The 69897-nt window shown below is 45.0% G+C and overlaps 1 protein-coding gene across 1 annotated transcript; it reads left to right on the top strand.

Annotated features, from left to right (window-relative positions):
- The first annotated feature begins 39802 nt into the window (after nucleotides 1–39802).
- Nucleotides 39803–55974, top strand: LOC138431312 (zinc finger protein 280A-like). Its single transcript, XM_070289524.1, is given in 5 exon segments — nucleotides 39803–40044; nucleotides 51732–52315; nucleotides 52593–53009; nucleotides 53012–53353; nucleotides 55874–55974. Coding segments are annotated over 5 exon segments (1686 nt in total).
- The last annotated feature ends 13923 nt before the right edge of the window (nucleotides 55975–69897 follow it).

Here is a 69897-nt window from a genome sequence, read left to right on the forward strand (position 1 = left end):
CCATCCTGGGAAGGGAATCCCATCCCGGGAAGGGAATCTTAAGAAGAGAGGTCTCCAAACACCAAGAAACACTCTCCCTGCCGAGTCTGTGGTGAGCCTTGGAAGCACAGAGGGCAACATAGCAGGAAGGAAGCATAAATAAATAATTAAACCCAACAGATTACAAGCCCAACTGTAACTCTCCCAGCGGAAAAGCAGTGCAGACGCCTGCATCCGACACTAGCAAGTGGGGGCAGAGCAGGGAGACATGGGAGGTGCGGGCTGCAGTGCTTTTTAAGAATCAGGCAGGAACGCCCCATGTGTAACCAGAACGAACTAACTTGGGCTAGCAAACCAGACTGTGGGATAGCTACCACGTGAAAAGCTTGAACATAAGACACCACCAGGACCACACACAGAACAAAGGATGGAACAGAAATAGCCGGTTACAGACCATCCCCTGCCGGTGACAGGCAGCCAGAGCTGTAAGGGCTGGAAGGGGGCCATCGCAGCCCCGGAGAGACTTTACCTACAAAAGTGCAAGAAGTCTTCTTTGCTAAGACTTCTGGGGGTTCTGGACAGTCACCATCCACCTCACAATGGGCGCCAGCCGTACATCCAGAAAACTGAGCAGCAGAGACGGGAAAGGCGATACGTTGCAGCGACCGCGCTTGCCAAACACCTGAGCTACTCAGACGTGGGAAGGGCACAAAACGCAGTCCCAACCGAATCTGCATCTCTGAGGGCTACCTGAGCGCCGAACCTGAGTGGCGTAGACCGGGGAGGTGCATGCAGCCTAGGGCCGGCCTCAGGCTGCTCCTGGTGGAGCAACGTAGATTCTGAGCGGTGTGTGCCATGAGCAGGGGCAGGCCCAGCGGGGCTGAGACACTGCGAGCATGTTCCAGTGTTATTTGTTTGCAGCATCCCTCCCTCCCCACAGCGTGACTGAACAAGGGAGCCTAAAAAAAAAAAAAAAAAAAGTGTCCACCACCACCCCTCCTCTGTCAGGATGGAAATCAGACACTGAAGAGACCAGCAAACAGAAGAAATTAAATGGAGGGAACCGTCTTGGAAGTAACCCCACACTGCCCACAACACCAGACAAAGGGCCGGAAATATCTTTATTATTTTTACGATCATTTATTTTTCTTTTTTCTTTTTTGTTGATGTGGTTGTGTGGTAGTTTTTTCTTCTTTTATTTTTCTTCTTCTTCTTCTTCTTCTTCTTCTTCTTCTTCTTCTTCTTCTTCTTCTTCTTCTTCTTTTAACTTTTAAAAATATTTACGTCCTCTATTTATCCTTTATTTTTTTATTTTTGTAACCTACTATTACTTAAAAAAACAAAAACAAAAAAAAAACAAAAACCAGACCCTATTATTTAAAGCAAACGACGTATATAGTCTTTGTGCGGTTGTTGTTGTTTTAATAATTCTTGTGGCTTTTTTTCCCCTGCTTCTTCTTCTTTTCTTTAATATTGTATTTTTGAAAATCCAATATCTACTCTAAATTTTTAATCTTTGCTTTTCGGTATTTGTTGTCAATTTTGTACATTTAAAAACCCAAACTTCACTACCCAATTTTACCTGAGAGCGAGATTACTGGATTGACCACTCCTCCTCCTTCGGACTCTCCTTTTTCTCCACCAGGTGACCTCTGTCTCTTCCCTCCCCCTTCTCTTCTCTACCCAACTCTGTGAATCTCTGTGTTCCAGATGGTGGAGAACACTTAAGGAACTGGTTACTGGCTGGATCTGTCTCTCTGCTTTTCATTTCCCTCTTTTATCCTCCTGGCCACCTCTGTCTACTTCCTCCCTCTCCTCTTCCCTGTATAACTCCGTGAATACCTCTGAGCGGTCCAGACTGTGGAACGCACATAAGCAAGTGATTGCTGGTTAGCTTGCTCTCTCCTCTTTTGATCCCACTTCATCTCATTCCAGTCACCTCTAACTACCCCCTCCCCCCTCTTCTCTTCTCCATGTAACTCAGTGAACCTCTCTGGGTGTCCCTCAATGTAGAGAAACTTTTCATCTTTAAGCTAGATGTTTCATCATTGGTGTGTATAGGTGGAGAAGTCTTGAGGCTACTGTAACAATAAAACTGAAAACCAGAAGCAGGAGGCTTAAGTCCAAACCCTGAGAACATCAGAGAACTCCTGACTCCAGGGAACATCAATCGATAGGAGCTCATCAAATGGCTCCATACCTACACTGAAACCAAGCACCACCCAAGGGCCAACATTTTCCAGAGCAAGACACACCATGCAAATTCTCCAGCAACACAGGAAGACAGCCCTGAGCCTCAATATACAGGCAGCTCAAAGTTACTCCAAAACCATTGGCGTCTCATAACCCATTACGGGTCACTCCCTTGCACTCCAGAGAGAAGCATTCCAGCCTCACCTACCAGAACTCCAACACAAGCCTCCCTAACCAAGAAATCTTGACAAGCCACTGATACAACCCCACCCACAGTGAGGAAACTCCATAATAAAGAGAACTCCACAAATTCCCACAATATAGAAAAGCCACCCCAAACGCAGCAATATAACCAAGATGAAGAGACAGAGGGATACTCAGCAGGTAAAGGAACAGGAGAAATGCCCACCAAACCAAACAAAAGAGGAAGAGATAGGGAATCTACCTGAGAAAGAATTCTGAATATTGATACTGAAAATGATCCAAAATCTTGAAATCAAAGTGGAATCACAGATAAATAGCCTGGACACAAGGATTGAGAAGATGCAAGAAAGGTTTATCAAGGACCTAGAAGAAATTTAAAAAGAGTCAATATATAATGAAGGACTCAATAAATGAGATCAGAAACACTCTGGAGGCAACAAATAGTAGAATAACGAGGAGGCAGAAGATAGGATTAGTGAAGCAGAATGGTAGAAAGGAATGAATCAGAGAGGAAAAAAGAAAAACGAATTAAAAGGAATGAGGACAATCTCAGAGACCTCCAGGACAATATGAAATGCTCCAACATTCGAATTATAGGAGTCCCAGAAGAAGAAGACCAAAAGAAAGACCATGAGAAAATCCTTAAGGAAGATAATAGTTGAAAACTTCCCTAAAAGGGGGAAGGAAATAATCATCCAGTTCCAAGAAACCCAGAGATTCCCAAACAGGATAAACCCAAGGCAAAACACCCCAAGACACATATTAATCAAATTAACAAAGAGCAAACACAAAGAACAAATATTAAAAGCAGCAAGGGAAAAATAAGAAATAACGCGCAAGGGGATCCCCATACCGATAACAGCTGATCTTTCAATAGAAACTCTTCAGGCCAGGAGGGAATGGCAAGACATACTTAAAGTGAAGGAAGAACATAACCTACAGCCCAGATTGCTGTACCCAGCAAGGATCTCATTCAAATACAAAGGAGAAATCAAAAGCTTTACAGACAAGCAAAAGCTGAGAGAATTCAGCACCACCAAACCAGCTCTCCAACAAATGGTAAAGGATATTCTCTAGACAGGAAACACAAAAAGGGTGTTTAAACCCGAACCCAAAACAATAAAGTAAATGGCAACGGGATCATACTTATCAATAATTACCTTAAACGTAAGTGGGTTGAATGCCCCAACCAAAAGGCAAAGACTGGCTGAATAGATACAGAAACAAGATCCCTATATATGCTGCCTACAAGAGACCCACCTCAAAACAAGGGACACATGCAGACTTAAAGTGAAGGGCTGGAAAAAGATGTATCACGCAAATAGAGACCAAAAGGGAGCAGGAGTGGCAATACTCATATCCATAAAATAGACTTTAAAACAAAGGCTGTGAAAAGAGACAAAGAAGGCCACTACATAATGATCAAAGGATCAATCCAAGAAGAAGATATAACAATTATAAATATATATGCACCCAACATAGGAGCACCACAATATGTAAGACAAATGCTAACAAGTATGAACGGGGAAGTTAACAATAACACAACAATAGTGGGAGACTTTAATGCCCCACTCACACCCATGGACACATCAACTAAACAGAAAATTAGCAAAGAAACGCAAACTTTAAATGATACAATAGACCAGTCAGACCTAAATGATATCTATTGGGCATTTCACCCCAAAACAATGAATTTCACCTTTTTCTCAAGCGCTCACCAAACCTTCTCCATGATAGATCGCATCCGGGGCCATAAATCTAACCTTGATAAATTAAATAAAAAAAAATCGAAATCCTTCCAAGCATGTTTTCTGACCATAATGCATTACGATTAGATCTCAATTACAGGAGAAAATCTATTAAAAATTCCAACATATGGAGGCTGAACAACACACTTCTGAATAACCAACAAATCACAGAAGAAATCAATAAAGAAATCAAAATATGCCTAGAAATGAATGAAAATGAAAATACAACAACCCAAAACCTGTGGGACACTATAAAAGCAGTGCTAAGAGGACAGTTCATAGCAAGACAGGCATACCTCAAGAAAAAAAAAAAAAAAAGTCAAATAAATAACCTAACTCTACACCTAAAGCAACTAGAAAAGGAAGAAATGGGGAAGCCCAGAATTAGTAGAAGGAAAGAAATCTTAAAAATTAGGGCAGAAATAACTGAAAAAGAAACAAAAGAGACCATAGCAAAAATCAACAAGGCCAAAAGCTGGATCTTTCAAAGGATAAATAAAATTGACAAACCATTAGCCAGACTCATCAAGAAACAAAGAGAGAGAAAATCAAATCAATAAAATTAGAAATGAAAATGGAGAGATCACAACAGACAACACAGAAATACAAAGGACCCTAAGAGACCACTCTCAGCAATGTATGCCAATAAAATGGACAACGTGGAAGAAATGGACAAATTCTTAGAAAAGTACAACTTTCCAAAACTGAACCAGGAAGAAATAGAAAATCTTAAGAGACCCATCACAAGGACGGAAATTGAACCTGTAATCAGACATATTCCAGCAAAAAAAAAAAAAAAAAAAAAAAAAAAACAAAAAAAAACCCAGGTCCAGATGGCTTCACAGCTGAATTCTACCAAAAATTTCGAGAAGAGCTAAAACCTATCCTACTCAGACTCTTCCAGAAATTTGCAGAGGAAGGTAAACTTCCAAACTCATTCTATGAGGCCACCATCACCCAACACCAGAAACCTGACAAAGGTGCTGCAAAAAAAAAAAAAAAAAGAAAGAAAAAAGAAAGAAAGAAAACTACAGGCCAATATCACTGAAGAACATAGATGCAAAAATCCTCAACAAAATTCTAGCAATCAGAATCCAACAACACATTAAAAAGATCATACACCATGACCAAGTGGACTTTATCCCAGGGATTCAAGGATTCTTCAATATCTGCAAATCGATCAATGTAATTCATCCCAGTAACAAATTGAAAAATAAAAGCCATATGATTATCTCAATAGATGCAGAGAAGGCCTATGACAAAATTCAACATCCATTTATGATAAAAACTCTCCAGAAAGCAGGAATAGAAGGAACGTGCCTCAACATAATAAAAGCTATCTATGACAAACCCACAGCAAACATTATCCTCAATGGTGAAAAATTGAAAGTGTTTCCCCTAAAGTCAGGAACAAGACAAGGCTGCCCACTTTCACTGCTACTATTCAACATAGTTCTGGAAGTTCTGGCCACAGCAATCAGAGCAGAAAAAGAAATAAAAGGAATCCAAATTGGAAAAGAAGAAGTAACACTCTCACTGTTTGCAGATGACATGATCCTCTACATAGAAAACCCTAAAGACTCCACCAGAAAATTACTAGAGCTGATCAATGAATAGAGTAAAGTTGCAGGATATAAAATCAACACACAGAAATCCCTTGCATTCCTATACACTAATAATGAGAAAGTAGAAAAAGACATTAAGGAAACAATTCCATTCACCATTGCAACGAAAAGAATAAAATACTTAGGAATATATCTACCTAAAGAAACTTAAGATCTATATATAGAAAACTATAAAACACTGATGGAAGAAATCAAAGAGGACACTAATAGATGGAGAAATATACCATGTTCATGGATCAGAAGAATCAATATCGTGCAAATGAGTATACGGCCCAAAGCAATCTACAGATTCAATGCAACCCCTATCAAGCTACCAGCGGTATTTTTCACAGAAATAGAACAAATCATTTCAAGATTTGTATGGAAATACAAACAAACAAACAAACAAACAAACAAAAAACAACCTCGAATAGCCAAAGCAATCTTGAGAAAGAAGAATGGATCTGGAGGAATCAACTTGCCTGACTTCAGGCTCTCCTACAAAGCCACAGTCATCAAGACAGTATGGTCCTGGCACAAAGACAGAAATATGGATCAATGGAACAAAATAGAAAACCCAGAGATAAATCCACACACATACGGACACCTTATCTTTGACAAAGGAGGCAAGAATATACAATGGAGTGAAGAAAACCTCTTTAACAAGTGGTGCTGGGAAAACTGGACAACTAACAATGAAACTAGATCACTTTCTAACACCACCACACAAAGATAAACTCAAAGTGGATTAAAGATCTAAACATAAGACCAGAAACTATAAAACTCCTAGAGGAGAGCATAGGCAAAACACTCTCCTAATATAAATCACAGCAGGATCGTCTATGATCCACTTCCCAGAATACTGGAAATAAAAGCAAAAATAAACAAATCATACCTTATTAAAATTAAAAGCTTCTGCACAACAAAGGAAACTATAAGCAAGGTGAAAAGACAGTCTTCTGAATGAGAGAAAATAATGCCAAATGAAGCAACTGACAAACAACTAATCTCAAAAATATGCAAGCAACTTATGCAGCTAAATTCCAGAAAAATAAATGACCCAATCAAAAGATGGGACAAAGAACTAAGTTGACATTTCTCAAAAGAAGACATATAGTTGGCTAACAAACTCATGAAAAGATGCTCAACATCACTCATCATTAGAGAAATGCAAATCAAGACCACAATGAGGTATCACTCCACACCAGTCAGAATGGCGGCGATCCAAATGTCTGCAAGCAATAAATGTTGGCGAAGGTGTGGAGAAAAGGGAATCCTCTTACACTGTTGGTGTGAATGCAAACTAGTTTAGCCACTATGGAGAGAAGTTTGGAGATTCCTTAAAAAATTGCAAGTAGAACTGCTTTATGACCCAGCAATCCCACCTCTGGGCATACACACTGAGGAAACCAGAATTGAAAGAGACACATGTACCCCAATGTTATCACAGAACTGTTTATACTAGCCAGCACATGAAAACAACCTAGATGTCCATCAGCAGATGAATAGATAAGAAAGCTGTGGTACACATACACAGTGGAGTATTACTCAGGCTTTACAAATAATACATTAGAATCAGTTCTAATGAGATGGATGAAACTGGAGCCAATTATACAGTGTGAAGTAAGCCAGAAAGACAAACACCAATAAAGTATACTAACACATACATATGGAATTTAGAATGATGGTCATGATGACCCTGTATGAGAGACAGCAAAAGAGACACAGATGTGTAGAGCAGACTTTTGTACTCTGAGGGAGAGAAGGTGGGGTGATTTGGGAGAATGGCATTAAAACATGTATACTATCATGTAAGAAACGAATCGTCAGTCTATGTTCGATGCAGGATATAGGATGCTTGAGGCTGGTGCACGGGGATGATCCAGAGAGATGATGTGGGTTGAGAGGTGGGAGCGGGGTTCACATTTGGGAACTCATGTACACCCGTGGCGGATTCATGTCAATGTATGGCAAAACCGATACAGTATTGTACAGTAAAATAAAGTAAAACAAAAATACAATAAAAAAAATAAATATGAAGTTCAGCCCTGGAAATACTTGGAAGAAATGATGCTGAAGCTGAAACTCCAGCACTTTGGCCACTTCATGCAAAAAGTTGACTCACTGGAAAGACTGCTGGGAAGCTTTGAGCAGGAGGAAAAGGGGCTGACAGAAGATGAGATGGCTGGACCACATCACTGAATCAATGGACGTGAGTTTGAGTGAACTCCGGGAGTTGGTGATGGACAGGGAAGCCTGGCTTGCTGCGATTCATGGGATCGCAAAGACTCCGACACGGCTGACTGACTGAACTGAACTGAGAATTGAAAAAGTAAAAACAAAACTTTAACGAGGTATAAATACAGCAAATTGGGGCAAAAAGTAGAAATATTGATGGGAAACCATTAAAAGATGAAACTGGATGCTTAAAATATTACAAACAAAAGTGTAACTGCAGGGCCTAATGAGGTCAATATTGTTACCCTGCATTATTTTTGTTTTATAAAATCACAGAATAATCTTACATGAAAAATATTATAAGATCCCATGGGATGCAGAATAAAGTTATATATTTTAAACATTCTGACTTAAAATGTACTAGAGTGAAATCATTCAACTACAAAATAACTTCCTACCTTAAGCCTAAAAACAAATAACAGAGTACTCTGTGGAGTTCATAGGTGTCCTTCAGTGAGTCCTTGGGTTTTAGTTTCCTTTCACAATTGTGTTTTGAGCATACAAGACTGAGACTGTGCTTGTGTGTGTGAGGACATCAGATTAAGAATGTGTTTGTGAGTTTATGTGTAGGTCCTCCTATGGACTTTTATGATAGAGATTTCGGCTGAAGAATTGGCTAATTCAAAAACATAAAGAGGCACACATGTCTGCTTTCATTTTTCAAAGTGAAAGACAACTGGATGAGTTTAAGAGGTTGAAAGTATTTCGATAATAATCTAGTTACTCCACCCCAACATTGTTACAAACTATAGTACACTCCCAGTCATGCAACATAAATTAAGTAGGACCATCAGTTCAGTTCAGTTCAGTTCAGATGCTCAGTCGTGTCCGACTCTTTGTGACCCCATGGATCACAGCACACCAGGCCTCCCTCTCCATCACCAACTCCTGGAGTTTACTCAGATTCACATTCCTCAAGTCAGTGATGCTATCCAGCCGTCACATCCTATGTCGTCCCCTTCCCCTCCTGCCTGCAATTCCTCCCAGCATTAGAGTTTTTTTTCAAATGAGTCAACTCTTCGCATGAGGTGGCCAATGTCCTGCAGTTTCAGCTTTAGCATCATTCCTTCCAAAGAAATCCAAGGTTGATCTCCTTCAGAATGGACTAGTTGGATCTCCTTGCAGTCCAAGGGACTCTCAAGAGTCTTCTCCAACACCACAGTTCAAAAGCATCAATTCTTCAGTGCTCAGCCTTCTTCACAGTCCAACTCCTACATCCATACATGACCACAGGAAAAACCATAGTTTTGACTAGATGGACTTAGTCAGCAAAGTAAAGTGTCTGTTTTTGAATATGCTATCTAGGGTGGTCATAACTTTTCTTTCAAGGAGTAAGAGTTTTTAATTTCACGGTTGCAGTCACCATCTGCAGTGATTTTGGAGCCCCGCAAAATAATGTCTGACAGTGTTTCCACTGTTTCCCCATCTGTTTGCCATGAAGTGATGAGACTGGATGCCATGATCTTCGTTTTCTGAATGTTGACTTTTAAGCCAACTTTTTCACGCTCCACTTTCACTTTTATCAAGAGGATTTTTAATTCCTCTTCACTTTCTGCCTTTAGGTTAGTCTCATCTGCATATCTGAGATTACTGATATTTCTCCTGGCAATCTTGATTACAGCTTGTGTTTCTTCCAGTCCAGTGTTTCTCATGATCTACTCTTAGATGTCAATTATGTCTGGCAATAACAAAACACACCCCCGCTAATATAGCAGTACCAGAGAAGGCTAACTAGATGCCTGGAGTTTCAACCAGGCCTTCCTATAATAGGACACTATCTTCCTATGGGAGGCTGGACACTCACCAATAACAAAGAACACTCTTAGGAATCAAAAAAACCTAAGGATGGAATCTCTGTGGAGATGAAATGATGGATCTGTGACAACCAAGTGTGTAGAAAGGAATGCCTTTTCAAAAATCAAACTAACAAAGAAGTAGGACCCTAGGGCACAGTCACACAGTGAGGTGGTAACAGTATTGGATTTTCCCCTCTTGCCGCATGCTAAGTCCTACTATCAGGCAATAGAAAAAGACTAGCCAGAACTACCAGTCATGCTTCTGCGACCACAAGCTAGAAGATGATCCCATTAGAGACATAACTTTTCTGCCCCATGATTGCTAGCTCCTCGGCAAAACTGACACCACCAGTTTTCCAACACCCCAAGCACCTGTAAAATGCAACGGCTTTTTCAAAGATCTGCTTCATTAGCTGACCATCTGGCAGGAGAAAAAGAAGTTTCTGTTTTGAACAAGGCATTCCATAAATTTCCATTATTATAGGAAATACATATATATTCTTTTAATATAGTGACCATTGTGTTAACATAGGTAGGTAAAACTAACTTTAAAATTGAGATAATATGATGCTGAAATATTTTTCTATTTTTTTCCAAGTTGAGAACAGGTGGATACTAAGACATTTTAAGAGTAAAAAACTTAAGTTTTAAGTTCCCCTAGAAACTTGGACGGAGAAGGCAATGGCAACCCACTCCAGTACTCTTGCCTGGAAAATCCCATGGACGGAGTAGCCTGGTGGGCTGTAATCCATGGAGTCGCTAAGAATTGGACACGACTGAGCAACTTCACTTTCACTTTTCACTTTCATGCATTCATGGCGCAATGAGTTGGACACGACTGAAGGGACTTAGCAGCAGCAACTTGGAACCAGAGAGAAATCCTGAAGCCACTTACAGGGGTATTTGATGTAGAAATAGAATATATTGTTACATGAGGATCAAGATAAATTTGAATAGGTAAGTATTTAAAACTATTAGTCGAGGTGTATTATTTGAGGCTATTATTTTTCTATGTTTTAAAGGATCAATATTTCCTAAGCTGCAACTGGCAGACATGGTTCCCAATGTCAATAATCACTGATACATCTTCTACCTCTGAATGTCAACTCATCAGCCATCTTTATTACATGAAAGTCATACTTATTACAACTGATCTACCAAATAGGAGCTTGACCATGAAGGATAATGAAGATTAAAATTTATGTTGGTGATGCCAACAAGTTCCTACATTTCTCTTTTTTCAATATTAAATTTTCATATTCACCTAGATAGTTACATTTTGTATTCTGAAATATTTCAGAGGAACATGAGGCTTTATCTCAATGCCTGTCTCTTTCATTGTGCATTTATATAAACACTTGGGCTTTTGAATGGTCCTCTGACACTAAATTTGTCCATTCCAGTGAATTTTAATTCACTGATTCCTGAAAGCCTGATGTTCACACTTGTCATCTTCTGTTTGACCACTCTTAATTTACCTTCATTCATGAACCTAACATTCTGGGTTCCTATGAAATAACGTTCTCTACAGCATCAAACTTTACTTTTATCCATAGTCATATCCACAATTAGGTATTGTTTTTCCTTTGGCTCCATCTCTTCCTTTTTAATGATTTCCAGAAGCATATAGGGCATCAACCAACCTGGAGAGTTCACCTTTCAGTGTCCTATCTTTTTGGTTTTTCATATTGTTCACTGGGTTTTTTTTTTGTTTTTTGGTTTTTTTTTTTAGTTTTTTATTTTTTAAATTTTAAAATCTTTAATTCTTGCATGCATTCCCAAACATGAACCCCCCTCCCACCTCCCTCTCCATAACATCTCTGTGGGTCATCCCCATGCACCAGCCCCAAGCATGCTGCATCCTGCAAAAACGTTTGAATGTGGGTAGTTGGGGGTTAGAGAGTACACATTTATACAATAAATACCACCCCCTTCACTTATAAATTAATATGGTTTTGCAAATATGTGCAAGGCAAATGTTGTGATGGCCTTATTGAGACTGGAGAACAGGGTGGGAGAGAGAGGGATCAACACGGAAATAATCTCCTGACTTATTATTTTGAGAAGGATTCTGAGAGCTCATTTAGGCTCAGTAAGAAATAGCAATTTGTTGATTTGATGTTCACTGGGTTTTCAAAGCAAGAATACTGAAGGGGTTTTCCATTTCGCTTCTCCAATGGACCACATTTTGCCAGAATTCCCCATCATGTCCAATCCATCCTGGGTGGCCCATGGCATGTCTCATAGTTTCATTGAGGTAGACAAGGCTGTGATTCACTTGATCAGTTTGGTTAGTTTTCTGTGATTGTGGACTTCATTCTGTCTGCCATTTGTTCCATAAAGATAAGAGGTTTATGGAAACTTCCTAATGGAATAGACAGACTGTGAGTGAACCTGGGTCTTGTTCTGATATATGGGGCCATATTCAATTAAGATTTACTCCAATTTACTCTTGATGGGTGTGGCTGTGTTCAGGCTCTGTTGTTTGAATTGAGGACTAACTATGGTATGAATAGTGAAAGCAATTGGGACCTTCATCAAAAGGACTTGAGCATGCACTATTGTATTCAGTGCCCATCACCCTGCTGCATCCCGTTCTTGGACCATGCCTGTTCTCGTGACCCCTGGACACTCACAAGTCTGTCTCAGTCTCCTGCGGGAACACTGTTCTTACTCTTGGCTCCTGGTGAACACAAGGTTTTGTTTGTGCCCTCCAACAGTCTGTTTCAGACCTGTGGAAGTTCTATAATCAAATCCAACTGCCCTCCAAAGTCAAATTGCTTGCGCGTTCTCAGTCCCTTTGCCAGATCCCCAGTCTGAACAATTGGTAGTGGTCCTAAAACTTCCTTACCTGTACAAAAATTTCTTTAGGATAATTATCCTGAAATTTGTGGATTGTGTGCTAGGCCACTTTTTGGTGGGTTGAAATTTTACCTCCTCTGAAAGGGCTTATGTCACAAACTGCAAGAACAAGGTCTGTAGCAGACAGACCTCTTTCCTGTCAGGCCATTGCTGAACCATACCTCTGCAGGAGAAACTCAGTCACTGAAAAGCAGTCCTGATTCTGTTTTTGTTGGACCCCTGGGTATAGGTGCACAAAAAGCTTCATTGAGCACTCTCAGCTTGGCTGGTAGGTATTAATTCTAAATGCAAATTCACCTCTCCTACAGTCTTGTTTTGACTTTTCCTTTGCATTGGACATGATTTTTTATTATTTATTTGCTTTGTTTTGCTTTTTGGGTGGAATGCAACATTTTCTTGTCAGTGGTCATTCAGTAACAAGCTATAATTTTGCAGCTCTCACAGGAAAAGAGGAGTTCACACCCTCTTCTCTGCCATCTTCACTTCCTCACAGGCACAAACTGGCAAAGGGGGAAATCCCTGTATCCCAGCTCTGCACTTTCTTCACGTTTCTGCACTGTCAGATAGGCTGGAAGCCCATGGACAGAGCCAAGGTCACCTCCTCTCTTCTAGGATGTCTGCGCCTTCACGATGAAGGACCCTACCTTATCATGACATTTCTCTCACATGATGAAATTGTTTGCGACATGCAGAGAGTGAGTTGTGACCCCTGATGGGCTGACCCGAGGCAGCACTATCCCAGAGCCTTCCTCTAATATGGAAAACGTGTCCAGTGCAGTAGCTTATCTTCTGTTCCTCCTCCTTCCAGTCTCTACTCTTTTCTGAAGGACCCTCACCTCTTAAAAAACTTGGATCCATTTATAGCCATATCCACCATTTCCACAGCCCGGCCCAATTCTCATAGCCTGAGAGGTCCACAGGCTATGCTTTAAATGCCCCACACCACTGGTTTGCCCTGGATGAGTCCTCAAGCCTTCTATATCTTTTTTCCTGGTAAACACACACACATCAACACTGCAGAAACTGTGAACTTCTTTGTGTCTCTTGATGTAAATCCAAAATTGTGAACACACTGTCCTCAGTTGTCACTGGCCATCCTTTCCTCATTCCTGTTTTGAACAGGACCACCTCAGAGATGCATGGACTAGTGTCCCACACTCTGTGGATGCCTGATGCAGCCTTCTGCTTGCTCCATATCTCATGGTCTGTAACATTTATCTCTGTCAGCTGTGGTTGGACATACATCCACCCAGAAAAATGCATAAATCTGGGCAACAAGCTCATGTGGGTAGACACAAATGTTCAAGGCACATAAGAAAAAATGGAACTAGCTGATTCTGTAGCTGAAGAACCAGTGCTTCATATGAAATATAGAGATTTCCATATTTCTTATAGGAAAAGCTCCGTTCTGAACTCAAATATGAAGTATCAGTTCAGTTCAATCTGTCAGTCATGTTCAACTTTTACGACCCTGTGTACTGCAGCATATCATGCATCCCTGACATTCACCAACTCCCAGAACCTCCTCAAACTCATGTCATTCGAGTTGATGCCATCTAACCATCTCATCCTCTGTCGTCCTCTTTTCTCATTGGCTTCAGTGATTCCCAGCATCAGGGTCCTGTCCAATGAGTCCATTCTTCACATCAGGGGGTCTGGATTATTGGAGTTTCAGCTTCATGATCAGTGCTTCCAATGTATATTCAGGACTGATTTCCTTTAGCATCCTTGCAGTCCAAGCGATATTTTAAAAGCATCAGTTCTTCCGTACTCAGCTATCTTTACTGTCCAAATATCATATGTGTACAAGCTTTCTTCTCCAGGAACATCAATTTTGATAAGCACCCAATTTTCTTTGTCCTGGTTACTTTCTTTCACTTGGTCATCGATCATGACAGGTTTCAGTTCTAACTCTGAGAGTTAGCCTCAAAGGTTATAAAATGTTGGCATTTGGTCATGACAGGGACTGACCGGCAGATAAGTGGTCAGGGTTTGAAGCGCTTGCCCTGGATAGCTGAGTGACATGTGCCTGCCTTCTGCATTATCCCATCACCTTGGACAGCTTCGCAGTACCAGTCACGTTGGCCTGATCCATTGCCTCTGCATTTCTTCAGGGGTCCAGAAATCAAGGACCTCTGAGTTCAGCTGACTTTGAGAACTGCTTTCTCGGTGTGCAACTATCTAGGTCATTCCTTGTCAATGTTGTGCCCCTGTTGGTAGTCTTCCACCCCTTAGGGCCCACAACATTCTGAGTGAGGTCCCTTGTGTTCCTTATCTTTGCGGCTTCATGTGTGCACCTGTCTACTTGTGCTCCGAGCACCCCCTTGGACACACAGCTACAAGGGGCTCTTCCCACTTCCCTCACCCCACCCCCATCCTACTACCCTACCACACCCCACCCCCCACCCCCCACCCACCCATCCCCACCCACCCATCCCCACCCTAATGTTCCTCCCCTGACTCTTAAAATGAGCCCCTTTTGGACTCCTGGCGGGAATCCCACTCCAGATCCAAAATCTGGTGACATTTGCTCTGTGAGGAAACAGGAACTGGAATTGGTTGTGCCTCGTGTTTCCGGACAATGCTGAGTCACCACTTATCTCGTCTCAGCATTCAGTCACCACTTATCTCACCTCAGCATGCAGCAGGGACCATGTGTCTAAGGGCAGCAGCACAAACGGTAAGTTCCATCTTGGGTACCCAGCCTTCCAGCAAGGTGACATTGAGCTATTCCCTGTTTCGCCCCCACACACCCGCAATTCTATTTGCTGCCCTAAAACAAGTTATCAGGACTAGGGGTTGGAGTGAAGACAGAAGTGGGTGAGGAGCCAGCCAGGGCCACGTGCTCTATGGGAATGGGGAGAGAGGAGGATGGTCGGGAGGCAGGGCTGCTGTGTGTGGGGGTAGCCTGAGGCTTAAGAAGGGGTGGCAGACAGTGCAGGACAGGGTGAATGGGCCCTGGGAGATCAGCCCAACAGGTGGGGCCATAGACCAGAGGGCCTCTCCCGGGGTTCCTGGGCTCCAGAGCCCCACGTGGCCAGATTCTGCTCCAGGGAGATAGTGAGTTTTACATCTGCCACCACCCTAGGCGCTGTCATTGACCTGGCTATGAAAATTCCATCCATGGTTTCCAGCTGCACAATCCAAACAGCACACTCCTGTGTTGCATGGGACAGTCAATAACTCGGAACTCTTCCCGAGTATCCAAAGGATATGCAGGGGCGCCAAGTGGCTGCATAATTTTCTCCGTGGTATGAGAGACTGTTACTGTCCGGATACTAGAGGAGTAGGAAAAAAAACCACCGTTTGCTACAGTTGATCTCCACTGTTTAGGGCCACCAGAGCTTAGGGTACAGAGCTCGCTCTATGTCTATTTGCTTCTGCCAAAGCACTGTTTGGGCAATACTTCTGTGTGTGTACTAGAGGCTTGTGTCTGAGTGTCTCTGTCTCTCCCCAAGTGGTGCTGTTGCCGTTAACAACTGTCTGGACATGAGAGATCATATGAGACTCTTATCCTTGGCGAGGAGGCAAGCCATTCTTCTCCTGAGTGAGTTGCACCAACGGCAGTTCAGACTTTTTAGTCCACACGTTTGGAGAGTGCTTTCTCACACTTGAAAGCCAAAAGAGGGTGGCCGCTGCTGAACCACAAAAGGGGATGGGTTACCCTCCCTTCCTCTCTGATCAAACGTGAATGCTGCACAGGCTGCAATTCCAGACACAAACCCACGGTGGGTGACCCACAGCGCATTGGACACCCAGATACAAGGGCCATTACTCATGTGGTGGCTTGGCCACACTTTACACAGATGGAAAACAGGGGATGCTCGGCTGGCATGAGGAAAGTCCCTGAAACTTGTTCGAATGCTTGCCAGTGAGATGCTAAGAACCCGTTATATTCCAAGACTCACTGGTACTGGAGACATGCATGTCTGCCCATTTACCCTATTGAGGCGTGATTCTGTTTTCGATGTGAGAATACATCCCAGCCTGCCCAGTCCCCCAAGTCTGTGGGGTCTGAGAGCAGCTAGAGGATCAAGCTAAGCCATCCATCCTCTAGACCTGATACCCAATATATGCATTTTGCAAAGAGTACAAAGAGTGATGTTTCAAACTGGAAGACTATGCAGGTAACAGGTGCTTATGCTGAAGTGCTCATCCATCTCTGGAACCTCACAAAAAAGGCAAGGGTTTCTCCTGCTCATGGCAAGGTCAGGGAAAGATGCCCAGCACTCGAGAAGGATAGAAAGGCCCTTGTAGCTGGGTGTCCAAGGGGCTGTGTGTCACCCACCGTGGCTCTGTGTCTGAGATTACAGTCTGTTCTCAGCTCCTGTGCACTCTCACTGGTCGCCCCCAAGCACTTTCTTCCTGCCACTCCTTTCAGCAAGGCATCCTGGGGGCACTGTGAGTCCAGTTAGAACTTCCTCACTCAGTGACATAACGGGGATTGGTACCCTGGCTCTGTGCCTCTGCTGGCTAGAGTCTATGTACCTTTCCCTATGACCTTCATGTTTTTGCTATCCAAGTTTCATCACCTGGCTAGGTCTGTTTTGATAGCTCCTAATCACAAGCATACTGGCAGATGCTTTTGTGTGCACATGTGCACACATGTCCATGTGTACACACTAACATCCCTGAGAGGTAACTTGCACATATGCAGAAGTACAAGCTTTCTTCCTCAGGAACTTCAATTTTGGTAAGCACCCACCTTTCTTTGTACTGGTTATTTCCCTTCACTTGCTCATTGATCATGCTAAGCCTGTGACTTATTCAAAGGTTACAAAATCTTGATTTTTTTTGTGACAGGGACCTATCTGCAGAGCACTGGGCAGGGTTGGAAGCACTCTCCCTGGACAGCTGAGTGACATGTGCCTCTGTTATACAATCTACCATCACCTTGGACAGCTTCACAGTACCAGTCACGTTGGCCTGATCCATTGCCTCTGCATTCCTTCAGGTTACAAGAAAACAAGGATGTCTGGGCTCAGCTGACTTGGAGAACCACTTTCTCAGTCATTCCTGGTCAAAGTTGTGCCCTGTTTGTAGCCTACCACCTCTTAGGGCCCGCAACATTCTGAGTGAGGACCCCTGTTCTTCCTATCTGCTCACCTTTCTGTGTGCACCTGTCTACCTGTGCCCTCAAGCACCCCTGGGAAACAAGGGCCTCTTCTCACTTCCCCTACCCCAACCCAACCCATCTATCCCACCTCAACCCCAACCTCACCCACCTCTACCACCACCCTAGCCCCAGCCTAATGCTCTGCCCCTGCCAGTCTGATGGCCATGGCCACAGGCACCACCCCTCCCCTCTCTCCATGCCACTCCCTGCTTCTTAAATCCCTTCTCGACTCCTTGGCAGACCCCACTTGAGACCCGAAGATCTGGTGAGATTTGCTCTGGGAGGAAACAGAAGCTGGGACTGGTTGGGCTGCATGGTTTCCAGACACTGCTGAGTCACTGCTTCTCTCGCTTCAGCCTTCAGCAGGGACCACGTGGTGTGGTGTGGCTGCACAAACCCTTGGTTTCTGCCTTGGGTCCCCCGCTTTCCCACAAGGTGACCTTCAGCTAGTCCCTGGTTCACCCCCACAGACCCCCAATTCTACTTGGTGCCCCCAAATGGGTTATTGGGACCAGGGACTGGAGTGAAGGCCAAAGAAGGTGAGGAGCCTGCCACGGCCACGTGCTCTAGAAGGAGGTGAGGGGGCCACATTCTCTTGAAAGTGGCTGCAGAGTCACACTTTGGACACCATAATCCAGTGAACCAGGTTCTGCCGTCACTTGGCACTGGATGTGGGGTTCCCTCTGGAGGTGCCACGGCATCGTGGGACGAGAAAGGGACAGAAATGGGCCTGTGGGATGGTGGCCAGTGTCCACAGAGGAAGGGCTCTTTGACCAAAGCACCAGCTTGGCACTTTGATTTTCCGCTGGTCCAGCCATTGAGAAATTGCTCAGATTTTGAAATAAGAGGAGACAGTCACATGGTGGGGTTGGCTCTCTAGTTTTCAGTTTATCCTCCAGTTTTCTAAATACCCGTTAACCTAACGTCTTTTTGTTTTTGGAGCATTTTGGTTCTTGCTCTCAGGCTTGGTTGGACACGTGTGACTGCGAGAATAGGAGACCAGAGAAACCAGGTGCTTGAGGGCATGAGGCCATTGTGAGCTGAACCAGTGTGGGTGGAAGTCATCTTTAGGTAAGGTGGTTCCCTTCAACACACCTTTGGTGCCAGCTCCATGCTGGTCATCGTGGAGCTGGGTAGAATCTGTGGCCTGAGGCCCTCAGGGCAGGAGGAGGATGAGCACCCTTTAGTTTCCCAAGTCATTTTCCTAACAGAGTTTTGGTCCTGCTGCTATCTTAGAAGAGGCAGCTGCCATATGATGGGGATCCATTCCTGAAGCCATGGTCAGTTTCAGAACCTGTGCTTGGGAGGCTAGTTTCAGACCACAGAACTTGACCCTTGTGTGGAACTGGGCAAGGCCCAGTGGTGAGTCCAGTGATGTTTTGATCTCCCTACTTGTGGGACCCGTGGGAGTGAGGTGCCCCTGGAAATAAAGCACTTGGGCAACAGAGTGAGTCCTCTAGCTGCAACTGGAGGAGGCCAGGGAGGCCGTGTGGCCAGACATGGAATGGAGAATGGAGAGGGACCCCAAGGGCTAAGACAATGTTGTGCACTAGGGATGCTGACTAGCCCCTGGGAGCTACTGATCCCAGCACACCTGACTGAAACCCCCCAGTATCATTGCTGTCTCCACAGCAAAATATATAGACCTTCTGTCCCAGAGCTGCAACTCTTGAGTGTCTGTGTCAGGATCGACTGGGGCCAGGACCTTGAGAGGAGGAAGGTGTGTAAAGAGGAGAGGTGAAGGTCGTGAATCCAGGGGAGTTCAGGGCGGAAGGAGAAGAGTCAGTCAGGGGCTGCCAGCCAGTTGCCTTCCTGTGCAGACAGAGCGTGATCAGAGCCCAGGCTATGGTGGAGAGTCCCAGAGCTCTGCTTCTGCAATCATGGGACCAGACCAGGGTCTCCACACCCTTCACATCTCCTGCCTCATGTGTGGGAGGGGCCTCTGCACACAGCTGTTGCCCAGATTCTGCTGGTGACACCCCATCAGTAAATCTGCTTACCTCACCCTGTGGAGGGCAGGCAGTACTGAGAGGTTTGCTCCTGGGAGATGGACTGAGGCTGAGCCCTTGGAGGACAGCTGTTGAACTGAGGAAAGGTGTAAATCTAGGCCTTTCTGGATTTCTCCCCAAATATTGCACTGTTGCCCCATCCTCCTGGATGACCTGGCAGTACTCATAGAAGTGCTGAGTCCCTAGACTTTGGTGGGTGTTGTCCCATGAAAGGAGGCTCCTGTTCTGTGCTCTAGTAGTCCCTAAGGTTTTCACTACCCACAAACAGAGTAGGATATTCCAGTCCTCAGAGACTATTCTGGGCACACTGCCCTACCAGACTGGCCCAGGGATGGCTTAGGAAGACTTGGACCTGGCCAGAGACATCATTTGGTGTCACTCTCTGTGGCCCCCTCTGTGACACTCTCTTGAGCCCCAGCCCTTGCCTGTGAAAAGGAAAAAGCATGGTAAGGCGCCTGCTGATGATGTTTCCATTTTTGAGGAAGAACCTGAGATGAGGAAAGTGAAACACTTTGTGATTTAAGTCCTGCCAAGTACAAGGTATTGTCATTTTGATTTAGAATCCAGCGTCAGGCTCTCATTCCCATTCCCCTGGAAAAACTTGAATAAAGAACCTGTTTGTGAAAAGAGAAATGAAGATGTCTTAAAAGCAATGATGCAAGCAAATGTTAGTTCACTTGGTAGTGATACAGAAACTTGGAGATAGTATCAGGCCTGAAAGCACAAAGAATGAGACATTGGAAGCAGAACCAGGCTTAGGAAGTAGGGTGACAACGGTCCAGATCGTGCATAGGAAAAATCCTACCCCCCAGTTGAAAGTTATGTGCTAAGAAGAAAGGAAACAGATTTGAAAGGACTCTTTGCTGACTTTTTTGGAAAGAAATGAAACACTTTAATTCTCAATGTTTAAGATCACAAAGTACTAAAAAAAAAAAAACTCTACTATTTTTATTTCTCTAAACATTTGCAACCAGTCAATCCTAAAGAAATCAACCCTGAATATTTATTGAAAATGGTGATGTCGAAGTTGAAGCTCCAATATTTGCCCACCTGATGTGAAGAACTGACTCTTTGGAAAGGACCCTGATACTGGGAAAGATGGAAGACAAAAGGAGAAGGGGATGACAGAGGATGAAATCAATGGATGGCATCACTGACTCAATAGTCATGAGTTTGAGCAACCTCTGGGAGACAGTGATGGGCAGGGAATCCTGGTGTGCTAAGGTTCATGGGGTCTCAAAGAGTCAGACATTGCTGAATGTCTGAACAACAACAAACATTCACCACAGTTACTGGAACAGGGTTCTTGACTTTAAAAAAATATGGAATGGCCGTGCAAAAATATCATAGTTTTGCCTTAGATTATGAAGGTTGGCTTTGCAGTTTCAGCATGAGTGGTCACCCTGGTGGCTCTGCTTCACCATACAGATCAGGTTTGCTTGACATTATTTTTGAGGCTTGCTTGCTTTTCATTTTTTAGACACCCTGAGTAGAAGATCATGACTTTAAAAAAAAATATTTTCAGTTTTACAGAGATATTAATAGAATTGACATATAACCCTGTGTAAGTTTAAGGAGTCCAGCATCATGAGTCCACTTACATCCACCATGCAGCGATGAGTGCAGTAAGTCTAGAGAACATTCATCATTTCATATGGATACAAAATTAAATAGAAAGGAAAAACAAGAGTTTTGTTTTGCTGAGAACTTCTAGTGTTTGCTCTAAGAATGTTTTACCTAACATAAAACAGCATTAGTTATACTTGTGTTGCATGTCACCTAACAAAACAGTGTTAGTTTTACTTGTGTTGTACGTCTCCTCCCTCATACATGTTCATAATTAGAAGATGAACATGATAGTTTCATGAGGTGTCCCACCCGGTCACCGTGAATGATGCCCGCCTGCCCCATCCACTTTGTAAATATTAGAAACATCTCCTCCCAGCTGCCCACATCCACTTCTCTCTGAGCCTCTCTCATCTGCGTGTCCAATCTCAATGCTCCCTCTGTGTGCCCTTAGAAGTAGGAAGGGGGGACAGCCACTGGCATGTCACCTAGGTAAAGAGAAACAGAGTGGGACACTGTGAAACAATTAGGTGTTGTTTCCAGGGCTCCAAAGAGTTCTGGCACCACAGTCCTTTATGTCTCATAATGAAACAAATAGCTCCAGGTCATTCACCTTAAAACCTGAGTAAAGAAACAATCGGCTGAGCAGAGGTATAGAATTGATATAGACTTTAAAGACTCAAGAGGCAGTTTTCAGTAACAGGTTAACCAGGGGTATACTCTACTGAAGATTAAGGAGGTCTCCTTTATGTACAGTTGGGAAGGTCCCCTGGAGTCAGAAATGGCAACCCACTGCAGTATTTTTGCCTAGAGAATCCCATGGACAGAGGAGCTTAGTGGGCTACAGTCGATGGGGTCCCAAAAAGTCAGACACGACTGAGTGACTACTGCCTAATACTAGAAAGAAATTAGGCAAGAAGTGAAGTGCTAGAAAAAAAGTTATTTACTAGAGTATGATACTTGGAAAGTTCACAATCATTGTGTTGCCCTAAGTATTCAGTTAGACTTTCACAATCAGCGGAAGAGGGAGGGGGGGAAAAATCTTCATTTTGTTGAGTAGACAGCACGTTTCCATCATCAGTGCCTCCCCCAGGTAGGGCAGGGAAGTTTACTTGTTCAGCTGTATATGGTCATGCTAGGACTATGATAGTTCAGTTCAGTTTAGCTGCTCAATCGTATCCGACTCTTTGCGACCCCATGGACTGCAGCAAACTAGACTTCCCTATCATATAACTTGGGAAAAATATTTTCAGGACTCAGTACAATGCAGGTATTTCATTTTGAAAAGTCACCTTTCCAAAAGTGAATGTGTTTTGTATGCCCAGAACCTGTTTTAGGGAGTCATTAACTTGATGACCTCTGGGCAGGTTGTAGGTCTTGTTTTCTGCTATTGTTTTATTGTTTGGGGGCACATTCTGGAAAGAACATGTTTTAGAGTCCAAAGAGCATGTTTTGGGGGTTATTAACTCATGGAGTTCACTAGGAAGGATGTAACTCTCATGCCACCACTGTTTCATTGTTTAGGGCCATGTCTCGTGCATCTGTTGCATGGTTTTGTTGCTAAGCAAGTTAGCTTGATTTAAGCAAGCCAAGCTGGCTTTGATACTGAGCGACTTGTTTTGCTTTATGAATCGAGCAAGTCTACATGTTTCAGAATTTTCCCATTACTTTCTTGAACGTCATTAGGCTTATTGTGGTCTCCCAAAACCCCATAGAATTTCTTCTCTATCTACAGTTCCCTAATGGAGTATCAAGCTAACTGTTAGATCATTCTATTCTATTATTCTGTTCCTACCACCTGAGGACACTCCCAGCCCCCAAGTGCAGGCTGTAGTGCCTTTAGTGATAATGATCCCAACACTGCCCCAGCAAATGAGATGCAGCTCTGAGAGCCAGGAGACCAGGCCGCTTGTTCTGCTGCAATTTCCTTCCTCCCCTTGGTTCTGGGCTACCACCTGCCAAGTTCTGCAGGCCTACCTGCCTGGAGTGGACCCTCAACCTCCCACCCCCCACCCATTCCACCCTGCTTTGATTCTAGAAGCACCACCCTCAGGAGTAACTGGCTAGAATTAGGGTAACCTGGACATCTGGCAAGTCTTCACTGGGGAGGAAGAAGGAGGAAGCCTCTTCTGTTTATGTCTAGATGTCACTGAATCTGTCTTTCCAAGCAACTGAAGAAACAGCAGGCTTACAGAGAAGGGTAGACTATTCCAGAATAACAAGAGATTTGACTCCAGATTGGAGGGAGGACAGACATACTGGAACTCCAGGTGGGATCTTGTCGGCTGGAGGCTGGGTCCACAGGGCTTCTTGTCAGTCTGAGACCTCTGAGGACCAGCCAGGCTGTCATCTTCCTCTAGAAGTCAGGAGGGTCATCATCCAGAATACCTAGTACCTCTTTGGGCACAGATGCATTCAAACGACCCCCAGGAAGGGCCTGGGGAGCAGAAGCTTTGCAATCTCAGAAGGTAATCTGCAATTAGAGATGGAATGAGCTCTTGCCACAATGAAACAAGCTCAGACGCTGCACCAGCCAGTTCAGTTCAGTCGCTCAGTTGTGTACGACTCTTTGAGACACCATGAATTGCAGCACGCCAGGCCTCCCTGTGCATCACCAACTACTGGATTTCATTGAGACTCACGTCCATCGAGTCAGTGATGCCATCCAGCCATCTCATCCTCGGTTGTCCCCTTCTTATACTGCCTCCAATCCCTCCCAGCATCAAATTCTTTTCCAGTGAATGAACTCTTCGCATGAGGTGGCCAAAGTACTGGAGTTTCAGCTTTAGCATCATCCTTCCAAAGAAATCCCAGGGCTGATCTCCTTCAGAATGGACTGGTTGGATCTCCTTGCAGTCCAAAGGACTCTCAAGAGTCTTCTCCAACACCAACATTCAAAAGCATCAATTCTTCAGTGCTCAGCCTTCTTCACAGTCCACTTCTACACCCATACATGACCACAGGAAAAACCATAGCCTTGACTAGACAGACCTTAATCGGCAACGTGATATCTTGCTTTTCAATAGGCTATCTAGGTTGGTCATAACTTTTCTTCCAAGGAGTAAGCGTCTTTGCAGTCACCATCTGCAGTGATTTTGGAGCCCCCCAAAATAAATTCTGGCACTGTTTCCACAGTTTCTCCATCTATTTCCCATGAAGTGATGGGACCAGATGCCATGATCTTCATTTTCTCAATGTTGAGCTTTAAGCCAACTTTTTCGCTCTCCTCTTTCACTTTCATCAAGAGGCTTTTTAGTTCCTCTTCACTTTCTGCCATAAGGGTGGTGTCTGTGCAACACAAAAATATGCCCAAGGTTAGCTCAAACCTGGAAACTGAGAGTCGTCCTGGGCCAACCTGACACTGGGGAGGAAGAACACATCTTCATGCAGATGAGACCCTAGGCTTCTGTGTCCAGTGAATCCCCTGCCCAAACATATTCTGTGGAGCTGAAGGTGGATAGAGGCCTGTCCCCTGCCTCAAACAGGAAGACTTTTTGGCTGCTACTTCCTGTATTTAGATCATTTGTAGACAGTAGTCGCTCCTGCATCCTTAGATCTCCTGGATGCTGATTTCCCATGGAAATACCCCAAGGTTAGACCTCTCCTATTTCCTGTTTCCTCAAGTCCCTGTGAAGTCAGCCAACTCTTCCTAATGTTCAGTGGGGCAGATCCATCCATCCATCCATCTTCGCCCAAGTAGATCTGATTCCTCCCTCGCGGAGCATGACAAGCGTGTCCTGCCTTGGCTGTCTCAGGCTCACCAGCCTGGAAAGGAAACCAGGGGTGAACTTTGGCTTCTCTCTGAAAGCTATTTGAGGTACTGGTGGAAAGTGCCTGTGTCATCATGGCTGTTTCTTAATCAGGGACTTGATGATTATCTTTGTGGAGAATTTTGAGCTCCTGCAACTGATTGGTCAAGGTGATTGTCAGAAGTCAAAATGCCCACAAGGCACATTCCAGCTTAACCCTAATTTATTGTTTTAACTCTGTCTACTGGAGAAGGGACTGACATGCGACTTCAGTATTCTTGCCTTGAGAACCCTATGAACAGTATGAAAAGGCAAAATGTAAGATACCAAAAGAGGAACTCCTCATATCATTAGGTGCCCAATATGCTACCGGAGATCAGTTGAGAAATAACTCCAGAAAGAATGAATGGATGGCCCCAAAGCAAAACAATACCACCTTGTGGTTGTGATTGGTGATAGAAGCAAGATCCGATGCTTCAAGCAATGTTGCATAGGAACCTGGAATGTCAGGTCCATGAATCAAGGCAAATTGGAAGTGGTCAAAAGAAATATGGCAAGGGTGAAAGTTGACATTCTAGGAATCAGCAAACTAAAATGGACTGGAATGGGTGAATTTAATTCAGACGACCATTATATCTACTACTGCGGGCAGGAATCCCTCAGAAGAAATGTAGTAGCCATCATGGGCAACAAAAGAATCTGAAATGTAGTACTTGGATGTAATCTCAAAAATGACAGAATGATCTCTGTTCGTCTCCAAGGCAAACCATACAATATCACAGTTATCCAAGTCTATGCCCCAACCAGTAATGCTGAAGAAACTGAAGTTGAACGGTTTTATGAAGACCTACAGGACCTTGTAGAACTAACATCCAAAAAGGATGTCCTTTTCATTATAGGGGACTGGAATGCTAAAGTAGGAAGTCAAGAGACACCTGGAGTTACAGGCCAATTTCGCCTTGGAATGTGGAATGAAGCAAGGCAAAGACTAATATAGTTTTGCCAAGAAAATGCACTGGTCATAGCAAACACGCTCTTCCAACAACACAAGAGAAGGCTCGACACATGGACATCACCAGATGGTAAACACTGAAATCAGATTGATTATATTCTTTGCAGCCAAAGATGGAGAAGCTCTATACAGTCAACAACAACAACAACAGCAAAAATGACCAGAAGCTGACTGTGACTCAGATCATGAACTCCGTATTACCAAATTCAGACTCAAATTGAAGAAAGTAGAGAACACTGCTAGACCATTCAGGTATGACCTAAATCAAATCTCTTATTATACAGTGGAAGAAAGAAATAGATTTAAGGGTCTAGATCTGATAGATAGAGTGCATGAAAAACTATGGAATGAGGTTCGTTACATTGTACAGGAGACAGGGATCAAGACCATCCCCTTGGAAAAGAAATGCAAAAAAGCAAAATGGCTGTCTGGGGAAGCCTTACAAATAGCTGTGAAAAGAAGAGAGGCGAAAATCAAAGGAGAAAAGGAAAGATATAAGCATCTGAGTGAAGAGTTCTAAAGACTAGCAAGAAGAGATAAGAATGCCTTCTTCAGCAATCAATGCAAATAAATAGAGGAAAAGAACAGAATGGGAAACACTAGAGATCTCTTCAAGAGAATTAGAGATTCCAAGGGAACATTTCACGCAACATTGGGCTCGATAAAGGACAGAAATGGTATGGACCTAACAGAAGCAGAAAATATTAAGAAGAGGTGCAAGGATACACGGAAGAACTGTACAAAAAGATCTTCATGACCCAGGTAATCTTGATGTGATCACTAATCTAGAGTCAGATATCCTGGAATGCGAAATCAAGTGGGCCTTATAAATCATCACTATGAACAAAGCTAGTGGAGGTGATGGAATTCCAGTTCAGCTGTTTCAAATTCTGAAAGATGATGCTGTGAAAGTGCTGCATTCAGCATGCCAGCAAATTTGGAAACATCAGCAAAGGCCACAGCACTGGAAAAGGTTATTTTTCATTCCAGTTCCAAAGAAAGGCAATTCAAAAAAGTGCTCTAACTACTGCACAATTGCACTCATCTCACACGCTAGTAAAGTAATGTTCAAAACTCTCCAAGCCAGGCTTCAGCAGTACGTGAACCGTGAACTCCCTGATGTTCAAGCTGGTTTTAGAAAAGACTGAAGAACCAGAGATCAAATTGCCAATATCCACAGAATCATGGAAAAAGCAAGAGAGTTCCAGAAAAATATCTATTTCTGCTTTATTGGCTATTCCAAAGCCTCTGACTGTAAGGATCACAATAAATTGTGGAAAATTCTGAGAGAGATGGGAATACCAGACCACCTGACCTGTCTCTTGAGAAATCTGTATGCAGGTTCAGGGAGCAACAGTTAGAACTGGACATGGAACAACAGACTGGTTCAAAATAGGAAAAGGAGTACGTCAAGTCTGTATATTGTCACCTGGCTTATTTAACTTATATGCAGAGTACATCATGAGAAACGCTGGACTGGAAGAAACACAAGCTGGAATCAAGATTGCCGGGAGAAAAGTCAATACCATCGATATGCAGATGACACCACCCTTATGGCAGAAAGTGAAGAGGAACTAAAAAGAATCTTGATGAAAGTGAAAGAGGAGAGCGAAAAAGTTGGCTTAAAGCTCAATATTGAGAAAATGAAGATCATGGCATCTGGTCCCATCACTTCATGGGTAATAGATGGGGAAACAGTAGAAAGAGTGTCAGACTTTATTTTTTTGGACTCCAAATCACTGCAGATGGTGACTGAAACCATGAAGTTAAAAGACGCTTACTTCTTGGAAGAAAAGTTATGACCAACCTAGATAGTATATTCAAAAGCAGAGACATTACTTTGCCAACTAAGGCTTGTCTAGTCAAGGCTATGGTTTTTCCTGTGGTCATGTATGGTTGTGAGAGTTGGACTGTGAAGAAGGCTGAGCACTGAAGAATTGATGCTTTTGAATGTTGGTGTTGGAGAAGACTCTTGAGAGTCCCTTGGACTGCAAGGAGATCCAACCAGTCCATTCTGAAGGAGATCAACCCTGGGATTTCTTTGGAAGGATGATGTTAAAGCTGAAGCTCCAGTACTTTGGCCACCTCATGCAAAGAGTTGACTCTTTGGAAAAGACTTTGATGCTGGGAGGGATTGGGGGTAGGAGGAGAAGGGGATGACAGAGGATGAGATGGCTGGATGGCATCACTGACTCAATGGATGTGAGTCTGAGTGAACTCCGGGAGCTGGTGATGGACAGGGAAGCCTGGTGTGCTGCGATTCATGGTATCTCAAAGAGTTGGACACGACCGAGCGACTGAACTGACCTGAACAATCAGCCACATCTCTGGCTGCTGATGGGGACGGTAGGACTTTGGTAAATGTCATCTCTAGAAAGTTACCAAACTGTAGAATATCCTTCAGGGAAGGCCACCTTCTCGCCCTCCAAATGGAAGAACTGTTGGGGCATCACAATAGCGGGTGTGGTGAGGTTTCATCTGTCACTGTTCTTTCAGTCAGCCCAGCAAGGTCTTCACCAGAGACCCTTTGATGCAGGTTTTGCACCTCCCCTGAGAGAAAGTCCGTGTTGCTACCTGTGCTTAATGCAGAGCAAAGGAAAAACTGAATTGCATTTGTCGGCTTAAAGTTGATCTCCCATCAGAATCTGTGTAAGTAAGAACCATAGGGGAGGGAACAGGGTCAGGGGTCGGGGGGTCGAAGGCTCTTCGCATTCCTTGTTCGTTGGCACTGAGGGAACGTCAGGTTACCCAGCTACACTTGGTAGGAGCCTTTGAAAGTCATGGTGAGGGTACAAGCCGATGGACAGAGCCAAGCCTAGGATATGCAGGGGGACCCCTGAGCCTCCAGCTGCAGCCATTTGCTGACACAGATTTGTGTCCTGGGCCCACGTTTATTTCCCTTCGGGAGATCCACCACCCTAATCCCTCAGTGGCTTTCAGGCAGAAAAAGGTGTATGCCAGGTTTGGACAACCAAAGCAGTTCCATCCTTTCCTAACCCACATTCGTAAATTTAATCTCCAGCTTCATGGAGGAAACGTCCTTTGCCTCCAGGGAGGGAGGAAGCATGGATCTTGGGTTTGCTTTGGGTTTAAGGGATCCACATTGTCCATTTTCAGTCACTCCCTCTGCTGGCAATTTCTCAGGCCTAGCCTAAGAAAAGTCTTTGAATTCCTCCAATAAAACAGACTTGTCTTGAGTACTTTCCTTGGTTTCATTGCAAATTTCTGGTCCCTCTGTTCTGGCCAGCTCCTAGGTGTCATTCTGACCTGACCAGTTCCAGGGAAGCCTGGACCCTCAAAATCTGGAGGACCCACCATCCCTCCATTACACCTCTGCCCCCCCCTCCCCATTAACAGGCACATGTTTCACTGTCTAGGGTAGTGATAATTGACAGTGTGATACTTGGGAATCTTACAGTTACTTTTTCTTCTGGGGTGACACAACCATCTGCACAAAGCTATCTGAACATAAACATTTGGATGATTTTGATTTGACCCAAACTCCCCTAATGAATGTACCTTCAGGTTGGTTTTCTTCCTGTATATTTTGCTTTGCTGAGCAGACATAGGATCCCATCAGTTGTATGTAGTGAGAAAGTTGAAAAACAAAAAAAAACAAAACAAGAAACCACTCAGCCTTAGCTAGATGGAGATCTACTAGTAAGATAGCACTTTAGCTGGAAATGGAAATTTCAGCCAGAATCTGAAAAGTGTGTTCTGGAAAGAGAAGATGGACCCAGGCCTGAACACACTGCTTCACGTTGGAGTCTCACATTCTGACAGCTGTACCTGCTGGGGTCTTCCTGGGACAGGCCAAGCAGGCCATGATCCTGTTGAGAATTTTCTTTGCCTTTCAATCACTTTGGCAATTGCACACTTTGCTTTTGCTTCTACATGAAGTTTCACATTTTTCCGAGACAGATTGGTTTCTTCTCTGATTTTCACCACTTGTAGAAACTGTTACATTATTTATTTCTTTTTTTTCTTTAATTATTATTATTTTTTTATTTTTACTTTATTTTACTTTACAATATTGTATTGGTTTTGCCATATATTGGCATGAATCCACCACGGGTGTCCATGAGTTCCCAAACATAAACCCCCTCCCACCTCTCACCCCATATCATCTCTCCGGATCATCCACATTCAACAGGCCCAAGCATCCTCTATCCTGCATCGAACATAGACTGGGGATTCGTTTCTTACATGATAGCATACATGTTTTAATGCCATTCTTCCAAATCATCCCACCTTCTCCCTTTCCCACAGAGTCCAAAAGTCCGCTCTACACATCTGTATCTCTTTTGCTGTCTCGCATACATGGTCATCATGACCATCTTTCTAAATTCGATATATATGGGTTAGTATACTGTATTGGTGTTTTTCTTTCTGGCTTATTTCACTCTGTATAATTGTCTCCAGTTTCATCCATCTCATTAAAACTGACTCAAATGTATTGTTTTTAATGGCTGAGTAATACTCCACTGTGTATGTGTACCACACCTTTCTTATCCATTCATCTGCTGACGGACGTCTAGGTTTTTTCCATGTCGTGGCTATTATAAACAGTGTTGTGATGAACATTGGGGTAAATGTGTCTCTTTCAATTCTGGTTTCCTCAGTGTGTATGCCCAGAGGTGGGATTGCTGGGTCATAAAGCAGTTCTATTTGCAATTTTTTAAGGAATCTCCACACTGTTCCCTGTAGTGGCTGTACTGGTTTGCATTCCCACCAAAAGTGTAAGAGGATTCCCTTTTCTCCACACCTTCGCCAACATTTATTGCTTGCAGACATTTGGATCGCCGCCATTCTGACTGGTGTGGAGTGATACCTCATTGTGGTCTTGATTTGCATTTCTCTAATGATGAGTGATGTTGAGCATCTTTTCATGAGTTTGTTAGCCAACTATATGTCTTCTTTTGAGAAATGTCAACTTAGTTCTTTGTCCCATCTTTTGATTGGGTCATTTATTTTTCTGGAATTTAGCTGCATAAGTTGCTTGCATATTTTTGAGATTAGTTGTTTGTCAGTTGCTTCATTTGGCATTATTTTCTCTCATTCAGAAGACTGTCTTTTCACCTTGCTTATAGTTTCCTTTGTTGTGCAGAAGCTTTTAATTTTAATAAGGTATGATTTGTTTATTTTTGCTTTTATTTCCAGTATTCTGGGAAGTGGATCATAGACGATCCTGCTGTGATTTATATTAGGAGAGTGTTTTGCCTATGCTCTCCTCTAGGAGTTTTATAGTTTCTGGTCTTATGTTTAGATCTTTAATCCACTTTGAGTTTATCTTTGTGTGGTGGTGTTAGAAAGTGATCTAGTTTCATTGTTAGTTGTCCAGTTTTCCCAGCACCACTTGTTAAAGAGGTTTTCTTCACTCCATTGTATATTCTTGCCTCCTTTGTCAAAGATAAGGTGTCCGTATGTGTGTGGATTTATCTCTGGGTTTTCTATTTTGTTCCATTGATCCATATTTCTGTCTTTGTGCCAGGACCATACTGTCTTGATGACTGTGGCTTTGTAGGAGAGCCTGAAGTCAGGCAAGTTGATTCCTCCAGATCCATTCTTCTTTCTCAAGATTGCTTTGGCTATTCGAGGTTGTTTTTTGTTTGTTTGTTTGTTTGTTTGTTTGTATTTCCATACAAATCTTGAAATGATTTGTTCTATTTCTGTGAAAAATACCGCTGGTAGCTTGATAGGGGTTGCATTGAATCTGTAGATTGCTTTGGGCCGTATACTCATTTGCACGATATTGATTCTTCTGATCCATGAACATGGTATATTTCTCCATCTATTAGTGTCCTCTTTGATTTCTTCCATCAGTGTTTTATAGTTTTCTATATATAGATCTTAAGTTTCTTTAGGTAGATATATTCCTAAGTATTTTATTCTTTTCGTTGCAATGGTGAATGGAATTGTTTCCTTAATGTCTTTTTCTACTTTCTCATTATTAGTGTATAGGAATGCAAGGGATTTCTGTGTGTTGATTTTATATCCTGCAACTTTACTCTATTCATTGATCAGCTCTAGTAATTTTCTGGTGGAGTCTTTAGGGTTTTCTATGTAGAGGATCATGTCATCTGCAAACAGTGAGAGTGTTACTTCTTCTTTTCCAATTTGGATTCCTTTTATTTCTTTTTCTGCTCTGATTGCTGTGGCCAGAACTTCCAGAACTATGTTGAATAGTAGCAGTGAAAGTGGGCAGCCTTGTCTTGTTCCTGACTTTAGGGGAAACGCTTTCAATTTTTCACCATTGAGGATAATGTTTGCTGTGGGTTTGTCATAGATAGCTTTTATTATGTTGAGGCATGTTCCTTCTATTCCTGCTTTCTGGAGAGTTTTTATCATAAATGGATGTTGAATTTTGTCATAGGCCTTCTCTGCATCTATTGAGATAATCATATGGCTTTTATTTTTCAATTTGTTACTGGGATGAATTACATTGATCGATTTGCAGATATTGAAGAATCCTTGAATCCCTGGGATAAAGTCCACTTGGTCATGGTGTATGATCTTTTTAATGTGTTGTTGGATTCTGATTGCTAGAATTTTGTTGAGGATTTTTGCATCTATGTTCTTCAGTGATATTGGCCTGTAGTTTTCTTTCTTTCTTTTTTCTTTCTTTCTTTTTTTTTTTTTTGCAGCACCTTTGTCAGGTTTCTGGTGTTGGGTGATGGTGGCCTCATAGAATGAGTTTGGAAGTTTACCTTCCTCTGCAAATTTCTGGAAGAGTCTGAGTAGGATAGGTTTTAGCTCTTCTCGAAATTTTTGGTAGAATTCAGCTGTGAAGCCATCTGGACCTGGGTTTTTTTTTGTTTTTTTGTTTTTGCTGGAATATGTCTGATTACAGGTTCAATTTCCGTCCTTGTGATGGGTCTCTTAAGATTTTCTATTTCTTCCTGGTTCAGTTTTGGAAAGTTGTACTTTTCTAAGAATTTGTCCATTTCTTCCACGTTGTCCATTTTATTGGCATACATTGCTGAGAGTGGTCTCTTAGGGTCCTTTGTATTTCTGTGTTGTCTGTTGTGATCTCTCCATTTTCGTTTCTAATTTTATTGATTTGATTTTCTCTCTCTTTGTTTCTTGATGAGTCTGGCTAATGGTTTGTCAATTTTATTTATCCTTTGAAAGATCCAGCTTTTGGCCTTGTTGATTTTTGCTATGGTCTCTTTTGTTTCTTTTTCAGTTATTTCTGCCCTAATTTTTAAGATTTCTTTCCTTCTACTAATTCTGGGCTTCCCCATTTCTTCCTTTTCTAGTTGCTTTAGGTGTAGAGTTAGGTTATTTATTTGACTTTTTTTTTTTTTTTCTTGAGGTATGCCTGTCTTGCTATGAACTGTCCTCTTAGCACTGCTTTTATAGTGTCCCACAGATTTTGGGTTGTTGTATTTTCATTTTCATTCATTTCTAGGCATATTTTGATTTCTTTATTGATTTCTTCTGTGATTTGTTGGTTATTCAGAAGTGTGTTGTTCAGCCTCCATATGTTGGAATTTTTAATAGATTTTCTCCTGTAATTGAGATCTAATCGTAATGCATTATGGTCAGAAAACATGCTTGGAAGGATTTCGATTTTTTTTTATTTAATTTATCAAGGTTAGATTTATGGCCCCGGATGCGATCTATCATGGAGAAGGTTTGGTGAGCGCTTGAGAAAAAGGTGAAATTCATTGTTTTGGGGTGAAATGCCCAATAGATATCATTTAGGTCTGACTGGTCTATTGTATCATTTAAAGTTTGCGTTTCTTTGCTAATTTTCTGTTTAGTTGATGTGTCCATGGGTGTGAGTGGGGCATTAAAGTCTCCCACTATTGTTGTGTTATTGTTAACTTCCCCGTTCATACTTGTTAGCATTTGTCTTACATATTGTGGTGCTCCTATGTTGGGTGCATATATATTTATAATTGTTATATCTTCTTCTTGGATTGATCCTTTGATCATTATGTAGTGGCCTTCTTTGTCTCTTTTCACAGCCTTTGTTTTAAAGTCTATTTTATGGATATGAGTATTGCCACTCCTGCTCCCTTTTGGTCTCTATTTGCGTGATACATCTTTTTCCAGCCCTTCACTTTAAGTCTGCATGTGTCCCTTGTTTTGAGGTGGGTCTCTTGTAGGCAGCATATATAGGGATCTTGTTTCTGTATCTATTCAGCCAGTCTTTGCCTTTTGGTTGGGGCATTCAACCCACTTACGTTTAAGGTAATTATTGATAAGTATGATCCCGTTGCCATTTACTTTATTGTTTTGGGTTCGGGTTTAAACACCCTTTTTGTGTTTCCTGTCTAGAGAATATCCTTTACCATTTGTTGGAGAGCTGGTTTGGTGGTGCTGAATTCTCTCAGCTTTTGCTTGTCTGTAAAGCTTTTGATTTCTCCTTTGTATTTGAATGAGATCCTTGCTGGGTACAGCAATCTGGGCTGTAGGTTATGTTCTTCCTTCACTTTAAGTATGTCTTGCCATTCCCTCCTGGCCTGAAGAGTTTCTATTGAAAGATCAGCTGTTATCGGTATGGGGATCCCCTTGCGCGTTATTTCTTATTTTTCCCTTGCTGCTTTTAATATTTGTTCTTTGTGTTTGCTCTTTGTTAATTTGATTAATATGTGTCTTGGGGTGTTTTGCCTTGGGTTTATCCTGTTTGGGAATCTCTGGGTTTCTTGGAACTGGATGATTATTTCCTTCCCCCTTTTAGGGAAGTTTTCAACTATTATCTTCCTTAAGGATTTTCTCATGGTCTTTCTTTTGGTCTTCTTCTTCTGGGACTCCTATAATTCGAATGTTGGAGCATTTCATATTGTCCTGGAGGTCTCTGAGATTGTCCTCATTCCTTTTAATTCGTTTTTCTTTTTTCCTCTCTGATTCATTCCTTTCTACCATTCTGCTTCACTAATCCTATCTTCTGCCTCCTCGTTATTCTACTATTTGTTGCCTCCAGAGTGTTTCTGATCTCATTTATTGAGTCCTTCATTATATATTGACTCTTTTTAAATTTCTTCTAGGTCCTTGATAAACCTTTCTTGCATCTTCTCAATCCTTGTGTCCAGGCTATTTATCTGTGATTCCACTTTGATTTCAAGATTTTGGATCATTTTCAGTATCAATATTCAGAATTCTTTCTCAGGTAGATTCCCTATCTCTTCCTCTTTTGTTTGGTTTGGTGGGCATTTCTCCTGTTCCTTTACCTGCTGAGTATCCCTCTGTCTCTTCATCTTGGTTATATTGCTGCGTTTGGGGTGGCTTTTCTATATTGTGGGAATTTGTGGAGTTCTCTTTATTATGGAGTTTCCTCACTGTGGGTGGGGTTGTATCAGTGGCTTGTCAAGATTTCTTGGTTAGGGAGGCTTGTGTTGGAGTTCTGGTAGGTGAGGCTGGAATGCTTCTCTCTGGAGTGCAAGGGAGTGACCCGTAATGGGTTATGAGACGCCAATGGTTTTGGAGTAACTTTGAGCTGCCTGTATATTGAGGCTCAGGGCTGTCTTCCTGTGTTGCTGGAGAATTTGCATGGTGTGTCTTGCTCTGGAAAATGTTGGCCCTTGGGTGGTGCTTGGTTTCAGTGTAGGTATGGAGCCATTTGATGAGCTCCTATCGATTGATGTTCCCTGGAGTCAGGAGTTCTCTGATGTTCTCAGGGTTTGGACTTAAGCCTCCTGCTTCTGGTTTTCAGTTTTATTGTTACAGTAGCCTCAAGACTTCTCCACCTATACACACCAATGATGAAACATCTAGCTTAAAGATGAAAAGTTTCTCTACATTGAGGGACACCCAGAGAGGTTCACTGAGTTACATGGAGAAGAGAAGAGGGGGGAGGGGGTAGTTAGAGGTGACTGGAATGAGATGAAGTGGGATCAAAAGAGGAGAGAGCAAGCTAACCAGCAATCACTTGCTTATGTGCGTTCCACAGTCTGGACCGCTCAGAGGTATTCACGGAGTTATACAGGGAAGAGGAGAGGGAGGAAGTAGACAGAGGTGGCCAGGAGGATAAAAGAGGGAAATGAAAAGCAGAGAGACAGATCCAGCCAGTAACCAGTTCCTTAAGTGTTCTCCACCATCTGGAACACAGAGATTCACAGATTTGGGTAGAGAAGAGAAGGGGGAGGGAAGAGACAGAGGTCACCTGGTGGAGAAAAAGGAGAGTCCGAAGGAGGAGGAGTGGTCAATCCAGTAATCTCGCTCTCAGGTAAAATTGGGTAGTGAAGTTTGGGTTTTTAAATGTACAAAATTGACAACAAATACCGAAAAGCAAAGATTAAAAATTTAGAGTAGATATTGGATTTTCAAAAATACAATATTAAAGAAAAGAAGAAGAAGCAGGGGAAAAAAAGCCACAAGAATTATTAAAACAACAACAACCGCACAAAGACTATATACGTCGTTTGCTTTAAATAATAGGGTCTGGTTTTTGTTTTTTTTTGTTTTTGTTTTTTTAAGTAATAGTAGGTTACAAAAATAAAAAAATAAAGGATAAATAGAGGACGTAAATATTTTTAAAAGTTAAAAGAAGAAGAAGAAGAAGAAGAAGAAGAAGAAGAAGAAGAAGAAGAAGAAAAATAAAAGAAGAAAAAACTACCACACAACCACATCAACAAAAAAGAAAAAAGAAAAATAAATGATCGTAAAAATAATAAAGATATTTCCGGCCCTTTGTCTGGTGTTGTGGGCAGTGTGGGGTTACTTCCAAGACGGTTCCCTCCATTTAATTTCTTCTGTTTGCTGGTCTCTTCAGTGTCTGATTTCCATCCTGACAGAGGAGGGGTGGTGGTGGACACTTTTTTTTTTTTTTTTTTTAGGCTCCCTTGTTCAGTCACGCTGTGGGGAGGGAGGGATGCTGCAAACAAATAACACTGGAACATGCTCGCAGTGTCTCAGCCCCGCTGGGCCTGCCCCTGCTCATGGCACACACCGCTCAGAATCTACGTTGCTCCACCAGGAGCAGCCTGAGGCCGGCCCTAGGCTGCATGCACCTCCCCGGTCTACGCCACTCAGGTTCGGCGCTCAGGTAGCCCTCAGAGATGCAGATTCGGTTGGGACTGCGTTTTGTGCCCTTCCCACGTCTGAGTAGCTCAGGTGTTTGGCAAGCGCGGTCGCTGCAACGTATCGCCTTTCCCGTCTCTGCTGCTCAGTTTTCTGGATGTACGGCTGGCGCCCATTGTGAGGTGGATGGTGACTGTCCAGAACCCCCAGAAGTCTTAGCAAAGAAGACTTCTTGCACTTTTGTAGGTAAAGTCTCTCCGGGGCTGCGATGGCCCCCTTCCAGCCCTTACAGCTCTGGCTGCCTGTCACCGGCAGGGGATGGTCTGTAACCGGCTATTTCTGTTCCATCCTTTGTTCTGTGTGTGGTCCTGGTGGTGTCTTATGTTCAAGCTTTTCACGTGGTAGCTATCCCACAGTCTGGTTTGCTAGCCCAAGTTAGTTCGTTCTGGTTACACATGGGGCGTTCCTGCCTGATTCTTAAAAAGCACTGCAGCCCGCACCTCCCATGTCTCCCTGCTCTGCCCCCACTTGCTAGTGTCGGATGCAGGCGTCTGCACTGCTTTTCCGCTGGGAGAGTTACAGTTGGGCTTGTAATCTGTTGGGTTTAATTATTTATTTATGCTTCCTTCCTGCTATGTTGCCCTCTGTGCTTCCAAGGCTCACCACAGACTCGGCAGGGAGAGTGTTTCTTGGTGTTTGGAGACCTCTCTTCTTAAGATTCCCTTCCCGGGATGGGATTCCCTTCCCAGGATGGAGCTCCCTTCCTACCTCCTTTGTCTCTTTGTTCATCTTTTTTATTTTTTCCTACCTGTTTTTGAAGACAATGACCTGCTTTTCCGGGTGCCTGATGTCCTCTGCCAGCATTCAGAAGTTGTTTTGTGGAATTTGCTCAGCGTTGAAATGTTTTTTTGATGAATTTGTGAGGGAGAAAGTGGTCTCCCTGTCCTATTGCTCCGCCAGCTTTACAATAGTTCTTAATCAAATGGAATTTGACAGGGGGTGTGCAGGGGGGATGGCATAGCGTATGATGTGAGTGAGGGGATACGGTGACACCAAATAGAATCTGGGGGCATAGTTCCCTAATGGGAATAGAACTCGTGCCCCTGCAGTGAAAGCACAGAGTCCTCCTCACTGAACTGCCAGGGGAGTTCCTGGAATTGATTTAATGAAAGATATCTAATTAGGATCTGGTGACATTTTACATTGTAGTTTGTTACCAGTGATTATAGTTCATATCATTTTATAGTTTTGTGATTTTACTAGCTTAAAATTTTGGGGGGTTTCTTTTTGTTTTAAAAGCTAAAAACTGTTTTATAATTCCATGGAATTAAAAAAAAATCTGTGGAATATTTTAAATAGTGGCGGCTTTTTTTTCTGAATGTGAATGTTTGGCTCCATTGAACTGAATGGTAATAACATTTGTAGAAGAGACACAGAGTGAAAGGTATGTATTTTTGTTAAGTGACATAACAGCACCCATTGCATGAGTTATTGGTTGGAGTTTGGAGACAGACTGTGTTGGGCTAACCTCCTTATTCCTGTTTTCATCCCTTGAATAATAATCAGGGGCTTTCTCTGAGGAAAGTGGGGCCAGCTGTCAGGCTCCTAAGTATCTACTGGCCAGCAGAGCTAGGATTAAACACAGCAACTGGTAGATACGGGATGGGGCAAGAGGTCACCTTGCCTCTTTTTTTTTTTTTTCTTCTGCCTGGAGAGATGCTTGTCCTGGTACAAGTAAGGCCAAAGCTGTGTCTTCATGGCCAGAGGATGTCTCTGATACTGCCTTGGGTTCTCCTAGGGTGGAGGGACAGCAGGGTCTCCCCAGTTCCTTGGCCAGAGAAGAACACACCCCTCCTTGCTCTCTGACATCCCCCAAGGACTCACGCTAGAGTAGTTTCTTCAGAATGGGTGTCCAGGACCCACCCCAACTCCTGGACCTGGCCGATCTGAGCCTGCCATGGAATGAGGCCTTGGCCATCGTGGCCCTGGAGGAGCTGCCCCTAGAGCTCTTCCCGCCACTGTTTATGGTGGCCTTTGCCGGGAGGCACACCCAGGCCCTGCATGTGGTGGTGCAGTCCAGGCCCTTCCCCTGCCTCTGCCTGGGGACCCTGATGAAGGAACACCAGCCTCATCTGGAGTCCTTCCAGGCTCCACTGGATGACCTGGACGTCCTGCTTGCTCAAGGGGTCCAACCCAGGTAAGGTCAACCTGGCAGACTGGTGGGGCCTGGGGGTGTGAGCAAGATGCAGCCAGGGCAGGAAGATGAGGGGTTCACTTGGACAGGCATCCAGGTTACAGGACTGGTTGAGGGGCAGAAGGGACAAAAGGCATGTGCTCCCCACCAATGTCCCTTAAGGTAGGGACCAAGGGGGTTCCTGAAGCCGGGGGAGCGGTGGTATATGGAGTGCAGAGCCCTCACGGGGTCCTGGTGCCAGTCGGCCTCTGCACAGCTCAGCGTGTCCCCCGCGGCCCTGCAGGCGGTGGAAGCTGCAGCTGCTGAACTTGCACTGGAAAGCCCACCAGGACATCTGCACCATGTGATCCAGCATCATGGAGAGTGTCTGCTCGTTGCTGGAGCCCGAGCCAGCCCAGTCCATGCAGAAGAGGTGCAGGGTGGAGGCGCAGGTGGGCTAAAGCCGGCACAGGCCCCTGTGCCTCAAGGAGGACACCTGGAACCAGACGCTCAGCTACCTGCTGAAGAAGGCCAAACAGGAGAAGCCTGGTGCACCTGAGCTGCCAGAAGCTCAGCATCTCCACCATGCCCACGCGGAGCATCAGGAGGATCCTGAAGGTGGTGCAGCTGGACTGTGTCGAGGACCTGGAGGTGCATTGCACCTGGAATCTGGCCACTTTGGGAAGGTTTGTGCTGCACCTGGGCCGGATGGGCAACCTGCCCCGGCTGCTGCTCTGGTGCATCCACGTGTTGCCGCACACAGCTCCCAAACAGGAGGAGCACTGCATCACCCAGCTCACGGCCCAGTTCCCGAACCTGCCCCACCTGTAGGAGCTCTACCTGAACTCCATCTCCTTCCTCGATAGCCACCTGCACCAGGTGCCCAGGTAAGGCATGGCGCCAGCCCCGTAGACCAGAACAGGCCTGTCTCTTTCGTTACCGTCAGGATGTCTACTCTATGCCTGCTGTGGACATTGCCAGGGTGCCCGGGCCACTTGGAAGTCCTCACAGTCTTGCCGCTCTGTCCCCGGGCATCTTGTCAGGTGACCTTCCTGGTTAGGGTCAGAGGAGTGGCCTAGGTTAGATGCTGTCAAAGCGGACTTCTTTCTGGGAGTCTGCATAGTGGCGGTCAGGTGTGATGCCCTTGGGAATTTTTTCTGAGAGAGTGATGTCTTAGCTGAGGCGATGACAAATAATTAAGCAAGGAGGACATTGGTCCATCAGGCATGAGGTTTGAAGTCCGAAGCTCTGTTTCTCCCTCCCACCTGCCACATTTGTCCTGAGCTGTTTTAGGTTCCAGGTGAGCTGGGGAAAGTAGGTGATTCTCGAGATGGCAAGGAGGGACCATGAGGGGAAACTGCACCTCCTAAGCAGTCGAGAGAAGATAAAAAGTTAAATAAGCATCATTGTTGAAGTGGCTCCAATCTCTCTAAGTCCAAATCACAATTATTGTTTTCCTCTAAGACTTCCTTTCTGACTACATAGGAAATTCTCAGTAAGAGGTTATCGCTCTGCCTTGAACTCAGTGATAAAATCTGAGAGGATGCGGCCTAGTCTGTCTGCATGAATGTGTTGCATTGATTCCCTTTTTGGCAGCTGAACTAAGTGTCCAGGAGTGAGCATCACTAGAGGGAACCTTCTTCCAAGGGACCCTCACTGCTAACCTCACCCAGGCCCTGGACTGGAGCATTTTCCCCAGTGGATTCAGCAGAAGCAAATCCTCCATCTCGTACCCTGGGCAGTGCCAAAACGGGTTCACTGTGCAAAATCAGCCCCTGAGTCGTGGGTCATATTCACCCGCAGTCCACCTGGAGCCTCTGGGACCCACCAGCCCATGCCCGTTTTCCCACTGCTCAGCCGTGTCTGACTCTTTGGGACTCCATGGACTGTAGGCTGCCAGGCTTCTCTGCCTATGGAATTCTACAGCTGAGAATACTACAGCAGGTAACAGATCTCTTTTCCAGAAGATCTTCCCAATCCAGGGATTGAATTTGGGTCTCCTGCATTGCATGCACAACTGAGCAGCCAGGCAAGCCTCGAGTTTCTAAGAGACAACCCAACATCCCTGAATCCATTGTCTAAATGTGCTTTTATGTCACTCATATCCCCACAGGTTTTATTTTATTTTTTTACATGAATAAAAACTTTCACACACAAATATTTATTCAAAGGCTGATGGAAATCTGTTCCCAATCGTCAAAAAATGTCACTACTGAGTTCAGTGTTTCAGTGTTGAGTGTAACTTGGCATTTTTCTCCTTGGTGTCATTCATCTGTAACTTTTTCGTTGTTGTTGTTGTTCATAAAACCTTAATCCTTAGGTATTTAGCTTAAGCCAAATGGTAAAGATAAAATTTCCTTCAAATCCTAGTTCTCTGCCACCCTGGCCATACTAAGGCTATTAACTAATTCTCTTTTCCCACCAGAGCTCTTTACTGAGACCAAGTCCTCTAAGAGTCAGAGGAGATTTAGCAACTAAACCAAATAACAGCACCCCTTCAGAGTGGTGGGCTCCAACTATACAGCTTTTTGTGACAGAAACAGCTGCGACTGGCATGGACTACCAAATTTTACTATAGTAATGTTCTGGAAATTAGCATTGCCTTGATTTGAGCTTTCCTGGTGGCTCAGATGGTAAGGAATCCACCTGCAATGCAGGAGGCTCAAGCTTAGTCTCTGAATCAGGAAGATCCCCCGGAGAAGGGAGTGAGTACCCACTCCAGTATTCTTTCCTGGAGAATTCCATAGAGGAGCCTGTTGGGATACAGTACATGAAGTCATAAAGCATCAGATAGGACTGACTAACACTTTCACGTCACCTTTAATCCTGTAGGTAAGCAGGTGGTGCAAGTCGTCATTGATTGAGTTTCTCAATGTGTCATGATCCCATAGGTTTTGGTCCCTCTCTGTCCCACCCTTGCATTGAAGCTACAAAACTACCCCTTTATGATTTCTTACTCAGGGAATTCGAACTGAGGGAAGAAGCAGCAAGAAGCCAGACGCTCTGCACTGATTAGGTAAGGATGAAGGAGGAGAGTGAAAGAGCCAGCTTAAAACTACATATTAAAAACACTGAGATCATGGCATCTAGCCCCATTACTCCATGGTAAACAGAAGGAAAACGGTGGAAGTACTGACAGATTTCCTCTTCTTGGGCTGTACAATCACTGCAATGGTGATTGCAACCATGAGATCAAAAGACGGTTGCTTCTTGGCAGGAAAGCTATGACAAACCTAGACAGTGTGTTGAAAAGCAGAGATGTTACTCTGCCAACAAAGGTCTGTATAGTCAACGCTATGATCTTCCAAGTGGTCATGTATGGTTGTGAGAGCTGGACCACAAAGAAGGCAGAGTGCCAAACAATTGTTCCCTTCGAGTTGTGGTGCTGATGAACACTCCTGGAAGTCCTTTGGACAGCAAGGAGTTCACACCAGTCAATCTTAAGGGAGATCAACCCCGAATACTTGTCAGAAGGATTGATGCTGAAGCTGAAGGTCCACTATATTGGTCATGTGATATAAGCAGCTGATTCACTGGGAAAGTCCCTGATGCTGGGCAAGATTGAGGGCAGAAGGAGAAGAGGGCAACAGAGAACGAGATGGCTGGATGGAATCACCAATGCAATAGACATGAACTTGGGCAAACTTCAGGAAATGGTGAGGGACAGGGAGGTCTGGCGTGCTGAAGTCCATGGGGTTGCAGATACAACTGGGCAAATGAACAACAACAATTTCTTGAGATAAAGCTGTTCCAGGGAGAGTATTAGAGGAAAAGATTTGTGAGAACAATGGAAGGGACAAGCTCTCCCCCAGAGACGGAGGAAGTGGGTAGAGGCTAGCCACCTGGATTAGTGCCCTCTTGAAAGATGTGCCTTTTGGACACCTTGTCGAGTTCACTTCTTACACGGCCCTGTCCCAAGGGCCTGATCTCCTCCTGGGTACCAGGTTCTCAGTTGGTGTGAGATGCTCAGCCTTGTTGGTGGACACTCAGGCTGACCACGTCACTCCACGGCCACAAGCCCCAGGGAGCTTCCTCCTTGACCACAGCAATGGACCTGGACTGGAGTTGGCCTTGGGGTTGTCCACAGAAGGAAAGGTGGGAACAGGTCATGTCTGTCTTTCTTTTTTTTGTTGTTGTTTCTTTTGTTTGCCAGCCAACACAGCTTTCAGGATCTTCGTTCCCCAACTGAGGATAGAATCCACACCCTCAGCAGTGAAAGTGCAGAGTCCTAACCACCCCAGGACTACCAGAGAGTTCCCAGTAGGTCATTTCCTGAGCCTGGTGGATGCCCCAGAAGCCTGATGTTGGCTGCTGAGAGCCAGGCTTCTATGGGCCAGGCTTTGATGAAGTCACCAAATGTTCCTTTCTCCCTGACCTCTGGGAGACCTGTGACCGTGGCCCGTATCATAGAAACTTCTGGAGGTAGAGAGAAGTGAAGGATGACATACCCCCTCTCCACTCATATTCCTTTCCTGGCTACCCAATGCCTTCCAATAAATTCATCTGCCCTCAATCCATCTACAGAAAGCATGCTGTCCTCCTTCCCAGAAAGCTTCCCTGAAGAAGAGGTTGAAATCATGTCCTCTGCTTCTTCCTAACCTAACATGTGAAGGCTTTTCTGTACACTTGGTGACAAGATTCTGCTAGACAGCTTTGGGTTTCTTCCCTTTCCCCCCCCCCCCCCCCCATTAAAACACATACTCTCCTTCACATCCAGGATGGTGTGAGCACAGGCCTCACTCTGTTCTCAAGGTTCTGTCCCTCAGAGTCTAGGAGAGAAACAAGCAAACAAGCAAACAAACAAACAAACAAACAAAGGCGGGGTGGGGCGGAAAGAGGGTTGGGTGGGGACGTTTAGCAGTAGTGTCTGCAAGAAGGGGAGACAGAAAGAGGCTGAATCCTGGAAAATCTGGGTGGGTGGTCATTTGTTGATGTTTGGGAGTCGGCTGGAAGCCGAGTCATCACCTGCATACCCGCTACTGTCCTTGAGGTGAGCCCTCTCTAGGGACTCCTGATCTAAAGAACACATTAATGTACTAAGGTGGCCACCAGAAATACACGAGACTTTAACAACAGGAAATTGTTTTCTCCCAGTTCTGGAGGCTAGAAATCCGGGATCAAGGTGTTGACAGTGTGGTGTCTCTGGAGATCTCTTTCCTTAATGAGCAGGCACCTACATTCTCGGGTCCTCCTGTCCCTTTATGTCCATGCATCCTTGATGCCTTGTGTGTCCTAATTTCCTCTTTATTTTCCGGCCATGCTGCTTTTCTTCTGGGTCTTAGTTTCCAGACCAGGGATTGAACTTGGGCCCTTGGCAGTGAAAGATCTGAGCCCTAACCACTGGCCTTCCAGGGAATTTCTCTCTCTCTCTTTATATAGAGAACCATCAGATTGGACTAGGGCCCACCCTAGTGACCTCGTTTTAACTTAATCACCTCATTAAAGGCATAATCTACAGATAAGGTTACATTCCAAAGTGTTGGGGGTTAGACACTCTACAGATTTTTTTTTTAATGAATTAATTTACTTGATGGCACCAGGTGTTAGTTGTGGTATATGGGGTCTTCGGTCTTCCTGGCAGCACATGGGATCTAGTTCCCTGACCACGGACAGAAGCCCGGCCCCCTGCACTGGGAGTGGAGAGTTTTAGCCACTGGACCTTTGGGAAAGTCCCCCCAACCTATGGATTTTGCAGGACACAATGAAGCCCCCAAACAGGGTTGATGGTAGGGTGATTTGCCTGGCTACACATTTGCACCCTACCTGCTCCTTAGAAATACCTGAGACCTTTAATAACGTTGACTCCCTGGTCCTATTCCTGGAGAAACTGAGTCTGTGGGTATGGAGTAAGATTGACAGGATCAATCAGAACATCAGTACTTTTCAAAAGCTCTCTAATACTCACTGTTTAATATGGACACCTTAAGCAGCCTGGGCAACAACTGGAGCTTGGGAGAAACTCAGACTCTCAGGCCCCACCCACAACCGTTGGATGAGAATGTGTTTTTGCACAAGACACATAGGCAATTCCTTAGATTCACTGATGGTTAAGAAGCACAGCCCAGGAGATTTGAAAGTGTGGCCCAAACGGAGATGTTTGCATCCAGATCTCTGAGCTTTGATTATATCCTAACTTCCTTCAATACGAAGGACATCCAGAAGCCCCAAAAGAGGGTGTGGAGCTCCTGGAATCTCTGAAGAGTTCTGGGGAGGATGAAGCGCCCAGCTCAAGCTACAACATCTCTTTAGTTTATTGAATTACCAATAACCTGCTCCTCCCAAGGCAGGTGCTCAGTGGTGTCACATGAAGGAAAAAATGAATTCCTGACCCTCAACCCTTAGGGTCTCCTGAAAGTGTAGATTCTTGGGTATTTTAAGCATATTCTTATTGTTGCTTGGGCTCCCATTGTGCCTCAGCTGGTAAAGAATCTGACTGCAATGTGGGAGACCTGGGTTTGATCCCTGGGTTGGGAAGATCCCCTGGAGACAGGAAAGGCTACCCACACCAGTATTCTAGCCTGGAGGATTCCATGGACTGCATATAGTCCATGCGGTCACAAAGGGTTGGACACAGCTGAGCACCTCTCAGTTTCACTGTTGCGATTTAGTTGCTAAGTTGTGTGTCTGAGTCTTTTGTGACCCCATAGACTGTAGCCTGCCAGGCTCCTCTGTCCATGGGATTTCTCAGGCAAGAATACTGGCGTGGTTGCCATTTCTTCCTCCAGGAGAGCTTTCCAACCCAGAGACTGTACCCAGGTCTCCTGCATTAACAGGTGGATTCTTTACTGTTGAGCCAACAGAGATCAATCTTTCCCAAAGTATTGGATGACTTTACACCCTGGGATTCACTTCATTTCATAATCAAGTGAGGCAAACTTTGAACTTTCAGATTCCCACGCCCTCTCCTAGGGCAATTTGAATTTCTTAGGTGTGATATGCAGCCCTGGAACCTCTATGTTTAATAATGTCCCAGGTGATTCTGAGATTTGAGCAATCTTTAGAAGCATATGAAAGTGAAAGTGTTAGTTGTCCAGTTGTGTTTGACACTTTGCAAACCCATGGATAGCAGCTCGCCAGGCTCCTCTGTCCATGGAATTCTCCAGGCAAGCATACTTGAGTGGAGAGTCATTTCCTTCTCCAGGAGATCTTCCTGACACAGGGATTAAACCCTGGTCTCCTGTACTGCAGGCAATTTTTTTACTCTCTGAGCCATCAGGGAAGCCTAGAAGCATAAATAGGTAGTCAAAATGTTTCTTCCTTTCTCCTAAGTTTTGCAAACATTTTAAAATTGACATCCAAAATGTTTTCGTGGTAAGTGTAAACACTGCAAAGGGTGTACCTTTTGCCATACAATAAAAATAAACCCTTTAAGTAAATCAGATTAGGAATTCCCTGGCAAGCCAGCAGTTAGTGTTCAATGCTCTCACTCTGGTGACCTGGGTTCAGTCCCTGGTCAGGAAACTAAGCTCCTGAAGGAAGTCTCATGGTGTGTCCATAAATAAATAAAACTGTTAATATCATGCTTTCAAATATATCCAGAAGAATGTAAAGAGCATAGAGTTTAAAAAAAAAAATTCAGTTTTGTTCACTTATTTGGCTTCTTCGGGTCTTAGTTGTGGCATGCAGGATCCTTTGTCCATTCTACTGCCCTCTGGCGTGTGGGATCTTACCCACCACGTATTAAACTCACATTCCCTGCATTGGAAGGCAGATTCTCAACCACTGGACGGCCAGGAAATCCCTAGCCTTGGGTTCTGATACTCACCAACATTGGAGAAGGACATGGCAACCCACTCCAGCATTTTTCCCTGGTGAACTCAATGGGTAGAGGAGGCTGGCTGGCTACAGTCCATGGGGTCGCAAAAAGTCAGACACAACTGAGCTACTAGGCACAGCACCGGCCATCATGCCTCTTAAAAGAGTATAAAACGAGCTCTTTCTAATGGTCAGTTTTTATTTTTTTCCCCTGCTTCACTGAGATGGAATGGACATATATTCTGTAAATTTAAGGGGAACACATGTTGATTTGATAATAACGGTATTTTTGATGTTATATCTGATTACAGCATTTGAGATCTCCTTCATTAGTGAACATCATTTTTGTTCTAATTCAGTGACTCTATTACCTTATAATGAATGGAAATACACGTATTTCTTCTCTGAAACCCTCTCTGAAACCCACGAATCTGTGCACACAGGGCTGTAAAGGCAGTGGGAGGGAAAGTTTGGGATATAATCTAGGTGCTGCAAAGGAGGACAGAGAAGAGGGCGAGTAAGGGGGGAAGGGAGCAGGAGGGGAGTGAGGGTGTGACCTGACACCCCTGACGTGGTTTAAGAACGCATGAGCCCCTGTCTAGAAAACACTCCTGGGATTCAGCATGTAGATTCACAGTGAGGACCTGGGAATCCACCGGGTGCTGAGTCTTCAAGTGCAGATCACTTGGGAGTAAGCTTACTTCCTGCCCTCCTCACCCTGCCTCCTCCCCAACCCACCCCCTTGCCCTCGGAAGAGGACAGGGGCTCGCTGTTCTTAGATGGAAATTTTTTTTTTGCCATTGGAAGAGAACTTTTGACTTTTTAGGTTCCTGACATCAGCCCATGCCCTGTTGGAAGAGCAGTGTGGACCACCTTCCCTTGCCCTTAACTATTGAACCCCAAATAACTAAAGATTCAGATAAATTGGAGATAAGGTGGTGGGCCTCTGGATGCCAGAGATGCAAGTGGGGACTCTCATCACACTGAGACCTGGAAAATAGCCGCCCCTGGGAGGGTCCCTGAAGCCCCACTCAGATTCTTTCCGCTCTCTAACATTTTGCTAGAAAATTTTCTAGTTGAAAGATCCTGTGGGGAAAAGCTGGTTCAGAAACCTGATTGGAGCCCGGTTTGGGTACTATGGATTGGACTAGAATGGGCTTTAAAAGGCTTGGAATCTCCTGATGCAGCCTCACTGGGAAAAGGCTTTTGGAGAGCCGGGCAGGAGTTTCATGGACACTGGACACAGGAAGCGGTCCTGCTATTCCCAGAGAAATATTCCTGGGACGTGGAGACAAAGACAATCCAGCTTCACCCTTCACTTGGTCTCAGAGTAGGAAGTGTTTAGCTGCACTGAGTCAACTGGACTTCAGGAGCTGGTGAGCCATGGAGTTTGGAATGCTTCCTTTTGTTCTCTGCAGCCATGAGTCTGCAAAATTTATCTGTAAAGGGCTACAGAGTAACCAAGCATTAAGCGCCATGAGGTCTCTCCCATTAGCAGGGTGAAATAGCCTCAGGCAGTGGCAAATGATGATGGCTGTGTTCCAATAAAACTTTATTTGTGACACTGAAATATAGATATTATATAATTTTCACATATCACAAACGTTTCCTTCGTGTTTCCCCAAATTTAAAAAAAAATGTAAAAAATATTAAAGGTTTTTTAAAAGTTAAAAAAAAAAAAAAACCTAACACAAAAAAATCACTCAGTTTGCTGTTTGAGGGGAAAAAACAAACAAACAAACAAACAAACAAAAAAAAACAGGAAGCAAGCCAATTTGTCAATCCCTGTCTAAACCATTTGCCTGTATAATGCAGCTAGCATGCCATTAGTGACTTGTAACATGAATTTAGTAGGCTGGATTCTGCTTATGAAAAATAGAAATCTTCATTAAATCTAAGATGACATCAGCTGTAAGGTACATTATTCCATTTACCTTTGGCCACACCCAGTGGCATGTGGGATCACAGGCCCCTGACCAGGGATTGAAGCCGTGCCCCTGGCCTGGAACTGAGGAGTCTTAAATACTGGAATACCAGGGAAGTCCCACAGCATTATTTTTCATACCACTATAAAATATATATTTATATACCTATGTATGTGTGTGTGTTCAGTTGCTTCAGTCATGCTTGACTCTTTGCAACCCTTTGGACTGCCACCCGCCATTCTTCTCTGTCCATACGATTCTTCAGGCAGGAATACTGCAGTGGGTTGCCATGCCCTCCTCCAGGGAATCCTCCTGACCCAGAGATGGAACCTGCATCTCTTAGGTCTTCTGCTCTGGCAGAAGGGACCTTTACCGCTAGGACCATCATTTACACACAAGCAAACAAACTATGATTCGCTACTGATGAAATGTGATCTGGTATCACAAATGGCCACATGTAAACTTTAGAATGTCCCTTAATGTCTATGAAACGTGTTAATGGCATGGAAGCTATCGACAAACATATTATATGGAGAGAAATTGTGTTACAAATCTTCTATTTCAATGAGCACCACCGCCCCTGTCAGCATCCAGCTAGATACTGGCTGACTTTCTCTCTTGCATGATAGTTTTATTTCATTCAGATTTGGAATTCATTAAATGCTTGGAGAAATTGCTTCTCAGCCTTTTGGCTAAGATCAAGTGTAAGTATCTGGGGAGCCAGGAATGAGTGGGTCAAGCTTGAGGTACAGATAAATGACTGTTTAATAACAGTTACTGTTTATTTATGCAGCAGACATGTAGCAGACATGTAGCACTGACAGACACTACATGTTGTTCGAGAAAACAAAATACAGCAACCCAATAGCTCTGGAGGTGAATATGGCATGTGAGTGCTTTCTGACATCATGGTCATGAAAGCCTGGCAGAGAAACTGTGGACCGAGGCAGGTCAAGAGTTGGGTGCTGGTACTTGAGACAGCATCCAAGGCAGGGGGAGCAGTAGAAGTCATGAGAAGTCCCCATCCTTCTTCCTCGGTACCCTTGGGAGATTGGGTCTGGGAACCCTGCACCTGGAGATACCAAAATCCATGGGTGCTCAAGTCCATTATATAAAATGGTGCAGTCTTTGCATGTAACTTAAGGGGATACTCCCACATGTTTTAAATCATCTCCACATTCCTTATAATACCTAATGCAATGTTGATGCTGTGTAAATAGTTTCAAGTACAGTGTAAATGCTCTCTCTCTCTCTAGAGAGAGAGAGAGAGAGTTGCCAGCATGAGGCAGGTTCAAGCCTTGCTATTAGAACTGGCTGGAATTTTTTTAAAAAATATATTTGATCCATGTATAGACTATGGTTCCTTCTGGACTCAGAGAGTGGAAGGAGTGAGAGGCACCCCCAAGGGACAGCTGGGAGCTCTTTTGGACATTTTCTGTCAGTCAGCATTTCTGAGTGAGATTGTAGATCTATAAACAAAATGGTGCCTACCATTTTGCAGAGTTTAACAGGAGCACTGGGGCCACCATGGGGAGAAAAGGCAAAAGTGGTGGCTGGAGAAGGAACTTTAAAGCGGTCATGTCACTTGACTGAGTTTGAGATGTTTCCTTATGTCTAAGCGTGTTAATAGTTATCTCAATGTTTCACCAATGATTAAATCAGGTACCAATTTTGTCTTTTGAAAGAAATATAATCATCACCAGTTATCAGCAGAGAATAAGTTTCAAGACCCCCAGGGGACATCGGTAACCTCACACAGTATCAAACTCTATATACACAATGGTTCTTCTAGACAAACATACCTGTGATGCAGTCTACTGTATAGAGGCACAGTAAGAGATCAGCTAGTGCCTAATAATAACAGGAAAGTGAAAGTGAAGTCGCTCAGTCATGTCCAACTCTTTGCGACCCCATGGACTGCAGCTTATTACGCTCCTCTCTCCACGGGATTTCCCAGGCCAGAATTCTGGACTGGATTGCCATTTCCCTCTTCAGAGGATCTTCCTGACCCAGGGATTGAACCTGGCTCTCCCGAATTGTAGGCAGACACTTTACCATCTGAGCCACCAGGGAAGGTGTAATAATACCATAGAACAAATATAACAATATACTTTTATAAAAGTTTTGTGAGTGTAGTCACTATGTAAAATATACTACTGTACTAATTGAGTGATTTTCTCTTTTTTCACCCTAACTAAGCACTTACTATGCTCTGTGTCCATACCTTTCGCAGTTTGAGGTTTGACAGCAAAACTAACCCAGATTTATTTTCTCTTCTTCACATTCACCACAGATATTAGCAACCTCAGCATACATTTTTTCTTTCTCTTTTTATATCAAATTGAGAACTTTGATCTTTTCACTTAGAGGTAGCACTTAATGGATTTTCTTGGGCATATCTAAATGGGCAGCATCACTCCACTTATGGTTTGGGGCCATTATTGAGTAAACTAAGGATGACTTGTTCACAAGCCCTGTGACATCTCACCAATCATTGGGGTAACCGAGCGACAAATGCGTGGGATGTTCAGGACTAAGGAACGATTCACGTTCTGGGCAGGAGGAAGCAGGATGGTGTGAGATTCCAATCACTCTCCTCAGAATTACCCGCAGATTAAAATGCATACGTTATATATTTCTGGAGTTTTCCATTTAACATTCTCGGTGAACAACTGAGGGTTAACTGAAACCACAGAGAGTGACACCTGAGATCAGAGGGGATGACCTTTTCTGATGATTACTTTTAGGTGGGAAAAAAAAAAAACAACACTAGAAGGGGCCACTTGAAGCCAAAAGTGATTGCAAAATGGCCCATCTCTTCCCGTGTGAGGAAGCACAAGCACCACCACAACCCAAGAAAAAGACCGCCGTGTCCAAATCCAGAGTGAGGACAATGACGATGCTGAGGTCATCTTTGTTGGAGTGGAGCACGTCAATGAGGATGCTGAAACCCTCTGGGTCAGAGTGATTTCAAGCTCAAAGCCAGTCATTTCTAACGCTTTGAACAGAGTGACCAGGGAATCATCTTCAAGAAGAATGAAGGACCCCGTGAGTCCAGATCCCTCCTGCACGTTGCAACCTGCAAATCTTAAGACCCCAGCATCAGAGCCAGCTGCCGTATCACCAGCTTCTCAGTGTGCATGGGGAGGAAGAGGCAGTTCTATTATTTCTGAGCCTTCATCTAAACCTGATTATAAAACGAACTCTCCGGAAACTGTCCTTCACAATTCAGAACTGCTCTCTCTGCGGCGTCACTGTCTCTCTGGAGCTGTTCTCTCATTAGGAGACAAGGATGAAAGCCCTCTTAATTCAAAGCGGTGTCCTACTTCAGATGTGAATTTTAACAGTGGGAATCCCAAAAGACCCAAACTCAGGGATGGAATCCCAGGGGGACCTGCCTCCACCATGGCCCCTCCAGGTATCTCTCCTGGAAAAACACGATTATGACCTTGGAAGATTCCCTGACCTCACCGAGCCGTGTTCATGGTGGGGCATCATTTTCATGGACTCATGCCAATGACCAGGCATGCTTCCGTCTTATGGATCCAGAAGGACCATGTAGTTTGTAAGGGCTGGAGAAAATGGACGTTTTGACTCTTGCAACTCAGAGCAAGTCTGTTGATGCCATGAAAGTAAATCTGGGATCAAATTTACTGATGAAAGTAAATGTTATTTGATGGCTTTTACTCTGGCAGCATACAAGAGATGGCAGCCAGAACAGAAGACTCACACAGCCTTTAAATGCCTCAGCTGCTTGAGTGTTCTAAAATATGTCAAGTTTATGACCCACCTGAGGAACCATCTAGAGCTTGAGAGGCAGAAGGGTGACAGCTGAGAAATCTACACTACCTGTCAGCACTGCCACCACCAGTTTCCCACCTTGTTCCAGCGGCAGTGTCACACTGAAAGTGTCCATGCTTCCTGGGAGCCCTCCACGGTCTGTAAAATCTGTGAATTGTCCTTCAAAACAGATCAGGTTCTATTACAGCACATGAAGGACAGTCACAAACCTGGCAAAATGCCCTATGTCTGCTGTGTTTGCAATTACAGATTGTCAGCCTTTGCCAATGTAGAGGCATATTTTAGAACATGGCATGGAAATATGAACAATTTGTTTGTCTGTTTTGCCTCAAAATTTTCAAACAGGTGACATCCTTTGTAAATCACGCTTGGAGGAACTGGAACAGGAGGGTCTTTCCGTGTTCCAAGTGCTGGCTGCAAAGTTTGAACGTGAAGGAAAAGACAGAGAACCAAACCAAGAATCATCGGTCATTCCAAAAGCCAGAGCACTTGGGAGGGTTGCCTCCTGAAACAGAGGTCATGATCCAAAGTTCAGTTCAGCTGGGACTGAGAGAGACAGCATCCATCATTGTGAGGAACACTGACTCCAAAGTGCCACCCAGAAAAACCACAAAAAAGATTGACTACGGACACGAAATATTCCGGACATGTTGCAGCAAGAGATCTGGCCAAAAATTTATGTTCTACCCACCTCCAGAAATTCAAAAAAGCCCCACTGAGGTTCAGCCAGCTGTACATAAAGACCCTGCCTGGCTTTTGTTGTTCAGTTGCTCAGTCGTGTCTGACTCCCTGTGACCCCATGAACTTCTGTATGCCACGCTTCCCTGTCCATCACCATCCCCTGAAGCTTGCTCAAACTCATTCCGTTGGGTTGCTGATGCCACCCAACCATCTCATCCTCTGTCATGCCTTCTGCTCCTGCCTTCAATATTTCCCAGGATCAAGGGTTTGGTTTTGTTTTGTTTTGTTTTCCCAATGAGTTGACTCTTCCCATCAGGAGGCCAAAGCATTGGCGCTTCAGCATCCGTTTTTCCACTGAATATTCAGGGTTGATTTCCTTTAGGATTGACTGGTTGGATCTCCTTGCAGTCCAAGGGACTCTCAAGAGTCTTCTCCATTCTCCAGCACCACAGTTTGAAAAGATCAATTCTTCAGCACTCAGCCTTCTTTATGGTGCAGCTCCTCCATCTGTATCTGACTACTGGAAAAATCACAGCTTTGACTTTATGGACATTTGTTGGCAAAGTAATGTCTCTTTCTTTTAATACACTGTCTAGCTTTGTCACAACTTTTCTTCCAAGGAGTGAGCATCTTTTAATTTCATGGCACCAGTAACCATCTATGGTTATTTTGTAGCCCAACTAAATAAAGTCTGGCTTTACTGTAACTGAGATTGTATTTGTTTCCTCTCTCTACTATCAAGTAGCTTTGAAATCTCCATGTTCCTTACTGGCCACTCTCTGCCCCTCAAAGTAACCACTTCTTTGACCTCTAGCACCAGGGATTCATTTTTCTTTGTTTCAAGTGTTAAATAAACAGAATCACACAATAGACTTTCTGTTCCCCTGGTCTTCATTTTCCTTTAAATAAGTGAGAAGCATTCTTATTGTATGTAGCTGTGGAACATTCTTTTTTGATTGCTGGGTAGAATTCCCTCAGATGAATTGGCATAGTCTTATACGTCCATTTTACTGTGCCTGAAATTTAAGGCTCGTATTTTTCCTTATTGAATAAGCTGCCTATGAACGTTTTTGTGTCTTTCATTGTAATTTCTCTAGGATAGCTAAATCTATATGTCTCGACATGAGATTTTCTGACAACGCATGTGGTAGTGGTTTAGTTGCTAAGTAGTATTTAACTGTTACAACCCCACAGACTCGCCAACCAGGCTCCACTGTCCATAGGATTTCCCAGGCAAGAATACAACATTGGGTTGGCATTTTCTTCGCCAGAGGATTTTCCCGACCCAGGGTTCAAACCAAGGTCTCCTCCACAGCAGGCAGATGTTACTGACTTAGCCATTCTAACATGCGGGTACAGTCAAATGCTTTTTTGAAACTGATTGAAGCAGTGTGTATTTCCACTAACAGTACTGGCATTTCCATTTCTACTGAACACTTGGCATTGTCAGTCTGCTTCATCATATAACTGAGCAGGACCCTGCAGGGCTTTCCCAGTGATAGACCATCCCCTGCCCAACCCCCACCAACGTCCTCCCTTATTTGTAGAAACATTTCTGGTCCTAGACCTTCCATGAGTTTCAAAGAACAAATTTAATTAGAAGTGAAAAGCTGCAGAAACGAGAAAAACATCAAGCAAGACAAATAATAATTTGTTGTTGGGCAGTCGTGTTCATTCTTTGCGATCCCATGGACTGCGGAACACCAGGCTTCTCTGTCCTTCATCGTCTCCTGGAGCTTGCTCAAGCTCAAGTCCGTTGAGTGTGTGATGCTATCCAACCATCTCATTCTCTGTCATCCCCTCCTCCTTCTTTCAAACTTTTCCGGCATTAGGGTGTATTCTAATGAGTCAGCTCTCCCCATAAGGTGGTCAAAGTGTCGGGGCTTCACTTTCAGTATCATTCCTTACAGTGACTATTCAGTGATGATTTCCTGTAGGGCTGACTGGCTTGGTCTCGCTGCCAGTCCAACAGACACTCAGGAATCTTCACCAACACCACAGTTCAAAAGCATCAATTCTTTGGTGCTCAGCCATCTTTACGCTCCAACTCTCACGTCCATACCTGACTAGTGGAAGAGCAATAGCCTGGACTACATGGATCTTTGCTGGCAAAGTAATTCTGCTTTTCCATATGCTTTCTAGATTTGTCACAGCTTTTCTCCCAAGGAGCAAGCATCTTTTAATTTCGTGGCTGCAGTCACCATCTGTAGTGATTTTAGAGCTCAAGAAAATAAATTCTGTCACTGTTTCCATTGTTTCTTCATCTATTTTCCATGAAGTGATGAGACCTTTGACTGTGTGAACCACAACAAACTCTGGAAAATCCTTAAAGAGATGGGAATACCAGACCATCTGACCTGCCTCCTGAGAAATCTGTATGCAGGTCAAGAAGCAAGAGTTAGAACTGGACATGGAACAAGTGACTGGTTCCAAATAGGGAAAGGAGTATGTCAGGATTATATACTGTTGCCCTGCTTATTTAACTTAATTGCAGAGTACATCATGAAAAACACTGGGTTGGATGAAGCACAATCTGGAATCACGATTGCTGGAGAAACAGTGACAACCTCAGATATGCAGAAGATGCCACCCTAATGGCAGAAAATGAAGAGCCTCTTGACGATGGCAAAAGAGGAGAGTGAAGGACTGGCTTAAAACTCAAATTTCAAAAAATGAAGTTCACAACATCTGGTCCTATCGCTTTATGGCAAAGAAATGGTGAAAAATTGAAAATAACAGCAGATTTTATTTTCTTGGACTCCAAAATTACTGTAGATGGTGAATGTGGCCACAAAATTAAGGGAAACTAGCTCCTTGGAAGAAAAGCTATGGCAAACATAGACAGCATTAAAAAAAAAAAGCTAAGGCATCACTCTGCTGACCAAGATTCTTATAGTCAAAGCTACGGTGGTTCAGACAGTAAGGAATTCACTTGCAATGTGGGAGACCGGGGTTCGATCATGGGAATGACATCCCTGTAGTCCAGTGGAAATACTCGGTGCTCCCAGATTAGGGCGTCCAAGTTCATTCCCTGGTCGGGGTATTAGATCCCACATATTGCAACTAAAAATACCACATGTGACAATTAAAATTCCTTCTGCCACATGCTACAATGAAGATTGAAGGGTCCTTGTGCTGGAACTAAAAGCAAGCGCAGCCAAAAGTAAATGAATAAATATTTGAAAGAAAGAAAGAAAAATATATGAGAAATCCCTGTTGGTTCATTGGTTAGGACTTGATGCTTTCACTGTCAATGGCCAGGGTTCAACACCTGGTTGCGGAACTAAGATCCCACAGGTTCTGTGGCATGACCAAACAAAAACCCAGAAAGATAACTGAGGCGTACAGGACTCCCAAAGTTTGAAAACGAAGCAATATCACTGCAAACAGGCTGTGCAGTAAGGATTGCCAGGAACCCAAAGTGCAAAAGTGGCATGTCTGTAATTCACAAGCCTCTTTAATGTTGTGTTTTAGGCTCTTCCTTCTCCTGCTTCTGAACCTAAATAACTTATTGCTCCTAAGAGAAATTGTTATGGGAAAAGCACTATTTGAACTGAATGATAGTGAAAATAGCAAATTTTTGAGACAGAACTAAAGCAGTTTCACGTGTTAATATGCACTACATTTGAAAAGAAGAAAGGTTGGCAAAACAATCACCTAAGTCAGTGCTATTCACAGACATTTCTGCAGCAATAGAAATTTTTTTAATAATTGTTACATGTATTCCCTAATAAGGGCGATCAGCTTTTCACATATATAAATGCTTATGTTTCTTTTCTGTGAGGTGTTCTGCTTATATTCTTTATCTGAATTATCAGATGGAGTGTTCATCTGGCAGGGTTTTTGTTTGTTTGTTTGTTTGTTTGGCCTTGCTGTGAGGATTAAGGGATCTTAGATCTTCAACCAGGGATTGACTCTCTGGCCCCTGCAGTAGAAGCACAAATCTCTAACAACCGGATCACTAAGGAATTCTCAATAAAAATATTTTCTATGTCCTTGTCTAATATGCCACTTTGCAAATGTTAAAATGCAGCCAGTGTGACTGAGGTATTAAATCTTTGTGTGTGTTCAGCGGCTTCAGTCTGCCCAGCTCTTTGCAACCCCATCAGTGTAGTGCACCAGGCTCCTCTGTCCATGGGATTCTCCAGACATTAATACTGGAGTGGGTTGCCATTTCCCTTTCCGGGGGTTCTTCTTGACCCAGGGGTTGAACCCATGTTGTTTACATCTCCTGTATTGGCAGGCAGGTACTTTACCACTAGCACCAACTGGGAAACCTATTAAATCTTTACTTTAATTAATTTAAAATTAAAAGATATGGCTAGAAGGACCAGATCTTCCTTATAAATGAGTTTCAATTAACTTGTATACACAGTAATTTGTGTATCTCTTAGATATTTTCCTCAAGATGAGATTCCATGCCCCTCCCTAAATGTAGGCTGTGTTTAGTGGCTTGTTTCCAAGAACAGAATATGTCAGTAGGAAGGAGACAACTTTATAGCAGAGGAACTAGTGGTAAGTCATTTTGATAGTATGAATCCTTGATGGGAAGTGATGAGAAAGATATTTTGCCTTGGAGGTATAGTTCTAAAATTATATAAACCCCAGGGCAATCAGGAGAAACATACCAAACCCATATAGAGAGTCATTCTGCAAAATACCTGTCCCTGGAGGACTCCTGAAAAATGTCAAAAGTCATGAAAAACAAGGAAAGTGTAAGAAACTGCTACAGACCAGAGTAAGCTAAGGGAGGTATCTGTTGCTTTTTGCTATATATTCTCATGCAGGTCAGTATCCTATATGGGAATATGAAACTGGGAAAGAACATTTGTGGAAAAACCGGTAAAATTTGAGAAAACCCTGGAACTTAGTTAAAGGTACCCTACTGAAAGATGCTGGCATAATTGTGAAGCATAAAGGAAGTCATTTCACATATATACATTTTAGACATTGCAAGTATTTTCTCTACATAACACCCACTTAATCTTGACTTCACTGAGAAGGAAATTTGAAGTACGGTATACTTAACTGAATGGAAATCTTCAAATACAAAGGATCAGTAATATTTAGACTGTGTCATCTGACTATAATGCAATAATGAGAAATTGACCAAGAAACATCTTTTAAAATGCCATTCACTTGGAAAATATAAATAACTATATTAATACATGATATATCTCTCTATGGAATTTTCACGCAAGGATCCTGGAACAGATTGCCATTATTTTCTCCAGGGGATCCTCCTGACCCAGGATCGAACCCAGGCCTCTTGTGTCTCCTTCATTGGCTGGAAAGTGATTTACCAGTTGAGTGACCAGGGAAGCCCATACAATATATAGTCTTGTCTTTAGAAGAGAATATTAGATATACTTGAAAGCGAATGATAATGAACATTCTATTCGGCAAAAATTGTGGGACATAGTTAAATTTGTACGGAGAAACAATGGAAACAGCAACAGACTTTATTTTCTTGGGGTCCAAAATGATTGTGGATGGTGAATGCAGCCATGAGCTTAAAAGCTATGTGGCCCTTGGAAGAAAAGCTATGACAAACCTAGACGGCATATTAAAAAGCAGAGACATTTCTTTGCTGACAAAGTCCACCTAGTCACAGCTATGGTTTTTCCGGCAGTCATGTATGGGTGTGACAGCTGGACCATAAAGAAGGTGGAGTGCCGAAGAATTGATGCTTTTGAACTGTGGTGTTGGAGAAGACTCTTGAGAGTCCCTTGGACAGCAAGATCCAACCAGTCAATCCTAAGGGCAGTCAGCTCTGACTATTCACTGGAAGGACTGATGCTGAATCTGATGATCCAATAGTTTGGCCACCTGATGTGAAAAGCCAACTCATTGGAAAAGACTTGATGCTGGGAAAGACTGAGGGCAGGAGAAGAAGTGGGCAGCGAAGGATGAGATGTATGGAGGGTATCACCAACTCAATGGACATGAGTTTGAGCAAACTCCAGGAGACAGTGAAGGACAGGGAAGCCTGGTGTGCTGCATGCAGTCCATGGCGTAGCAAAGAGTCCAACATGACTGAGGGACTGAACAACAACAACAAATTAAGGTAAATTTATAGCATTAGATATAAGAGAAATGAGAGTTACAAATAATCATCTCAAAAAGTTGTAAGGATGAGCAACAGAACAAACTTATAGCGATATGAAGGAATGAAATTAGTAAAGAATGAAAAATGAATATATTAGAGAGAAAATATTGTAACAAAACCAAAACTTTATTCTCCCATGTGACTACTAGGAGACTTCCAGCAGAACAGGGCATTTAAAAAAGACTCTGTGAAGGGCCAAAAAAGAAATATGTTAGGCTTTGTGAATATGATCATTGGCAATTAATTAAGTTTTCAGCCATAGATAATAACCAAAGAAACTGGCAAGTCCCTGTTCCAACTTTAACGACTCCGAAAACTGAATTTCACACAATTTTCACGCCAGAAAATAAAATTCTTTTTGGTTTTCCTCAGCCATTAAAAGTGGAAAGCTCTAAAATTTAAAAAAAAAAAAAAAGACAAAGTAAGAAGAAGAAGAAAGAAGAAGGAGAAAAAGGAGGAGGAGAAAGGGGGAGGAGGAGGAGAAGGAGAAAGAAGGAAGAAGGAAGAAGGAGGAAGAAGAAAGAAGAAGAAGAAGAAAGTAAAGCTCATTCTCAGCTCACAATAACCTTGCAAAAACAGGGGCAGGCATTGATTGAAATGTAATTCCAAGAGGAGGGGCTTCAAGATCCACTATATGGTCAAGTTCCTTAAGCAAAGAACTTGCTTAAGGGAGGTCACCCCTGAGGGCTGTGACTGCTGGACACCATCACTGGACTTGCCTGGTAGACTTGGAGGCCGTTCCCAGCCCTGTGCCCTGGAGACTGTGCCATCTGTTTTTTCCTTCTTTCCCATTCGGTGAGTTGAGCAAATCTTGACCCAAGACCCTTGAGATTCAGATTCAGCCTGACCACGCCCACAGCGGGTGTTTTTATGAGGTTGGGGCTTGGGGTGGGGGGGGGGGGTGTGCCTCGCCCGCGCATGCGCCCAACTCGGCCTCGCGGCCAATCAGATTGCAGGCGCCGACACCTGGCAGCCAATCATCGGAGGCAGCCCGCACGCCTGTAGGGGGAGCTGAGGTGGCGACCCAGACCTGAGGAGGCCTCATCGCCTCGGGCTCGCCTCCTCAGGCTTAATCCGGGCACTGCCTAGGGCAGGTGAGCGGCAGGCAGTTCTGTCACCTCCGCCAATGGGGACCGGTAAGGACTGGAGCGTGGTTCAGCCAAAGCGGTGCCTGACGGCTAAAGGGAGGGTGTCTCGGGTCCCCACTCCCACGGGGCCTTCTCGGCGGGGCAGCTGGTGAGGGCCCGCGGGCCCTCAGGAGGGAGCGTGCGGCAGGACCCACGGGCCTCAGGCTCCTTTTGCCCTCTCCCCTCTCTAGTCTGGGTGGATTCTGCTCTTCAGCAGCTTTCTTCCCCGGGGTGTAGGACAAGCCAGCTCGCAGAAAGGTCCTCTTAGGCCCCTGGCCCCCGGCATACCCCCAGTTCTCCTGTGGAACCTAATGTATTTAAACACACACACACACACACACAAATCTTCACGGCACAACCCGGTTCTGCACCCAGGCACAGTCAGGTGGGCGCAGCCAAAAAAAAGAAAAAAATCTATCTAGTGGCCTCTTCACTGCCCTGGAGCTTTGGTCGTTTTCCTGTTTCCTCTGCCTCTCGTCGGAATCCAGGGCTGCCCTGTCCCTGGAGGCCCCGAGATTCAGGCCTTTGGTTCGGGAAGTTGGCAGATGAGGTATTTGTTTGTTTGTTACTGAGAGAAGGGAGGTGGGAGGAAGGAGCTCAGGGAAAAGGAGTTCAATCACTTGCTGTGGTTGAGTGTGAGACGCCTGGTCCGCATTCGTAGGCTAGGACCAGGTAGGGCCTGGGGGGATAGAATGTTCCGGGAACAGGTGACTCACCCTGACCTTTCCCTCTGCTCATCCCCAGGATGTGACCGTTTCCTGTCTGGGAGGTCTCAAGCGCTCAGGTTTTCAGTGGGCCCCTGAGGTAAGGTGACAGACATCTTTACAATAAGGGACAAAGTTGTGGCTTTCTTACTTTCCGTTTTTCTCCATTCATTTGTGGGCTGACACGTTGCTGTTGAGACAGAGTATTCCTGATTGGGGATTACCTGACCCTGACTGCGGGTGCTGACTTCAGGGCAATCATGGTTTCAGGTTTGCAGCTTTCTGAGTGGCAAGCTTAAAAACAGGCAGGGTGACTTGCTTTCTCCTGCCTTTTTGAAAGAAAAAAAGTAAGAGCACCATGGGTCTCAAGAGCTGACTCCAGCCACTTGGTGAGGCTAAAATGGGGCAATGCACATATCCTAAAGTTTTAGCTAGGACAGCAAAGCAGTGCAGGTGTGGGGGTTCCCTGGTGGCCTGGTGATGAGGATTCTGGACTTTCACTGCAGTGGGCTGGATTCAATCTCTGGTCAGGGAAGTGGGAGCCCCACAAGCCAAGCAGTATGGCCAAATGAATAAATGAATCAAGTGGTTCATTCAGAGAAAATGTGTTGTGATTTAACATGTTCACGTGGGAATACTTGCTCATTTCTGTACCCTTAAGGGCTTTATTTCATTAAGTAAGTGAACTCCACTCGATGGGGGCGAGGTACGGTCTGAGTTCATTTCATGCAAGTAAACAAGATCATAGGTAGCTCTATGCCCAGCAACTTGTGCCTACAGCTGTGTGTATACTTATCTCGCTGGTACAGCTTTGAACTTCACAGCATGTTTTGTTTTGACACAACATGTGGCTTCATAGGATATTAGTTTCCCAACCAGGGATCGAACACAGGATCCTGGCAGTGAGAGGGCTGAGTCCTAACCAAACCACTGGACTGCCAGGCAACTCCTGTTTTTAGGTGCTTTGGTTTGTTTTGTGTGTGTGTGTGTGTGTGTGTGTTTTAATTTTTGCTGTATTTATAGGAGAACTCTTCTGTGTGTATGATGTGAATGGTATTATAACTTGAAATGTTTGTGTTATACATATGATCTCAAAATTGAATAGTTTGAAAGAACTTAACACTTGTTATCTCTTGGCCTAGGATCTCTCCTGAGGTAGTAGTGATTCAGGAAAGCACTTGCACCCATGATAAAGTGCAGAGTCTTTTTTCAGATGTTACACATCTTCACTGTGCATTTGCTTAGTCTCACAGGTTAACCGTGTGATAGATTGAAAGAGAACTACACAGGGGTGGGAATATCAGGAGATTCAATTCACTTGAAGGCTGGTTACCATACCCATTAATCACCATGCAAGCCTTTTTTTTTTTTTTTCTTTCATATGATCTCAGTTCTGTTACTGTGAGCAAATTATTTGTCTTGTGTACTCCTCTTGTGTGCTTTGCTGCTGCTAAGCCGCTTCATTCGTGTCCGGCTTTGTAATCTTACGGACAGCAGCCCACCAGGCTCCCGCATTTCTGGGATTCTCCAGGCAAGAACACTGAGAGTGGATTGCCATTTCCTTCTCTAGTGCATGAGAGTGAAAAGTGAAACTGAAGTCGCTCAGTCGTGTCCGACTCTTCGAAACCCCATGGACTGTGGCCTACCAGGCTCCTCCGTCCATGGGATTTTCCAGGCAAGAGTACTGGTGTGGGGTTCCATTGCCTTCTCCAGCTTGATGTACTCAATTCTTGATCTACTCAGTTCTAGACCTACTCATTTCTTGATATTCTAGCAAGTCTTCTCTTTGTCCTGGTTTAAGTTTTCTGTTTCTCTGGAGGACTCCCATCAGCAAACAGACTGACTATAACATGACCTCTCATTAAAAATCCATTTTTTGGTGGCACATCCTGCTTCTGCTGCTTTTATTTCATATTTGCTTATTATAGACTTCTGCAGAGTTGTTCATAGACTTTGTTACCTCGAGTTCTCTCATTTTCCTTTAAAGCCACTCTTGTCAAAGCCACAAGTGAATTTCAAATGTTTAACTCAGTGGTCAATTTTTAGTTGTTATTTTATTTAATTTATTGGCAGCCTTTATCAGAGTAGTTCATTTCCTCCTCCCTGAAAAAAATGTTTCACTTGGATTACAGAGTGCTTCTCTTTCCTGCTTCTCTTCCACCTACAGTTCTCCCACATACAATGTGTGACCTTTGTGTCTGGCTTTATTCAGATGCCATATTTTCTTTTTAAATATTTATTTATTTAGCTGTGTGGCATGTGGGATCTTAGTGCCTGTAAGAAACGCCGCGGGAAGAAGGAACCACCCCTATGGACCGTTGTTCAGGGCCTTTTATTGGGCGGTCGCTCTTGGGCAGAACTCCCAGGGGTGGGTAAGCAAGGGAGCGAGGGGGGTCTGCGAAGCAAAGGGAGCCAGCAGGGTAGGGGGAGTCTGCAGGGGAGTCTGCGGAGTCTGCGAGGTGTGAGGGGTGGGGAAGGGGTTTTATAGCCCGGGCCGGGGCTCCCATATAAGGAAGAAAACGCGGGCTCGGCGGTGATTGGTGTCCAAGGGCTCTGTGTCAGCTCCTGATTGCACGGTGAGGGCGTCGTGTCGGTTCCTGATTGGTCGGCTTGGTTGCTGGCCCGTCTCCGGACTGTGTCTGCAGCGCCCTCTGCTGGGGCATGTCCCGACATGCCCAGGCGTGCCTGACCTCGCCCTGACCTTTCTTCCTGACCTCGCCCTGACCTTTCATCCCAGCCTTTTTGATATAGGACAAGGGGTGCCGACTCTCTCTGGCTACCTCCTGCTGAACGGGGGCGACGAGGGGTAGGGTACGGCCGGGATGGGGTAGGGTACGGTTGGGATGACAGGGGGCGTCTGCTGTTAATCTTGCCACAGAGTACTTGTTGGAAGCCCTTGGTACTGTTGTCGCATCACCATCAGCTGGACCGTGTCGAGCCTCTGTTTGATAAAGGTCAAAAGCTTGTTTAGGATACAGGGCCCAAAAGTCAGGAGCAGTAGGAGAATGATGATCGGTCCCATTAGGGAGGATAGCAAAGTTGTCAGCCAAGGGGAGCTCTGGAACCAGGACTCGAACCAGCCCTACTGAGCTTCCCTCTCTCTCCTCCTGCATTCTAATCCCTCTCTTACTTTAGCCATGGACTCATGAACCACCCCAGTATGATCAGCATAGAAACAGCATTCTTCTCTGAGGGCTGCACAGAGGCCCCCCTACTGCAAAAAGACCAGGTCTAATCCTCTACGGTTTTGTAATACCACTTCGGAAAGGGAAGTCAGGGTCTTTTCTAGGGCCTTCATGGACTTTTCTATGCGGGCCATGTCTTCGTCAGTTGCGGCCCTCAGGGTGATGAAGCCCTGATGTTGTGTGCTCAGGGAAGCAATGCCCGTGCCCGTCCCAGCTGCTCCCAGGGCGAACAGCGTTGCCAGGGTAATAGCTGCAACAGGCTCCCTCTTATGTCTAGGAGCTTGAGTGTTTTGGTCCCAAAAGTTGTAGAAGACCTCTTCTGGATGGTATGTAATCTTGGGCACTACCGCTACCATGACACAGAATTCCCTGCTCTGGTTGAAGACAGCCAAGTGGAGACAGGGCGTTAGCCCAGTCTGTGAGCACACCCACCATCCCCCAGTGTCGGGTATGATGTAGGTCTTATTGGTGAAGTTGGTACCATCGCCAGTCTGGGCACACAAGGTTTGTTTATCCATAGGGACTGTGCCTAAGCAGGTCCCCGAACCCCATACTTCTTTCATGGTAAGGCCCACCTTGCCGTCTCCCCAAGAGCACTGTGGTGGGTTGGACAGAATGGATAAGTTGTAGGTAGCATTTAAGCCCACGGCCTCGTAGTAAGGTGGATGTAGGGTGTAGCAGAGCCAGCAGGATTGGGTCGCATTAGGATTGGAGTGGTTGAGGGCCTTGTAAGTTTCTTTGACTAAGGCCGACAGGGGTTCCTGGGTCTCTAGCGGGTCAGTCCGGGTCAGCTGAAGGGAGGGTGTGAGGGTAGGCGAGGTCACATTTATGGCATTTGTCCCCCGTGGTGAGGGGCGGGGAGGTGCAATAACCTGGTTGGGCCCCACATCATGGGCCTGAACAGGTTCTATTGTCTGACTAACAACCAGAATTCCCCCTGGCTTTGCTTCAAACCACTCAGCATAGAGTTGGAAGCCCCATGACAGCCCAGATACTCAAGACCTCTCCAGTTTAGCCGCTTCCTGGTTGAACATTACTTTCACCTGAGCAATCCCGCGATAGGGTCGGACAAATGAGAAATTGACTAGGTCCCAGTTCCCGACCTCCCATCTCCATCTCCCATCACTGGAGGTGACACAGCTCCAGGACCAACAGAAATAATGTTTCAGTCCTCCACAAGTCTCCCAATTATGTGCCTTTAGGTGTCCAGGACATGCCCAGAACCCAAAGTTTCTGGTCCGGGTCGCTGACCAAGAAGTCTTTATAAGGTCTTTGAGGTTGAAATACAGATCTGGCCACCACGTACTGGCGCGGGGGGGGGGGGGGGGCGGTGAATTCCAGTGGTCAGATTGAGTACCTCGCGAGTCAGTCCATTCCGGAGCGTCCAAGTGATCTGAAAGGACTGGCGGGGGTTTTGGTTGGTGTGTCCCCCTTCCTCCAGGACCCCCAGTACCCCCAGTACCCCCAGAACAACCCAGAGTAGAGAGCCCCGCATTGTTCCGAGGTTGGGGTGAAAAGGGGTGCGGTGGATGACCAGCCTCAGGGGTCCCGTGAGGATGGAGCTGGTAACCAGGTCAGGGTGTCCCAAGGGAATAGCACCCCAGGAGTAGGAAGCAGGTGGTCAAGTATGTGAGGGCTAGGGACAGTCAAAGAGTGGGGGACCAATCCTTCGGTTTCTCTCCATCTCTCTCTCTCTTTTCCTTCGATTCTGTCTCTCTTTTCTCTTTCCTTTCCCTTCTGTCACACTTTCTAATTCCTTTCTGTCTCTCGTCTCTCACTCTTTCAGTTTCAGTCTTTATCCTTCTTCCTTCCTTCCCTTCTCCACCACTCTATCTCTCTTTCCTACTTTTTTTGCCTTCTCTTTTCAACTCTTCTCTTTCCTTTCTCCGACTTTCTTTTGCTTTCTTTCACTTCCTCTCTACTCTTGCTCTCTTCCTCCTTGTTCTTTCCTTCTCTTGTCTTCCTCTTTGTCCTACTCTTTCTGTCCTCTCTCTCAGTTGCTCTCCCTAATGTCTTCCCGGGGCCACCCGTCTCCGGGAGACCCGGGGGAGCTCGTCTAAGTCAGGTCAGGTGATACCAGGGCTCGTGTACTAGGAGTTTGGCGGCTATAGGAGTGGTGAGGATTACAGTATGGGGTCCCATCCAGCGAGGCTGTAGTGGGCGGGGACTCAGGGTTTTCAGCAGTACCTGATCTCCTGGTGCTAGAGGCCGGGTGGGCCCTGCGTCGTCTGTCGGTTGTGGCAGGACCCGGTCTGCGTGTTCCCTCAGCAAGGATCGTAGGAGGGAGAAGAGGGGGAGGTACCCCGCAAGTGGGGGAGCCTCTCCCTCGGGGAGGTGAGTCAGGAGATAGGGCCTGCCGTAGAGCAGTTCAGAAGGGGTCAAACCTGTTTTGGAATGTGGTGTGGTGTGAATGCGAGTGAGCGCCAGAGGAAGGAGGTCGACCCAAGATAGGCTTGCCTCAGAACTGTGGCTGTCTTGGTCAGATGTGTCTTGATGATGCCGTTCACCCGCTCTACCTTGCCTGACGACTGGGGCCGATAGGGGATGTGAAGATGCCAGCCGATACCTAGGGCCGCAGCCACCTGCTGAGAGATCTGCGAGATAAATGTAGGCCCATTGTCAGACTGGAGAGAGTTTGGCACTCCAAATCTGGGAATGAGATGGGCCGTCAAGACCTCCGCCACTGCCACTGCTGTCTCCCGGGCTGTGGGGAAGGCCTCGACCCATCCTGAAAAGGTGTCCACCAAGACCAGCAGATAGTGGTAGGTTCTATGTCTGGGCATGTGGGTGAAGTGGGATGGTACAAAGGCATCCCTGTGAAATGGGAGGTCTGAAGAGATATGGAAGAAAGGAGGGTGTAGGGGTTAGGGACAAGTGGATGGGCAGGGATCACCGCCGCGTTGATCAGGTGGAGATCCTGCACTAGCCGGTAGTCTCCTGAAGCCTTCCGAACAGGGAGGATAGGCATGTTACAGTGGGAGGTCGTGGGGATCAGGAGACCCTGTCCCATGAGACGGTCGATGATGGGCTTTAGCCCTCTGAGGTTGCGAGTAGACAGAGGAAACTGGGACCGGGCTGGGAAACAGATGGGGTCCCTTAGTCGGATGAGGACTGGAGGGTGGTGCTGAGCCACCACCGGGGCTCGGGTGTCCCAGACCTCAGGATTAACAGAAGAGGTTGGAGGGTCAACCAGTAGCATTAGGAAGGCCCCTGATGTGGGAGCCGACCCTGGAGCTAACTGAAGAGTGGCCTTCAGCTTAGCCAGTATATCTTTTCCCAAGAGGGGGGTAGGGCAGGAGGGGATGACCAGAAAGGAGTGGGTAAACAGACAGGAATCTAACTGACAGGATAGTGGCTGGGTTTGGAGCAGACACGAGGGTTGGCCGTCAATGCCCATAGCCGAAACCTGGAAAGGACGTAAAGTGCCTCCGAAAGAGGGAAGGACCGAATAGGTAGGAAATTGATGGACTTACCCACTACCTGGAGCGTTACCCTGGGCTCGGCTTGGGTTATTGGGGTCCCCGAGTCTGGGCGGCATCAGTCTCCATTGAAGTTCAGCAGCTCCAAAGCCGAAGGAGGGCAGGAGGTCTCCCTGGGGCGCTCTGGTCCCCGGCCCCTAGAGGTTGAGGCCCGAGAGGCCTGGGGACAGTCACCGGCCCAGTGTCTTCGTTGTTTGCACAACGGGCATGGCTTGGAAGGAGGTCGCGGACTGGGGCATATCCTGGCCCAGTGCCCTTCTTGGCCGCACTTGAAACAGGCCCCTGGAGGGGGGTTTTGGGGCCCCGAGCCCGCCGCCGACTGCAGGGCCGCTACCAAGGCCTGGCTTTGCTGGTTTAGGAGGCTTGCCTGAAATTCGGCCTTTTGCTTGAGCCTTGTCTTTTGGCTGGCCTCAGCAGTTTCCTTGCGGACATGGTAGACCTTAAAAGCCATTTTTACCAGGTCTCGGATAGGGGTCTGAGGGCCGTCCTCAGCCTTGGCCAACTTTTTCCGGATATCGGGGGCAGACTGGGAGATAAAACGATTGGCCAAGGTGGCCGCCCCGATGGGACTCAGGTGACAACCTGGTGCATTGGACGAAGGCCTCGGTCAGCCGATTAAGGAACATGGCTGGGTTTTCGTCAGGCCCCTGGGTCACCTCATCTAGTTTGAGGAGGTTTACAACCTTGTGAGAGGACGTTTCCATCCTGTCAAGGATACACTTGATCATACAGCATACTCGCAGCTGGCCGCCACCCCCCTCCTGGTAGTTCCAATCAGGGTCAATGTCGGGAACCGCCTGAGCCCCTGGGGGACGCTCGGGGGAGGGGTTGGCATAGTGCCGCTGGTCGGCCTGAGCCTTGGCTGCCATCCAGATGGCCTGTGTTTCCTCGGGGGTGGTGGTAGACCCCAGGATGACATACATGTCCTGCCATGTCAAGGCGTAGGAGCGGGTCAGACCAGTAAACTGCTTGATGTACTGAGCGGGGTTGGAGGAGAAGGAACCCAGTTTGGCCTCAATCTGTGCTAAGTCTTGGAGGGAGAAGGGGACATGGACTTGGGCTAGACCCTCAGCTCCGGCTACTTGTCGGAGAGGGAATAGCGGGGCTGGGGGAGGGGGAAGGGAGGCTCCTGGAGGGTTGCTGTGGGAGCGAGTGTGGGAGCTAACCGGGGAAGGCGAGGGAGTGACGGGGGGAAGAGGAGGATACAGGATAGGGCTAAGGGCTGGAGGATCTGGGACCAGTGGTGGAGTCTCGGGGGCTGGAGCAGAGGTAGGAGAGTCCGGAGTGGAAGGGGAGGTAGGAGGAACCAGAGTGGAAGGGGTAAGGGCCGTGGGAGAGGTATAGGGAGGAGGGGCCACCAGATCTTCCGGGGGAACAGAAAAGGCAGGGGACTCAGAGACGAGAGGAGCTGGTTTGGCCCGGGAGGTGGAATAGGGAGAGCCAGGATAAGCAGGATTTGGCGGGGAGTGCATGAGGTGCACAGGGTGGGGTGAGAGCGCAACACCCAAAAGGCCTGAACATAGGGGTCCTCAGACCATTTTCCCGTTCTCCGGCAGTAGTTATCTAAATCACGGCGGACGTCAAAGTCAAATGTCCCTGTGGCTGGCCATTGTGAGCCAATATGGCAGACGTATCCCTTTAATTTTAGGGTCCGCAGGATAGCCAGCAGGCACCCTAAGGGGGTGGAATATTGGGGATCAGGTTTGGAGGCCGTCGATCCCATGGCGATCACCAAACGGAGACTAACCCCCGCTGCCCGAACGTCTTTGGGTGCCAAGGGAAGCCGGGGATCCGCACAGCCGTTCGGGACGTCTCCCTCCCAAGCTGGGGACCGAGGAAGGCCGAAGCCGGAGGCCAAAGCCGGAGGTCTACACAGCCGTTTGGGACATTTCCCTCACGAGCTGGTGACCGGGA

This window comes from Ovis canadensis, chromosome Y (assembly GCF_042477335.2).
Source record: "Ovis canadensis isolate MfBH-ARS-UI-01 breed Bighorn chromosome Y, ARS-UI_OviCan_v2, whole genome shotgun sequence".
NCBI lineage: Eukaryota > Metazoa > Chordata > Mammalia > Artiodactyla > Bovidae > Ovis > Ovis canadensis.